Source organism: Alosa alosa, chromosome 16, assembly GCF_017589495.1.
Source record: "Alosa alosa isolate M-15738 ecotype Scorff River chromosome 16, AALO_Geno_1.1, whole genome shotgun sequence".
NCBI classification, from domain to species: Eukaryota; Metazoa; Chordata; class Actinopteri; order Clupeiformes; family Clupeidae; genus Alosa; species Alosa alosa.
In genome coordinates this window covers 15,929,583-16,001,671 of record NC_063204.1, presented here as the reverse complement: position 1 = coordinate 16,001,671, position 72,089 = coordinate 15,929,583, and the positions used below count along the sequence as shown (strand labels likewise).

The 72,089-nt window shown below is 41.7% G+C and overlaps 2 protein-coding genes across 5 annotated transcripts in view; one reads left to right on the top strand and one right to left on the bottom strand.

Moving 5' to 3' along the window:
• The first annotated feature begins 15,370 nt into the window (after nucleotides 1-15,370).
• On the top strand, nucleotides 15,371-43,549 carry LOC125309535 (E3 ubiquitin-protein ligase RNF152-like). Of its 3 annotated transcripts, none has more exons than XM_048266523.1 (3): nucleotides 15,371-15,528; nucleotides 30,358-30,424; nucleotides 39,842-43,549. In XM_048266523.1, exon 3 carries the CDS (start codon nucleotides 40,096-40,098, stop codon nucleotides 40,747-40,749), a length of 654 nt encoding a protein of 217 aa, XP_048122480.1. In that variant the 5' UTR covers nucleotides 15,371-15,528; nucleotides 30,358-30,424; nucleotides 39,842-40,095; the 3' UTR covers nucleotides 40,750-43,549. The 3 variants fall into 3 exon arrangements, with proteins under 3 accessions (XP_048122480.1, XP_048122481.1, XP_048122482.1); XM_048266525.1 differs by lacking the exon at nucleotides 15,371-15,528 and adding an exon at nucleotides 29,556-30,229; XM_048266524.1 differs by lacking the exon at nucleotides 30,358-30,424.
• A 27,987-nt stretch (nucleotides 43,550-71,536) lies between these two features.
• LOC125309018 (phospholipase A2 inhibitor gamma subunit B-like) overlaps nucleotides 71,537-72,089 on the bottom strand; it is a 1,345-nt gene continuing 792 nt past the window's right edge. The window contains exons 3-4 of one of the 2 annotated variants that reach the window (XR_007196041.1): nucleotides 71,888-72,065; nucleotides 71,537-71,754 (exon numbers count right to left, since the gene is read on the bottom strand). Coding sequence is in view for 1 of the 2 variants with exons in the window: in XM_048265662.1 (XP_048121619.1) it covers nucleotides 71,642-71,754; nucleotides 71,888-71,995 (221 nt within the window). In the remaining variant the exon portion in view is untranslated. The remainder of the gene's footprint in view (nucleotides 71,755-71,887; nucleotides 72,066-72,089) is intronic. The other variant, XM_048265662.1, reaches the window with a different exon arrangement.

The following is a 72,089-nucleotide window of genomic DNA, read 5'->3' as shown; positions in this document are numbered from 1 at the left end:
TGTTTGTCTTTTACTGAAGGAGGGGATGACTGCTCCTTGTGACTATCATCATGATTCCTGTTTGTAGATTTGTCAACTCTCGTTTGCTGGATGCACGGATGCACTGCTGTGACCCGCAGGGCTTCATTCAGACGGGTCCTGAGAGGGAGAGAGAAAGACAACAGCTTGTATTAGTTGTGGAAAGTTTCAGAAAAATAAGTATCTGCTGGGTTGTTTTGGGCTTATGGCCTTGTGCATTTCTACTTCGGTGCGTATTTGTCTCACAGGCATGCTGTGTTTTGCCGAGTCTGAGTATATGCACTTGTATATGAGTGGGATGCTGCTGATGTGTGGGTGGTGGAGTGAAGCGATCCACAGGAGGTTAAGAACATCTCTTCACACGCTTTAGAAATCTCTTGCACCTCTGTCAAGCTGTCAACTGCATATCCAAAAAGAGAGCCATGCGCATGTCAAACACTGCATCAAATAGCAGGGACACAAATCATTACACCGTGTCCATGACTGGGAGGAGGAAGGAGCCCTGGAAAAACTAAGCATGAAAACATAAATGTTTCAAATCAACATTGTGAATGTCCACTGGTAGGGCTCTGTACAGTACATGATATTGCTCATTGCAAAACAACAATGTATAAGTAAATACAATTCAAACAGGTTAACCCTGCTACTTCATGCAGAGGGCAGATAATAGGAAATACACTCAAGGACACAAATTTTCAAAAGCATATGAAAGGTGGGATCCTGATTTTTCCCTATTTATTGACCAATTTATGCTTTACATACTAAATGATGTGCTAAATTACTTTAGAATTTAAATCAGTTGTTTTTAACTGATCATGTGTTTCAAAGTTTTTACTACAAACACAGATTTGAATGAATTATTCTAAGCAGTGTTTATGTAAATCAATGTAAAAATCTAGATGAAGATTGCTCTGCAGAATACACTAGGATGACATTAAGGAGGGAACACATCTATGTTTGGGTTAGCCTGTGATTAAATCATGCCCAGACAATGTCTTGGAATTCCCCCGCTTTTACAAAACAACACAGGATGTGGCCTGCGAGAGAAGCTCTTCAGTGAGTCTCATGCATATGCACACCTGCATCTCCTCTCAGACTGTGTGTCTGGAAAATGGAGTCAATTTCTGTCCATGGAAAGAAAATGAGAGTAAACCTTACATCAAAACAGCACTTCACATTACTCTGCATGTTAGCTTTTATTTTCAAATATGTATTATATACATCTTAATCTGCCATCTGAACTCTTAGCAGGACTAGTTTAACCATGTGAGCAGTTTCATTCAATGTTTTTAACATGCCTGGACTCTTTTCAGGAGACTGGGAAAAGAAAGAGTTTCCATATAGAGCAAAGGAAGCATTTCACCACTGTGATATCAGCAGGACAAGCTCTATCAGTTTGGAAGAGGATGCAAACACTGTCCAGTTGGCAGCAAATTTTCTGACCTCCCTCCATCGCCTGAGGGACAACATTCCCCAATCAGTACAATCCCCTGCTGTCATCTCCCCACAACACTGCCCTGCAGGCTGCTTGTTTGCTGACATCATCTCTTCACTATTGTACAAATGGCCACACTATTAAAGCATCTGGAACTGATGTATTAAAAAAACAAGTTGGTTTGTGCATTTCTGCGCAGCAAGGAGAACATTTCAACTGGTTCCTGCCTTGGTAACTTTCAACATGAACTGTATGTCCTCGATATCCTCCTCTAAGTGAGGCCAACATACACTGACTTTTCCTTGTTATTGATGGAATTTCTATCTCTAAGAGAGGCCACCATAGATGGTTGATTTTTTCTTTCTTATGCTCAAAACCACAAGGATGTCTCTACCTTCTAGTGAAATCATTTTTGAACAATTCTGCTTGCTGCCTGAGAAGGTCAGGATTCAAAAGAGAGACAGAAGATGAATATACGAGTCCCTCTTTCAAATGCCAAGGATGTCACAGGGTCAGATGATAGCTATATCTCTACATCCTTGAAAAGCAAACTATCCAAACAGCAGTGTCACAATAACAGCAACCTTATCCTTAAATATCGCATCACCTCATTTGATTAATCTCTTTATACATTACTAACCAGTGTATTATTTCATAAGAAGCTTTCACATCGTCACAACTGTTTTATGTCTTTGCAGCTGTAGAAAAAATAAACTTGCTGCCTGAATGTCCAGGGACATTAAAATGCTTGTAATTTGGTATGTGTGTTTCTCTTTCAAATAAAAGGACATCTCTTGTGAAACATGATTGTGACAGCAGTTTCATTAAAATCAAGGGCAGGCAATTTGGAAGGAATGTGGTGAATGAATGTAAATACTGCTGCAGTACTGTAGGGCTCAGGTTTCTGGTTCCAGATGTGGAATGTAACTCTGTCTCAGAGAAGTAGAATATATCTAAAATAAAGACATGGACAAAAACAAGTGGAGGACTAAAGAAGACAGAAGAAAAATGAATGGGGACTAATCGACTTTTGCTCTCTCAAATTTTCAATATTACATAACAAGTGGTCATACACACCCCCTCCAAAAGATACATTTTCAGCTCTCTAGCTAAATTAGTGTAACAGTGTTGTGGTCTGAAACTGGATCTTTGTCAACTCCCCCCACAGACACACACACGCACGCACACACACACACACACACACACACACACACACACACACACACACACACTGTTCATGTAAACTCAGTAAACAAACCTTACAAAGAACAGGCCTGGAAACCATGATTGCTACCACATGTACATGGCCTCTCCTCCCCTCATCTTACAAGGGCGATTGAGTCTGCATGTGTGTTTGGATCAGGAGACTTTTCCACTACTACAAAAGAGGCCAGATTCTTTAAAAAAAAAACTCTTTCACATTTTAGACACATTGTACAAACTGCATGTGTTGCCAAAAGCTAATTAAACCAATAATTGCCTTTTATGAATAATTATTATTATGGCCATTACCTTTGCTATCTACTTAATGGATCAATGTATGACTTCTGCATGTTGATACCTTGAGGAGAGTATGCAGTATGTTTATCCATTAGGCCTACCCAAACTTGTAACAAACACATTTATTCTGCACTCAACATCTAGTGGCCTGTTTTTGAGAGAAGAGTGCAGTGGGAAAATGCAGGTAAGGTGGAGGAGTGGTGAAGGCTGCCTTCATTATGGAAACTATTTAGTGAGGCACCTTTTAGAAGTAAACAGGGATGTGATGCTGGAGGGGCCTCACTGTGGAGAGTTATCAGTGGTGGCAGTATGCCTTGCAGGGTCTACTGCATTTCTGTTTCCTTGCATAATATTTGTTTGAATTGGTGATTTAGTTTAATTAAATAAAGATGGTTCATATCCAAGAAAAAAAATATGAGTACACTCTTTCTCTGTTGCTACCCAGATAGTCCCTGACTTTTTTAAATCTGTCCTCTGGCTGCCTCTCAGCCTCAGTGATTTCCACAGACCTTGCAGCTCTATCTGGGATTAGCAGATCTCAGAAACGACTTTCAATTGAATTGGTGTGCAGTTTGAGAGAGACAGAGCTAGAAACAGACAGCGTATGTGTGTGTGTATGAGAGAGAGAGAGAGAGAGAGAGAGAAGAGAAGAGAGAAAGAAAAGGACAGAATAAAGTGAGAGAGAGTGGTGCAGTGAGTCTGGATGCTGGCATCGTAAAGCTGGTGTGAAAATACACATATATAGCTAATATGCTTTAGCTGCTTTCACTGATGATATACTGGTGAAATCTCAGCAGGGCAGTTAAACCCCCTCACTGCCTCAGGGACCATGTACCCACAATATATTGACTCCTCATATAACCTGCATACAGCAGCAGCAGCGGCTCTATAGACACTGGAGGACAAATTAGAAAAAAAAATTGCCTTGCTGAGAGGTTCTTGTTAGGTTTGAGATTCACACATAAATTGCTTAGGACTTAATTGATTCATTGTCTGTTTATCAGATTGAGACTATGGTCTAGAGCAGTGTTTCTCAAAGTGTGGTCTGGGGACCACTGGTGGTCTGCAAGCTATCCCAAGTGGTCCGCGAGTAGACGTGGTAAAATATAATATAGATGAGTTGTTTGCAATATTGAACCAACTTGTATGTAAATCCAAACAGTTCTGCAACACTATGTAAGATATGCCAGTTTAAATCATATGAATCCTCTGACATAATAAGCAAAGTGCAAAGGCAATAAGCAAGGTGGTTCAGTGAGTAGGCCTATATAATTGTGTAGGCTAATATACTGTTGAACTAGGTCTAATCTTTTTTTGTTTGTTTTTAGCATGGTGGTCAGTGCGTTTCTTTTTTATTGGTTAAAGATGCTCTAAGCGATGCTGGGTAACGTCACTTCTGTTGACGTTCAAACAAAACAGAAAGCTAGCTCGCTATTTCCTCCCCCCCCCCCTTCCCGTACAATTGAAACTCTCCTAAACATGCACCTCGTCGGTGATTTGCTGGAAAAGTTTGTTATGTTTTCATGGGCTTGGTTTGCCTAGGTTGTTTTTGTTGCCACAGAGATTGTGTTTTTTTTACAGTGTATTCAGGACACAGGCAGCTAGCGGAGGGAGAGGTGATGTTTGCTGTAAGTGACATAAAATGTTTTAGCCTAAAAAATGTGTGGCATCGCTTAGAGCACCTTTAAGTGATTCTTTGTGTGAAAAAGTTTGAGAAACATGGTCTAGAGCTTGACTGATGTGAACATGAGGGAACTATACATATTCAAGCAGTCAGTTAAACTTGCTGTTAAAGATATGTGATTTGTGGTATAAGAGTGTGCACTGTAGACCAACTGTGTATGTTTCCAGTTACTATATAGCAACTGTTTGAGTTGACATGTCACACACACACACACACACGGAATGCAATACGGGTTAGATCAGCGTGACTATTGATCCCCTCCAGTCCAGGCACTATGAGTTTATTACACAAACAAGAAGTGGGAGAGAGAGAGGGAGAGGGAGAGAGACAGATGAAAACAGTTTAAAAGAAGAAAAAGAAGAAAATCTATCTGTGTGTCTGGTAAAAGAGATACAGGCAAATGTGCGTCTGTGTGTGTATGAGTGTGCCCACATGCCTGTATGTGTGTGCGCACGCATGCCTGCCTGTGTGTGTGTGTGTGTGTGTGTGCGCATGGCCTGCCTATGTATGTGTGTGTGTGTGTGTGTGTATGTGTGTGTTAGCTCGAGGCTGATGGGTTTACAGCTTTTTAAGAGACCCCTCCAGGGAGGTTTAATGAATGTAACCACACACATTTTCTCCTCTCTCACCATGCCCTTCCTGAATACAATGACATCTCAAGGTTTGTGTTGAACAGGCTAATCTGCAACAGCACAGTAGAAAATGAATGTGACGGCCCTGTATTTCAACCACCTCATGGTCTGCTGATATTTGAATGGGTAAGGCTATTTGCACCCCTGGTACAATCAGCAGTGTATGCTATTCGTACCCTGGTGTAATTAGAAGTGAATTCTATTCGTACTCACAGCAATGTGTTCTATTAGTAGCCCGTCTGGTACAAATATCAGTGTATGCTATTTGCACCCCTGTCCATTTATTCTGGCATATTGATCACACAATGTGTAATGTGTAACATGTTTTTGTTGTTACTGTATGTAACAGGGTGTGAATAACTCAACTGTGTAGACACTCTGAATAAGGTATGCTGTTTGCATCAATGTATAGTTAGAAGTAGATGCTATTCGTACCCTGGTGTATATAGTAATGTATGCTATTTACACCCTGTTGTATATAGTAATGTATGCTATTTAAACCCTGGTGCGTAAACTAGCTAATTGTTGCAATCAAAGTTTCAGTTTGAGGACATCTTGTTCAAATTGCACACCTTCTCTCTAGACACATTGGTACACATGCGCACTCACTCTGCCATAATGCATCATGCGAGAATCAAACCCCGGTCTCCCACGTGCTAAATCATGTCTGTGACCACTGTACTACTTCTACAACTAGAGGGTGTATGCAGGTAAATTTATCGTTTATAAGCCCGAGCGTCATATTCAGTTAACTAACAAACTGACGGTTGTATGTGTTAACTGAACCAAGATTATGATAACAAAACACAACTTTTCAATCTAAAACTTAATCTGAACAGATATTAGTGCTGAAACCTTTCAGAATTCTTCACTTTCTGCTGATAAAAAAACGAATGTCCGCCATGTTTTTTGTTCACGTGAGCAACGTCTTTTTGTTGTTATGTCACAGGGTGTGAATAGCTCAGCTGTGTGGCCAAGGCTATTTGTACCAGGGGTGTAAATAGACACTCCGTATTTTAATCTTTCACATATTTTTCTGCAATATATATCCACATGATGAATTACGATTCATCATGATGAACGACAACATGTAAAATATACATTTATGCAACACATGAACAGAAAATGCATCTCTTAACATTAAACATTATTTTAATAAGGTATGACCTGTATGTTATGGATGCTTACATTATTCAATTTGACGATCATTTTATTGATTTAGGTAGTTGACATTTCTGTATCTCCACTCCATTTCTTCTCATTGGCATGCCATCCAGGAATTGCCAGAATGCCAACATACCCTCATAATCATGTCTCTGCAAGAAAACCACTTGGATAAAGTGTCATGTCTCATTTTCCCTTGTAAATGGCATGTTACATTTGGGGGGAAATGGCTAAAGGAAAACACGTGAGATTCAAGAAACAGAAAGGGGGTCCTTGAAGTCTCTCACCTCACCCGTGAGTGTAAATGTTAGAGGAGCAAGTAACCCTCTCTTCATGGCCTTGGTGAGGGTCTTCAGTCCTCTTCACAAACAACCATTAAAGTGTCAGACCCATGCAGGTTCATCTGTGGCCACTTCTCCTTCACCTCATGTCAGCCGCCCATTTTCCCTTTACAATACATCCAATTATGCAGTGGCACCTGCCAGGTCCCTCTGCTGCCCAATCGATGGTCACCTTCCCACTCTCTCTATCACTGTGATCTCACTGAGAGATTGGGGATCTGAGAGAGGATTTTTTTTTCTGTCTTTCTTTATTCTCTTAACTGTTTTCATCTCTCTCTCTCTCTCTCTCTTTCTCTCTCTGTGAGTGCAGAAAAGGAAGTCATCTTAGGCAAGATGACAGGTGATGGTTTGGCACAGGGTTTTGATGAGTTGGCATATGTCTTATCATGGTTTAAGCATGAAGGCACTGTTGTGTGTGTGTGTGTGTGTGTGTGTGTGTGTGTGTGTGTGTAGAGAAACGGATGTGTCTTTCTACTGCATGAAGACTGGAAGGTGATCAATCTTGAACAGCTTGCCTTCAAAACCGCTATCTCTACTACTGCAGAAAGGAAAAATGATATGAGAGCTTTTATGTGTCTGGTTTATTCTGTTGCTTTCTGTACACATGCTTGACTGATTGAAATTGGTCCAAGAGGATGATTTTAGTCTCATAAAGTTTAGACCTAAATTATATATGCAGGCGCTTCCTCATGTGTTCTTGGTGGGGTAGAATATGGTTCTGGGCTGTCTGCTGGAATGGACTGAGCCCAGATGGGAAGGAGACGGAACTGTGAGTATGTGAGCAGGGAGCATCTCTCTCTGATTGGGCTAATTTAATGGATGGGCACTCCTCATATCTCATTCTGGTCATCTGCTCCAAGGTGGCCGAAGCAACAAGATGATGGTGTCTGACTCCACCATCTTCCTCTCCATCTCTCTTCAACTCTCTCTCTTTTTCATTTTGTTTTGTCACAGCCGTGTTTGATAGTGGAGATTGTATCGGGGATGTCCCTTATACAGTCTATGGGATGTCCTAGGACATCCTAGTTAATATGTACTGTATAGAGGCAAAGACAGTGATTGCTGTTTTCTTTCGATATTTGCATGAACTTGGAGCATGCTTTGGAACATACTTTAATTTTAGCATTCTGGAATTGTGTTAGCATAAAAACATTAACTTTAATCCAAATCTGTCTGGAGAGTGTAGCATTTAGGATTTGTCCATTATTTGGAAAGTGATGGTGAACCATCATGGATGTGTAACAAACGCTCTCTAATGCTTTCGAAAGCGAGGGCTACAATACGCATCAAAAGGTGCGGGCGACTATTCCATTACACTTGCTGGCAATCAAAGTAGTGGACATGCGTTAAATAACCAAAAAATACAAACATGGATCGTCCTAGCAATAACCCCAGGATGTTTTACCAAAGACGGTTGAATAACACAAGGACACAAACGTTAAACCTCCGTGCTTTATAGAATTATTGTACCGGCGGGAATCTACAGTATAGGCCAGCTCCATTCATTCACTCATAAACAAAACAAAGTGCGCGCATCGCGCCAGCAACCCCAAAATACCCACAAAACAACCCACAAAACAATTTGTCAAGTATATTGTTCAACAGGTCAAGACCGTGGAATAACTAAATGTCCGAGAAAACAAAACAATGTCCTTTTACGAAGTGGCAGCCTCCTTAAGCCTTCCTTAAAAAAATAAGGAAGGACACGGCGGTCCGGTTTTAAAAACCCCGCGTCTCACCAGCCTGTCCTTGTTGGCAAACGTCCGTCCAGATGAGTAATCCCCATATAGAAAAAAAGGCAAAGCATCCAACAATGTCCTTTAGAACAAAAAAGGGTAATCCGAGACCGTGCGACGATACTCCACACTCACGTAGTCCAACATGTCAAACACATAGGCCTGTTCGCGCTGCCCCTACCCAACGTGATACCAGAACCTAAGAAAACTTTGAGCCTGTCCCACGAACGCCTCCCATTGATTGACAGGCCAATTGATGGGAGTTCCTCATTATCAGAGTGAAAATCAGTCCTATACCCGTGTGTTTACTTAATTTCTGGTAGCCTATCTAATGTTCATGACTCACATTATTATGACCGCCGCGCAGCGAAGCGGCGGTCATATAGGTTTAGTCAGATTTTTTTTTTTTTTTTTTTTTTTTTTTTTTTTTTTTTTTTTCGATGTCCAAATTTCCGTCAATGATTCCCGGGACACTGAAAGACCGGGGTAGACAAAACTTGGTGGGCATGTAACCCCATATGGATAGCATGGAACCATCGTTTTTCGTTTTGATCTGTAGCCCCACGCTGGACTGCACCCCGAAAAGGAGGGTAGGGCAGACACAGTTTTCTGTGAATATCTCGAGAACCGTAAGGTTTAGGAGGACCACCTTTTTTTTTGTATGTTGATCTCAAGGGGCCATGTCAACCCATTCCATAACCACTAATTTCATGTATAGCGCCACCTAGTTAAACACAAAAAAGTAAAAATGAGGTGTTGTAATTGTAGGTATCTGTGACCTAACATAGGCAAAACTGCACGAAATTGGAAGTGTAGGATCATTTTGACACCTTCTGAATGCACGCCAAGTTTCGTGGAATTTTGTTCATGGGGGGCCACACAATAAATTAATTTATATTACTATACACCAACTGGCCTGTAGGTGGCCGGAGACAGTTTTCTGTGAATATCTCGAGAACCGTAGGGCCTAGGGGGTCCACCTTTTTTTTGTATGTTGGTCTTAAGGGGGCATGTCAACCCATCCCATTACCACTTATTTCATGTATAGCGCCACCTAGTTAAAAATTAAAAAGCAAAAAATTAAGTGTTTTCATCTCAATATCTCTGGCTGACAAGGTCAAAACTGCACGAAATTAAAAGTGTAGGATCATTATGACACCCTCTGAATACATGCCAAGTTTTGTGTACTTTCGTTCATGGGGGGCCTTACAATAAAATAATTTATGTGTACATTTAGTGACGTACACCAACAAGGATTCCCGGGACACTGAAAGACCGGGGTACACAAAACTTGGTGGGCATGTACCCCCACATGGATAGCATGGAACCGTCATTTTTCGTTTTCATCTGCAGCCCCCCCGCTGGACTGGACCCCCCGAAAGGAGGGTAGGGCAGAAACAGTTCTCTGTGAATCTTTTATGGTATGTTGGTCTCAAGGGCCCACATCAACCTGGCTCATAATCACTCATTTGTGATTTGCCCCAAAAAAAAAAAATGAAAATCAGTAGGATTAAAAGAAAGCCAAAATAAATATTCATCATCATCATCATGGCTGCATTTTCAGTATTGGTCGTTTATCGTTTGTCCACTAGATGGCGCATCGTTGCAGTGAGACGTAATTTTGTTGGAAGTTAAAAGTGGGTTGGAAAAAACAATGGACGCTTCATACAAGGACTGTAATTTACGCAGCGAACATCTAATAAGGATAGGACGATGTTCACATGAAGTGTAATTCCCATTTCTTCTTGAAGCCGAAATAAATCTGAGGATGTTTATCGGACATGCTTGGTTTTTACTGCAGGTACGTTAATCTTGTAATATCAATAAGGACCTAGGTAATGTTACCGTTAGCGTTGGTTGAGTGATGGAGGCATTTGATTTATTGCATTTGTAGAAAACTATAAATGCGGTTATACCAAGCAAATGTATAGCAGCACTGTTTGTATCTTTCGACTGTCATTTATTGCACGTGCTACAAAATCATTCTGTGCAATGGAAGATTTACCAACGTTACACCGGTCTGATACAGTTTTGCCTATACATGCGTGAGACTGAGACGCCTGTTTATTTTTGTTTTAAGTGCGCAGGGGGTGTGAGAGGGGAATCGATGTGCTTTGATTACAGCTTGGTAGTTGTAGTCTGTGAAATTAAAAAAGCACGCGTGTGTGTGAAGTATCCAAACAATGACACCTTCATTTCATTATGGCTGCTTTAGCAAAACACCTTAAGCTACTGTGTAGTGGGTCCCATTTAGAAGTGGCTACTTCATTCGCGCTTTCCTTGACTCATGGAGCTGCGTGAATGTTATTACAACTTTAGCCCACGATATGACAGTTTAAGTCCGCTTGATACTGTAAGGCGAAGCCATTGGTTTCCAAAGGAGATTTTATTTGTGTCGCCAGCATAGCCTATTGACAATTTATGTTGTCATTAGGCCTACCTTATAATCCTACCTGTAGCTTAGGGAAGCTAACAACTTTCTATTAGGATCTAGTTTGTTAGTTACCGCTTTTGTCATAACTCCCTGATGCATTTTTGCATTTAGAATAGCCAGAGCGTGAAGGCTATATCTCAATCGGAAAATTAAACAATATCGGGTGCCTATGGACTAGGCTGGGTGAACCCAGCCTGATCTGCCCATTTATTTATTTTTGATTTCTTAAAAGATTGAGCTTGGTCTGATGAAAGCCAGACTAGCCATGGACCTCAGTTAAACAATGCAAGGGAACATGAATCAGCCTATTTTGCACTAACAATAACGGACAAAAGCTCTTCAACTTTGGCCCGTTAAAATGTGTATGAACAGTCTAGCTTAATGATTTCATCAAGGCCCATTTGGACATGTCAGTTATTTGCACCACTGGTTAGATGTAAAACAGCATTTCATTTCAGACTAGGCTACTGTTACTTAATTTGTGCATTAACAATAACGTTTCAGACTACTGTTACTTAATTTGTGCATTGACAATAAAGTATTACATGAACTAAAGATGACTAAAATCTTATGTAGAAGAAGAAACATTCAAAAAAAATCCATCCATCCAAAAAAATGACCTTTGTTTTTGATAGCTGTTGAAAACGGCATGGAACTGACAGAGATGTTTTTGTTTATAAATACATAAAAAAATAAATAAATAAATAACATTATGCTGATACCTTTTGCTTTTCCCAAATACAATGTAGCCTACAGGTGTAAGTGACCTTTCATCAATCCAGTTGCAATGGATGAACTGTGATGAACTGCCCTACTTGTGATTGTTTAGAGATTTTAAAGGTTTTATAACAATTCTACATCTTCTTTGGCTATTCTACAATCTATTCACCTTTTCAGCACCAGTAGGGTACTTTCTGTGCAGCCGCGACACACACACTCAGGCATGCCAAATAAGCATACACAAAAGTTTCAAGAGTGGGGATGGAGTAAAATATGGAGACAAATTGAAGTGTGATTTATTTTCGCGGAACGGATGTACAGGACTGAGCGGCGGTCATATTTTGTACCGCTATGCGGTACATCTAGTTACTATTATACCAGCAGTAACATTCAAAACCATATGAGTACATGCTCAAAATAAAACACATCATTTTAATGGGTGACCATTACAGATGTATGTAAAAGACATCTAAAAAGCCCCATGATAACATGTGTCCCAAATCAGGATTATTATGAACTGTGACTCAAGAGGCTTGTGTTCTCATTTAGTGGTCTTGTCTGGGCTCTCTTCTTGTGGTTCAGCATCAGCAGTGAGACTATCAACAAAATACTTTCGTCACAATTCAGTCAGTTGTGCATTCTTTTCAATCAAAATGGGCTAAGATCAAATTCCTCAGAGCACCATCTCACCCAAAACATGGTCCTGGAACATGTTTCTGTGAGCAGCAGTGTCCATTTATTCACACAGTCACTCACACACTTTGGAATGGCTCAGCCTGTGGCTTACAAGGGGCTGCTGTCCAAAACAAGGCTAGTGGCACGCTAATACTGTCTGCTTATCATAAATCTACCAGTGACATCAATCGTGCCTCTGGGTGATGCATGGCAAGATTTGACCGAGCATGGCTGAGAGCTCAACACAGCTTCCTTTCATGCTGAGTGATGCCTCAGTATACCATCTCTTACCACACACGCACACACACACACACACACACACACACACACACACACACACACACACACACACACACACACACACACACACACTTACACACACACACACACACACACACACACCAGCCAGCATACCTCCACTATGCAGACGATCTTAGTCATAACCATCCATCTGCCCCAGGAGCATGCTAACACTGACAGCTATTAAACGTACAGTGTCAGAACTGAGCACAGCATTGGCAAGAGGTGTTGTTACCTCAACCACACTGTCAGAGAAACTAAGCCACTGTAGGAGCACGGCAAATACTCTACAATTAGACTGACACAGTGGAAAACACAGATGGATTTAAAAGAGAGGCAGAGACATGGAGAGGAAGAGGGAGAGAAAATAGAGAGATAGTGAGACAGTCAGTGTGAAAGGGGGAGAAAGAGAGCTAGTAAGCTGGAGAAAACAGAAATACTTGCTCTGTAAGGGGCTTCCCAGAGGAAGCTTAGAAGCAGACAGTCTCTTTTAGGGAGCACGAGTTGTCTCCTCTCATCATCCTACCACACTGCAGTGGGTAATGTGAGTGCTGCCGATGGCAGAGGAGTCTCTTTGCATTTCATGCCATGCAAAGCAACTTTCAGACATGATTTCAGTGTCTTGTCTCAGCATTGCCAAACACACAGGTAGCTGCCATCCTGCTCAAGATAGTATTATGACCAACACTAGTGCTAGCACAGCATGGTCAAATGTAGATTTTGTCTAAGTTTATTTTTTCACCGGCTTTTGGTCGCCTATTCCCGGGATGCTGAAACACCGAAACTGAAACTGGGTGGGCATGCAGTCCCACTGGGCTAATAGGCTCACTCAACAAAATGCCAATGGCCTATATATTCATAATTCAGAAGCCAAAACAATTTTGTGCCAATATCATGTAATGCAAAGGTTCAAAGTTACCAAGATTTAACATGCTGTACCACAGGGCTTTTAGCTTCAGAGAATGGCTCACAATACAAACCTGAGCAACATCCTGGGAGGGATAAAGGGCACCATTGAGGGAATAATAGAAGATGAGTGACATCATATATTACTATATGGAGCAGAGAAATATGGATTAAGAAAGGGGAAGCCGAAGACACTAAGCAGTAACAAAGTCTCCGCAGTAGAAGCTGTCTAAATTCTTTACAACACATTTGGTGTTATGATGGACACTGGGGTGAATTACAGGAATCCTTCAGCATCTCAGTGAAAGAGTTCCCATAAAAAAGTGCGTCCAGCGCTTGAGTTTGTGAGATGTGCATGTCTGTTGAGATTATGCATTTTTACAGCTCCTTTCGACAGGAGAATGTTGTGGTCAAAACAGAGTACAACAGGACATAAAACATGGCACAGGCTTGTCCAGAGATCATCAAATGACTGCATGAGACTGAAGGTGTTTCTGCAGAACCATATGCCATTTTATGTCAAAGCTCAGGAAAGACCTGAGGTGAACCAGACACTTTTCACCCAAAATGTTGCCTGAAGAAACCTCAGTGAAAGAGCAGATCACAAGACTCAGAGAGACACTTCAGAGTACTGCCTCAAACTCCTCTGCACAACTAAAAAGATACAGGTAGAATACTAAAAGCAAAGCAACATATAGGCCTACTTGCAGGCCAAATAACCTCAAAAAGTTTATTCTGCTGTTATTTTTCACAGACTGACTAAACTGTGTCTGTTGATTTTGCTGTGACAGCATCACTAAGAATACTAGATTTTTCCCCCTAATCCCAAGCATTCAAAGCCAGCCGCTATCCTCAGACACTACTGGTTAGGCTGGGGAATACCACTGCCACTGAAAAGTAGGACAAGTATGCAAATACATACTCACATAATAACAAACACTTTTTAAAAAGGCATACATGCATATTCACAGGCCAGGACACACCCACAGATATACACACACACAGGAACACAAAGCTTGTCACAATTGCATATGTGGAGGTGGTTGTAAATTATTTTAGTGAGGCTGTCATTTTATATCCTGCGGACACTGGTGTGAAAATAACTGAGCTGCAGCCTGATACAGTCTTTAGAAAATCCTAAATGTATTTTTGCAGCGCATTATGAAGACACACACACACACAGAGGGGGGAGGGGGGTAGATAGAGAGACAGAGAGACATACATCTATCTGCTATCTGGTGGAACCATCACGTGAGGACTTCTCCACACTGATATCACACCACCCATAACTCATAGGCAGCTTTTCGTTCTATCTCATCAAATCCTCTGTGATCACAAACTCATCTTCTCTAAGCTCTCTCACATCCAAGCAACCCATTTTATAGCCTCTTTCCAGTCTGTAATGCATTAACATGTACCAGCCTTGCTGCCACATTCAACGGTATCTCTCCCAATAACAGTCAGGACCTCAGACTGCATGTAGCAAATGGTGGTATGTGTGTGTGTGTGTGTGTGTGTGTGTGTGTGTGTGTGTGTGTGTGTGCGTGCGTGTGTGTGTGTGTGTGTGTGCGTGTGTGTGTGTGCGTGTGTGCTTGCAGAGGAATCCCCATGAACTGTCTCTCAATCATATTTAATCTTCTCTGATTCAAATAGCATTTTCATTTATTAGAAGTAAGCATGTAGGTGGTCTTTAAGGAGGAGTCGGGGCCAAATGAGACGCACCCACAATGTTAAGGTATCTTCCTGATAGGTCAAACTGGCTAAGGGGTGGGACGACAATGCAGTTGGTTTTAAAATAAGGAAGGCAACATAAACAGCGAACCACCTCCCTAGTTGGCAGGACGTGGTCACCACTGTTGATTTCATTTCATGGTCTCTGAACTCACATCAGGAACGTTAGCCGACAATTTAAACGGAACGGTCAAATGTGGATCTCGGCGCTCTTTGCGCGCGAATGAACCAGTGAGAAACCCATACAGCGTTGTGAGTAGCCTATCTTATCTTGAAAGTCACGGAAATAGATTTTTACTTTTCATGGATGTAAAAACGACTACTACAAAGTTCTTTGCATACAAGTACAAATGATAGGCAGTTTGACTTGGTTCTGTATGAGCATTTATATTTTGGACTTTACAATATGCTCTTTGCAAGGATTTTTTTGGTATTAAATGGGGTTACCATCTCGACCTAATGCACATGTTTAATCTATCCGCGAAACTTGAGAATTGCAGGCTATGGATATTTGTACAATTATGTTATTAATTCTAATTTAGATACACCGTTACACAGTGTAACCTATTGGCTGGGTAACACATTCGCAGTATCGTTTTCTTTATCCGTTCTTGTCTTTTTGTTACATCGCTGATTGGTCAGAGGTGATGTCGACAGACAGCTAGTGCCACTCGCCAAGCCATTGTTTGAAGAAGAGTGATAATATTGCATATGCGCGCAGAACAATGCTTTATTGCACCGACGCGTGTCCACTCTTGGGGCTGGGTTCCCCTGTTGTCATAGCTAGCCAGAAGGTACGGACGGCGAGATGCAGGGGATCCTGTCAGTGATATTCTCTTTGTTATCAAACATTTCAAAAGAAACTCGTGGAACTGCAACTATTGTATGTTTTTTATTATTATTGGAATATAAATGATTGCCGTTTTAGTCGTATACAATGTAAAAACAGCATTTTATTTTAAATCAACGTCAAGATTTGATTAACCCAATCAATGCACCTACTTGCATTAGGTATCTTGAACTTGTCTTAGACAACCAGAGAGATCTAGGATAACAAAACAAACAAAAAACTCAAAGAACAGAACATGGACCCCCAAGAAAGCACAGCACCATTAACCGTCGCTAAGGCAATTACATGTAGCTATGTTATAAATTATGTCATTAATAGCATACATAGGCTCTTGTCAGCTGTCCGGGGCAGTAGCATCCTGTGAAACAGTGCGCACAATCTTCAGGCCTTCCCGGACCCACTCAACCCGAAACCCTGCCAATATGGATAAGCATCTCTGTGTTTGATGCTTGATGTCTGTGCATGCCTGTGATTTGTGCACAAGGAAATGACCTGACACACCCTCGACAACTCTTTTTAGAGTTTTAGGATGACTTTCATAAGCAACCTCTCCCTTTCTTCTTTGAAATCACCACTCATTATTGTTCCATTCTATGTTGATGGATGAGCAAAATAAACCTTAATTTCAGACAAAATCTACTCTATTGGAAAGGATTATCTGTATAAACATTATTGTGTCACTGGTAGTCATATAATGATATAAAGTATTATTTTGTCATGTTAATCACTATTATTCACAGTGTTCGCTTGAGTTAAAGGTTGATAACAAAGGGTGGAAGTGAATATTAGCCAGAAGCACTGACACTGAGAGTCTGTGTGTCTTTGTCACACCACTCCATTTTCATAATGAAACTGTATGACTGGTGCATCATGCTTTGATTTGTATCTAGATGAGGACTAAATTAAACCTGTGGAATTTGCAGCTGCAAGTACACACTTCTCTCTCTGTCTCTCTCTTTTTATATATCTCAGTCTCTCTAACTTGATTACTGTGGTTTTCCACCAGTCTCCTCATTTGAGGACTGGTCTGATGAGATTGATTTAAATAATGTATTTTGCACTGAGGGACATAGTTTGTACCATAATGGAGTGCTCAGTGTAAGACAAAGCCTTAGATGAATTTTGAGCTTAACCACCAAACAGCTGCCTTTCGTGAGAGCAGAGTTGCACATTGTATAAAGGAACGAAACGATGAAGGAAAAATTGATGTTTTGAATTGACATATTTATCCTGCGTGTATCCTTGCTTCTATTTCAGACATGTTTGACATGTATTAAGAGAAATATCTACATGGGTGGTTTTATTGAGGTGATCCTTAGCTGTGCATTTTGAATGTCAACAATTTGTCTCCATAGTGGTATTATTTTTTTTCTCCTGCAAAGTGGCACTCCATCCCTCAAGCTCCCTGTAGGCTTTCTGCACAGCATATTCATGGCTTTGATGCCACACAAAAGAGCTCTTTGTACTTTGTTGGCACCCAATGATATAGATAAACCTCCTGCAATGAAAACATTTGTAGTTAGTTTCAGATGGAGCATGCAACATTTTTTTGCCATCAGGAATCTACTTGTTTTACTTTTTGGCTGTTCAGCCTTGGAATAATTGGAAAGGTGCTGAGTCACCGGAGGCCGTGCCTGTCATGTTTATTGAAGTGCTGTCTGCGCATGGTCTGCTACTGTTGGCTAATTGCTGATGTCTGATTGATTGACAGGAGGGCAGGCAATGTGATTGCTGCCCTAGATCTGAGCTGTGAAGCCTCTTGACCAGTTGACCTTCAGAACTACCCTCTTCCTCCTTACTTGCCAATCAAGATGTGTTACTGCTTGAACTGAGCGTCAATTTTGAATGTCCGAGCTGAGCTTTGTCAGTATCACTACTGGAATGTGGTCCATGCTGTTGGATTTCAGTGACAGTCAGTGTTTACATAACCAGATATAGCTTCAGAAGATTGGTGCAATGTGTTTGTGAAATTTTGCGATCAGATGGAATGCTCAGGGCCATTTGGGGATTGGAGGAAACAGACCAAGTGAAAGCCAAGAGCTAAGATGGAGGGCTGGTGTTCTTTGAAGCCCCAGAATGTGTCCTCAGTCTCCCAGTCTGACAGTTATTTAACGTCTTTCTGCATGCTTTTGAGGAACTTGAAGGTTTTCAAAAATCAAATGTATGAAAGCTGTTATTGTGTCATCAGAAAGGTGTCAGCCGCTCTCCCTGGTGACTGGCAGATGCATGACTCTCACTGACAGGTGTTTTGTGCTTTTCTCCTTTCCAATCTCCCATATGTTCTTCTTTCTTCTCCTTCAAATGGATGAAAGTCAGGATGAAAGCTTTTGGTTTCCACTTGCATTTGTAGTTTCAATAGAGGCAAATGCATTTCTGATGCTTTCAGTATCCAAGTCTGACAGTAGTAGTGATGACTAGAATATTTTGCTGCAAAATAAGATGTTTAGTAGAAAACAAAGCAAGTCATGTTTTGTAGTGAATTAAGAGAAGTTATTGTAGTTAGTGCCCTCAGAATATTCATATCCATGTATCTTGAATTTTACAGCAGATAGAGTAGCCTAGTTAATAGTAATTAGTTTTGATAGAAACATGTCATGATTCTCTTTCTTTTAGTCTATTAAACTTGCAGAGGAATCTACCCAACACTGTGGGGAGACTCATACACTTTGATAAAAGCCTGTTTTCCATGAGGTTGTTGAGCGATAGTCACTCTTATGAATACTTCAGGACACCCCTCTGAGCTGTGTTTTGCAAGTCAGTTTCCATCTCTTGATCTTGAATTGCTCTGTGTCCCTGCAATGCCAGCAGGTTTCCCCTCCTTTCCCCATCTATTCCCATGTGCATGGCAGCTCCATGCTGGCATCCAAGTGTTTTGCCCATGTCAGGTGGTTAATTGGCCTCCATCTGTTAGGAACAAGTGGCTGTGCTGAATCTTGGGATCTTGGGTAATGTGTGCCTGGAGTCTCTCTCTGTCTCTCTTTCTTTCTCTCTCTCTCTCTCTCTCTCTCACTCTCACTCATCACTGTCATATTGATTTGTCTGTACTTTTGTAACCCCTTGACTTGTGGCCTGCATTGTCATTGACAATTTTCCTATTGCATATATTGCTCTTGTGCCAAGACTTTGGGAAGATGGTATTATAAAATTAACTGGAATTAAGACAGGATCAAAAAAACGTTGGTCTTGGCTAAAGATTTCTAATGGTTTGGCAAGTTCAATAAATAATGAACTTGATTATGTTCTGAGTCACCACAGCTGAGAAAACTGGTTCTGTAGTCTTAAGAGAAGGCATGATTTTGGATGTATGAGTGTAAAATGAAGCACAATATAACACAACTGAGGTGTGTAGTCTCATGTCAGTGTCAGACTTGGTTTCACTTAGCATTTAGAAACAGGAAGTGCTCATAAACCAACGACATACAGGATGTCATGTGCTGCAATTGCATAACTGTGGGCATATACGTTGTGAGCTTGATTTCATCAAAACTCAGCCATAGAAACAGAACACATTGCTTTATGGGGTTCAAGGATAAAGGGCTGTAATGTGACTAATGCCTGTGTGCTTTTGTATACCTTTGCATTAGCCACATTCTTTACTACCTTGCCCATTTCCTCCTGGTGGACTCCATCCGTGTCTGTAAAGGCTGAAAAATCACATCCTAGGACTTGGGAAAGCCTTTTGTCAGCAGGAGTGTGCATACATCACAGTGTGTAGCCCACATCACTGTGTTATCTATCAAACTCTCAGATCCTCTATTCTCTTGATAATGGTCCTTTGATTTAAATGCTTTTTATATGCAACACTGTGCCATAGGAGCTTCAAATAGTATTAAAAAACTGTAGGAACCTATAGAACCTATGAACAGGAGACATTGCATTGTATCCTTTAATTTGATTTTATAACTAAAAAAAAATGATTTGATTTTTTTTAGTTATAACTACCAGAGTAACAAGACTAGGTTACATTTTCTTTCTTTTTCTGAAAGCAGAGATTTGTGCCAATACATTGTAATGGGTTGGCCCCATCAATGATATACGAAATAGAGCCTGAACTGCCTGTCCTCAAGTCATGGACCTCATTAACTATCACACTGATGCATGTTGGTGTCATGCTGAGTATTTGTGTTTGGATGAAAATGAAGATATTATAATCCCATTGACATGTCACAGATGTTGAATATAACACAGCAGGGATTAAACCAGATCCTGCTGTGAGACCTAACTCCCCCACCAAAGTTATAAAAATACCAGAGAGAAACACACACACACACACACACACACTTGGCTTGTATGATTGTTTCAAGAAAAGCTTGATGAAAGTCTGTAGTGGAAATGTATTTTACTTTTTGAAACCCAACATTTATTTCCCATATATTTAATTATTTTATTGAGTTTTGGGTTGTTGAGATATCTTTTATTTTTTTATACAAATATGTAAATGATGGTGTATATGTATGACATTGTGTGCTGCCGCACAGTGTATAGCATTTTATGGTCGACATTATAACCTTTACATTTTTATAGATCTTTTTGTCTCTTGTTTTTACCTCCTCTCTCCCTCAGTCTATTTTCGCTTGATATATTATTGGTGTCTATCTATAAATTGAGTCTGCGAGTCACTGTGTGATTCCACCTGAATATCTCCGCTTCTACCAGAGGTGCTTGTAATAAATGCAATTCAAGCACTTTTCTTGGGGGGAAAAAATATGTCTGACAATTGATGGGGTGCCAACAGTGACCTTCACTAATAACGAGGTGATGTCTCGCTATCTGGGGCTGAAAATGAATGAGCGATATAGCAGCAGAGGTAGAGCGCGGCGCTTCCTGACAAAATGTAGCATGGGACATGCCAGTTGTTAAATCCCATTCCTCAGCAAAAATTGGAAAAAGGAAAGGGACGGCTTGAATTGGTTCCGAAATCTAGGGAGGGAGAGGGAGTGTGTCAGGGAGGGATGGAGGAAGGGAGTGATGGTGAGTTGAAACTTCCAAGGATACACTACCAAGGTTACCTTGTTTTAGAATTATGTCATAAATTGAGTTGTGACCCCATGGGATCATGTTTCTGCAGCGATTATATATTATGTTAGTGTATCTGACTATTTTTTTTCTCATGCAAGAGTATTAGTACAAAATGGAGTCTTCGTGCCAGTTGTTAATGGTTGTTTGCAGGCCTGTAAGTGAGCTGATATTGGTGTTTTTGCATTAGATGCTCCCCGCTGCCTGACACTCAATTTGTTTTGCCATTCCTATCTAAAATGAGTTTTTCATGCGCACGCAGCCAATATTGATGCTTTCCACTGGCCTCCTGTCTTGGCCTTAATGACACCATTAAATGCATTTCTCCAATGCCTTGTTGATCTTTACTATGTATTTATTTAGGTTGCAATTCAGCATTTGCTTTGTCGAGTTTATTGGTAATGTATCCTCTCGGTATCCAAATCACTTTGTTTTTCCCTGGCACGCATTGTTTTAGGGGGTATGTTTTGATGAATGTGGTTGTGTTGCTTTTGTATAAATGCTGACTAATGGTGGACAGTCATCTGAACCAGCCATTGTTGTCAGATAAAAGGCATTTTATTCCCCACTGCAAACACCCTGTGAGAAAGGAAAAGATTGCTTTAGCCTGGACAGTTGCTATTGTCCTACTCGTACCCCTATGGACAAAGAATGGGACAGTGATGTGCTGATTAACATTCTCAGAGCGTCGCTCTGAACAATTCATTTGCCTCTCCTATGGAAATTATCAGTGCAACATGTAGGGATCTTTTTTTGTTGAATGTAAGTCCTCAAAATTCCCTTTCCTTGTCAGTCCCCGGATAACCTTCATTTCACAGTGGCCAATATCTCTGCAACCAGCTGCACAGCCCTTTCAGTGAAACCTTGATGACAATCAGTTCACACGATTAACTGAGCAGTGTCTTTCAGTCGCGACTGACCGAACACGGGAGACGTGGTAATTAGTGGTGCTTGTCTTGACACACGCGTCGAACTGAGTGCAGTGCGGTGAAAGGTGGTGTTTTCTGCCAGGTTAATTAACCAGGATGAATGGGCAGCTGGCGATTCAGCAGTGGTACTACAGGGAAGCTGCAGTCAAAAGCAGTCAAGGGTGCGTTTGTGGAAGATGATGGGGGAAGTTGAGTAAGAAAGGATGTGGGAGGATGGACTGAATCAGTCTGCTAAAGGGAAGACTAGATGGGCTACAGAGCTGTGATGATCCTTTGTGACTGTCCTCCCCTCTGAGGTCATGTAGCCTTGTGTTCATTGGAATAAGAAGTCTGAGTCACCGACATTCACTTGTATCTGACCCACTTGCCTCCATGCAGACAACGCTGTGTGGTTACAACCATTATTCACCGATTGGGTTTTAGATCAAGAAAAGTTGCCCCACTGTCTCACATTAATCTTTAATATAAGGCCAGATGTGGCGGTCCTCTGGAGGACTTGGGTCCCTTTCAAACAGGCCAAGGATGTTCATATGGGTCATAACAGATGCTACATGTGGTTTTCGTTAAATGTTTGGCACGCTGCACAAAGAAGACCATGACGTTCCATACTTATATTAGGGCTGCACGATTTTGGAAAAATACTGTATCTATATGTCTCTAATAATCTAAATAATCTCCAACATTGTGATTGCGATTTGATTTGCGATATCAGTCAAGCTTCAGTTCAATATTCCAAATTTTACTTTAAATTGGGCCACTTCTGATTGTGCATGCATAGTGCAAGGGAATCACAGCACACCTGTTAGGTGAACTTCACTGTCACAGAAGGAGGATGACATGAATATAAAAATTAGTTGCACGCTAAGGGGTTTACATTGATTTTGTAAAAGAAATTTCAGCTATAAAGTTAATAGACTGGGGCGGTCTATACATGGATGGCATTTCTTTTCTTCTTTCTGAATAAAGTATGATCTGACATTTTTTTTAGCTTTTTTTTTTGCGCAAATCACTGTTGCGATTTATACACGGTGCGGTTAATACACAGGAAATTACTGCATTGTGTGTGGCTTTGGACAAAACCATAACCATAAATTCTTCATCGATTACAGTATTCCAGGGACTTCAAAACAGTGGCATGTTGATTTTTTTGCCTTTAATCATTTTACAAGCATCCTTCTAATTGAGGAGCCCTTTAACACATCTCTTGCTGGTATGGATTTTCCATTGTTAAGAGCTGGCACTAGACAGACACCTGACCCACTTTTATAATTAAAGCGTGTCTGACCGTCCTTCTCAGTGGCTTTCCCTCCTCGGTCCATTTATTAATGGTGCATCCAAATCATCCCAGGAGGGCGCCTACCCTAGTGCCCGCTGCCGCACTCATGTACACATAATCAGAGCCTCACATGGTTTCAGGCCAGCAGTGCTTGGATGTAGAGCTAGTGCGGATGAAAACTTGTATGCACTGAGTGCCTGGCCTGGAAATTGGTATGTAAATATTGAAGCAGTGTTGTTTCCCCCCTCATCTGCACCATGCAGGTTATCTAGCTCTCTCTCTCTCTCTCTCTGTCTGTCTGTCTGCCTCTCTCTCTTTCTCTCTCTCTCCCTCCCTCCCCCTCTCTTTCACTGTCTGACGGTAGTAGTCTTATTTTACTTTTAGATTTGATGTGGGGATTGAATTTGAAAGCTATTTTCCCTCTGTGGAATTACCGTGATGTGTTCGGTGAGGTCCAGAGTCCAGCAGGGCAGTGTGTGTTCCTGCAGGCTCAGGCGGAGCTAATAGCATTTTTATCCAAGGAGGGTGGGGGAGATGATTTTTCAAAGAGTGACCCCGGCTGACCCCTGCTGGAAGTTCTCGGACGGGAGGTTGGCGAGCCGTGCTTGTCACAGCGGTTTCCCTGCTGATGTGAAAACAAAGACCAGTGGGGTGCATGAGATCAGCCAACAGCACCCCCTTTACTGATTTACTGATGGAGCAGGCGGAGCAGTCAGACGGGCCACCGATGACATGCAGGAGGCTTTGGTGGAGGAGAGACAGCTCTGACTGGCGAAGTTGAGGAGAAAGAGGGTGTAAATGTGTAAAATTATTTAGTTTGTAATGTCTGTATTGTTATTGAAGTTTTAGAAATGAATGACTGTTGTGTGTTTTTTGTAAAATCAATGTTTTGCAACAGTCTTTGATCATGACTAGACAGAATTTTGCATGCATCTGTACATTGCTACATAATATCTGTGATGTAGCCTACCTTTTACAATACTAAAGAATTTAAACTTTAAAGAAGTCTTGCATCATTGACTCAAGTCTCAAGAAAGAACTGAAATAAGAAACGGCCCCATGAGAGGGAGAGATATTTGAACTGGGCAGTCCAAGGGCTGAGGGAGGAACAGGGAGCCTCCATCAGGATAAAGGAGCCAGCAAGGGGGTGGGAGCGTGAGATGTTTACTGTTGTGTCCCTCTCACAATTACGGGGAACAGATGGAGCCTCACAGAGCAAGCAGTCAAGAGATGAAGACCGGCAGGTAGGAGGGAAGAGAGATGGAGACTCCGGGAGAGGCAGACAGAGATGGAGATCGAGGGAGACCTGGAAAGAGAGAAGGAGGGAATTATGGGCCGGCCCCCACGATTCCCATTTGTCTTTCCATCCGCCGTGCGCCGAGATGGCTCCGTTCTGCTCCGCCGGCGTGGACGTTTACTGGGCAGACTGCCACTAATGCACTGCCTGACGCTCCCCACCTGCGCTTCTGTCATCCCCGGCCCTGCCTGGCCTGGCTCCAGCCCGCCTCCTGCCCGCCTCCTGCCCGCCTCCTGCCTGCCTCCTGCCCGGCTCCAGGCTCCAGCCCAGTCGCTGGCTGCTGGGCTCCAGGTGCTGGGGAGCAGCTCGGCTCGTCGGCCCGTCACCGGCAGCGCTGCATGTCGGACATGGTGCCAGGGCTCCTCTGGACAGACGCCACACAACAACAACAACAACAACATCAACAAAAATGTGCTGTGCCTGCTGTCACCTTCCACAGTCCTGTCATGGCACAGATGTTGACATTATGTTAAATTTTGCCCAAATGTACATCTGTTGTCATTTTTCATTAGTGTTGATTTGTGTCCAGGTGTTGGTGTTAAATAGACAAAATATGTTTTGAGGCATTGGCTCACATGAATGTTTCTACATAATTGGTCATTTCAGGAGTCGGGTTTTCATGAATGCAATGAAAACATGTGAATGAGCTCAATATAACCCAGCTAATGATGTCCACTCATGATTTTATGTTAAGTGGCCTGTCATACACTGTGGGCAATGTAGAGTCATGAACTATTACACTTTTGACTGGCCTATTGAATTGAAGTAGCACTGCGGCAGCAGAACTCCTGCATACAAAGCATATCTGCTCATTTCAGTGGATGCTGAAAACCAGCTGATTATCACTGAGAGAAGTGGGTGTCACCATGGCAGCGATTAAGGTTAAGTGCACCTCCTTGCCTGGGGGGAGGTGGACTGTTACATGACTGAAGAGTGAGAGTGGGACTGTGTGTGAGTGTGTGTGTGTGTGTGTGTGTGTGTTTGCTGCATGTGGTAATGGACTATTTCAGCAAGAGGCCTCATGCATGTAAGCCCCCCCCGCTGTGTGTTTTTAGGCTAATTAGCTTGGGCGTGAGACCCAAATCAAATGTCCTCCATTTTAAATTCAGCTGAGGTCATTCATGTGACTGCAGACCTCCCTTTCTCCCTTTGCTATCTTTCTTTCACACTCTCTTTCCTTCCCTCCCCTCGTTCCCTTTCACTGTGGGGGTGACGGTGGGTTAGGTTCTGATTTACTGGAGGTCATATTCCACTCGTGTGTGTGGTGAACATTTGTGTGGAGGCGCTTGCCTTTGCAGCGTCCTTTCTGCATAAGCTTTCTCTTAAGTTTGAAATTGTTCGTCGAGGAAGGGCTTGGGAATAAGGAGAGGAAAGGAACCTCCTTAAATAAACCAAGGATCAGTCCTCTGTCCTCTCTCTCTGACACCTCGTTTTCATCTGGAGTTCTTCAGGGCCGCACTGAAGTACCTACCCTGAGGCAGGTACTCTGTTCGGCCCCGTAGAAGTTCCCGGGAACGTCGCGTTACGGGTCAGTTCGTCTCTAGGAAACACACACAAATGTCCCCGCCGTAAAACCAAGTTCCAGGTCCAAGAGTTAGGCCTACATGTGGATGCTGCACTGACACAATCTTATCTGTCACTGATCAAACTTCCTAGCCTGGAAAGATTAAGGGTCTGGCCACAAATAATGTAATGTCCCAACTCGGCGGGGGCATTTGAAAATCTCACTGCACGCAATTGAATAACACTATACGACCGATGTTAACAAACTGATTCCGGACTTCGATGCAATTGGATACACTACGACTGTCATTTGTTTAGCTGATCAGATTTATTCATGTACTGTTTATCTAGATACCCAAAGCACTATAATGAGGGGGGATCTCTCTTCAACCACCACCAAACCCAACAACAACACATCCTAAATCAAATCCAAGATCACACACCACAGTGTTCTTCAAATGCAGAACTTATTACAGTGATTTCCTTGACATGACCTTGTTTGTCGAAGGGGGAGTTGCTAGTGTATCAGTTCAGTTCAGTGATTTGCACAACAGGCACATGGTCTTTTTAGACTGCTGGGACACCCATCATGTGTGCAATGACATTGTGTGAAAATGGTGTTGGTGAAGGTTAAAACTTCTATGCGTGTCTTTGTGACTTCACCTCACACACACACACACACACACACACACACACACACACACAGTACGGAGAGACAGAGAGATGAACATAGGGGAGAGATAGACATGAGATGTAAAGGAGATAAATCCACATTTGTTGTGAAAAGACAATATAGAATTAATATATGAGAGAGATAGAAAAGGTAAAGAGGGTGTGTGTGTGTGTGTGTGTGTGTGTGTGTTTTTGTGAGTTGAATGACAAGACTGTGTGTGTGTGGGGGTCTGTTTGATGTGTATTGGTTATTGCATGCACCAGTGTCTGTCTGGCTGTAGTTCATTTTCAACGTGATGTAATTAAGCGTTTAAGCCTCAGCAGTTTTCACCAGGCTAATTAGTTTAGAAAGTGCTGATTTCCCCTGGCGACGGGACCAAGGGTGACAACGACCCACTTTGTTACTGCTAGTAATCATGGCAGTCCTGTCCCTCACAGGTGCTCTTTCTCTACCCCAGCATATTCCTCCCTCTCTTTCCTTTCTCCCTCTCTTCCTCCTGCATCTTCCTCTCTCACTCTCTTTCTCCCTTGCATCTTCCTGTCTCTTTCTTCGATGTGCCACTCTGCTGTGTGTCAACACATACTTCTGTCTGCCACTGCGTATACCACGCTCACACCTCTGTGCCTGCTGCACAGTGCTCCTGTCATAACTGCTTCCCAGTGTGTTGAGAACACGTCAGCATGATTGGCTGACTCCGGGCTAACTCCCCAATTTAACAAGACATGTTATCATCATGTCTCTTTTGTCTCTATGGAGTCTTTAGGAGTCATTGTTGTTGACTGTGGTCTGACCGTTAGTTAATAGAACTAGATGTGTGCATAGTCATCATATTCACCTGCCGATGATGATGGAACATCATTGATTTTGGTAACACTCATAACCACTAAAATTCTAATTATTTACACATGCAACCTAAAGCTTTTAAAGACCCTCAGCAGCCTCCAAGTCCTCCCTTGCTCTCTGTTGGAGACAAATTGAATCCCCATTTCTCCTTACAGTGTTTTTTGTAATTGTTCCAAATCGATGCTTCACGTCTGAGAGCTCAGGCCGAGGTCAGGGTTTTCTCCACCAACACAGATTAAAAAAAAAGTGGTTACCATGGCTACAGGGCATTGCATTGACTGTATTGCTCTGGATTTTCTGAAGCACATTTGAGAGATTGTGTGTGTGTGTGTGTGTGTGTGTGTGTGTGTGTGTGTGTGTGTGTGCGTGTGTGCGCGTGTGTGCACACTAGCCTTGTTCAGGGAGGACAGGAGAGCTTGCTTTTCAGCCGCCCAAACAGTGTGCTATGACCCGTACACTTAAGTCTGCATTCATTAGGAATAGTCAATAAGAGTTTTGCTTTAAAGACACGTGACATTTTGTTAGGCTTCCTGAATCAAATTGAGTTTAGGCACACATCTCTCATACAGAGATACATAGATACATACTAGACAGATGGATCGACAGACACACAAGGCAGAAAGATAGATAGGCAAGACAGCCACATAGACAGACAGATAGACAGACCGCAATTGGGAGCAATACAATAGTTTTCCCCCATCATGTTTCAGAGAAGCAAACCCACCGAGAGTGCAGAGCTCTGGCGATCTGTACGATACAGACGATTGAAAAGGACAAGAAATAGGGTTAGGGGAGAGGAGAATGCAGTTATGGGGCAGGGAGATGGACAGCAAGCAGGTTACTGGGGAGGGAGAAATGGGAATGTTGTCTTCAGGGGAGGCTGTGTATGATTTGATCTGGGGGATGTGGTTATGGGGCGAGTGGTATGGCTTGGAATGGGGTTCCAGATTTTGAGAGGAAAAAAAGTGAAGATGGGTAAGTGAATCACTCTTCTAGGGGTCCTGGTGCAGGGTGTTGGGGCAGTGATGGTAGATGTGTGTGTGTGTGTGTGTGTGTGTGTGTGTGTGTGTGTCGTTATAAAGTGGGCCTGTGGCGAAAGCTTTGACTGAGTGTCACACTGTTAGCTCAAGGACAAGCCAGTGCTCAGTCCACACTTTACTTTCTGTTAGAGCCCCCCCTCTCTTTCTCTCTCACTGTCTCTCTCTCCATCTCTCTCTCTTTCTATTTCTCTCACTGTCTCTCTCTTTGTCGGTCTCTATTTATCCCTCTAATTTTGAAGTATGGTCTGTCATTTCCTGTGTGGTCACCTGGTTTGCCCTTCTCTGAGCATTTCAGCCTGGTGTCACAGGCCTTGCTGTATCGGCAGTAATTTTAACTTGTCGCTGAAGTGCCACAGTTAGCAGGCAGTTTAACCCCAGCTAATTTGCTTCAGTAATTAATCATATTGTAGGTGAAATGGAAGCCGCTGTAATGCTGTGTGGTCACTCTAATGAATTTGGCAAAAGTGTTCCCAACTGAAATATGTTGAAAGTTGAGTCAGTAGTTTTGAATGTCTCTCAGAGGTACGGTTGCATGTACAAGGTGGCCTTGAATGTGCTTATTTATATCCCTGATTTGATCCCAAAAAAAACAATCCGTCCTTCACAGTTAAATACTACAGTGGTGGATACATTCAGTGTCAGTTAAGTGGTTCTTGTTCATGTTGCACAAACAAATCAGCTTCATCCCTGCTCTCCTGTGCTTTTGGCTTGGTACTTGGTTATATTGCGAGTATGCATACCATTGCATAACACTAATATACAGTACATTGTAATTATTTGATCATATTTGAGATACTTATGCAGCAAACCATTTTTCTATCTATATATCACACCACAGTGAAGAGGTTACAGTAAATGGATAAGAATCATCCACAGGACACAATGCAATGTGTCTAAGATGTGCTTGTGTGCCTGAGCGTGTGCGTGTGTGTGAGGGTGTGGCTGGACGTGTTTAGACAGAGCCTGCCCTGTTGACTCCCTGAGTATTCCACTGACAGACTGAGCATTTGCATTATAGGTCAGGGCCACCGGCCACATTGTTTCATAGCGTTTGTCATCTAGACCTCGCGCAATCTCTCTTGTGTGCCTTATCGACTGTGGAGCGGTTGTCCATGGTGTGCTTCATCATTATCCAAGTTTGCTTAGCCTTTTTTAAGAATCTTGTCTGCTTCATATCGATTATCAATGACCTTGTCTTTAGTACTGGATTCTGCATCAATTGTGCTTTTTCAGCCACTGCAGTATAAAGTAATACACTTTATTTCAGGCTTACTGTAGAGCACCAGTGCTAGCAACAGCACACTACCAGCTGTTCAAATTCTACTCCGTTGGATAATCCTATCGGTATTATTTAGTATGTTTACATCACCTCAATTTATCCTTCTTAGACTTCATGTCTGTGTTTTGTCTGCAAGACATCTGAACTTGTTCTTGTTAATACTACTACTAACACTCATGAACTTTGGTAACTTGAGTGACCACAGTTTCTGTCTCCAGGATGCAGACATTTTTTCCCTCTCAAAACCGTGAGTTACTATTTTGAAATGTTGCAGCTAAAGAATTTGGGGTGTAGAGTAGAAATTGAGTTGTGCACAGAACTGAGCACAGCTTTCTTTTTTAAGTTCATTTTTCTTTTGTCCTGTTTTCTTTTCAGACACCACACAACATTATGGAGTGTTGAGTCGCCTTTTGATTTTATGTCCATTTCCCTATCAGAGAAGGTATGTGTCTCTCTTTCTCATGCTGTTCATTATTAAAGCTTTTTTAATCGATTGTTTTAGATTAGTTTTGGGTGCTTTCTCTGATGGGTTATGGCAAAGCTTTTTACTCTTAAGTGCTCTTTGTTAAATGTTGGAGAGGTCAATAGCTAGCCTATGACATTTTGCTCCATTTCCGTTTAATTACTAAGAGTGAGCTGCTGGGTTTGCACTCTCTCGTCTAGGCCATTATGATCTATGAGGGAAGGTATATGCTGAAAAAATTATGAGTGATTTTTCTTTGAAAACATCAACTGTATTACCCTCTTGGGAGGACAACATGAAATGCAAACCCATTTGTTGTTTTTGTTGCAATTGTGTGCTACATTGTAGCGAACTTAAAGGAGAATTCTGGCTCGGTGCAAGAAATCGGTGCTACCTAGTTCGAGTTGCTGCAGCTAACACCTAGAGCAGACAGGCAGCTACTGTGCTACACTCTGAGGGCATTTTTAATATCATGCATACTGGGTAACATTTGGTGCTGAGGGGGTAATCAATTATTCTAAAACTGGCAAAAAGGTCATGCTCCTGCCTGAGACATCAAATGACTTAACATTTGAAACGTTTAAGTCATAATATGACAATTGTTAATTTCCAGAGAAATGCAATACTGTTTGACTGGCTCCAAAATCTTGTATCACTTTATGGCTCTGTAATAAATGTTTATTCTTTTACAAACCTATGCTAAAAAAGGCTTAAAATAGGCTAAACAACCCGTTATTCTTTACACTGACTTGCTCACTGTCCATGCACCAACATGTTTATTACCATGGTGACTGGGAAGTAAACAGAAGGCAAAACGTCATCATGCCTATTCCAACAATGCAGTTTGTTACTTACATTATAGGAAGTCTCTACTTAAACTGCCCAAACAACTACATTAGACACTCGTAAAGCAAACCCCAGGGTGTTTATATTGTAATTTATTGTAATTAATTCACAAGTCACTAACATGCAAACCCCTCTTGAATAATCAGCTTTCATAAATTGTTGTTTTATATTGACGGCTGATCATCACCTGCACCTGTCTAGAGATGAATACCCCTCATTTATGACCTATGATGATTACACTGCCTGGCCACCTAAACATAATTCTTACCTCCCTGTTTAGCTGGTCGCATACTAGCTGTGTTTTAAAAAGGGTTTTTAAGGCTTAGAACAATGCAGACTGTAAATACAGCCCTTAGTGTTTCTATGACTACCTAGACACCGTAATTTGTCTTTGATGCATCCTCAGTGCATTTGTGAGGTGGAACAGCTTTGACCTTTGCTCATGTATAGGCCAAATGCAAATTATGCAGGTTGCTTGTTTCTTTCAGGAACACTCTGTCTATGTAGTGCAATCAAAACTTATACATTGCACACATATTTGGTGTATGAAGACCACACACTCCTCGAATGACTGAGAGATGTGTCTACTGTAAGTGAGAATAGCCTGCATGTCTCCATACATTCAGTACTCTATAGGCCATGTTTGTATCACTGCTTTATGTATCATTCTGGTTTTGTGTGTGGTTGTTTGTGTTTGCATTTTAATCTCGGATCAAACGCTGCACCAAAATGGAGTATTCTGGGTCTTCGCCCTTCCGACTGTTTATCTCCTCCTCACCACTGTGAGACCCCCCTCACCCCCATAAATGGCTGTCAAAAACTCACCCTTTGATGTTACTCACCTGTCATTTGTTTAGTTGTTTTGAGGGTTTGCAAAAACATGTCGCCTTCATACCATCCATTTTACATTTTTTTGTTCCTTGAGTGCATTTTATTTTTGCAGAGTTGTCCGACAGCAGGAGTGTCAGGGGGGAAATCAGACATCAAAGGATGTTGAATTGGCAACACATGGGAAACATTTTTTGAGGCGAAAAAGGCAGAAAGCATTGGATGGCTGTCTAATTGCCAGAGGACGGAGGAGGGTTTGGCACTGTGGGGCGAGCCGATCTAATTTACTTTCTCTGGTTGTGAAATAATTCCCTTGTTATGAAAACACTTCACTCAATTTATTTTCAAGACGCTTGGATGTAAGATAGCTTAGTAAACTGTGACATGAGAAATCATTGTGTAATGTGGCGCCATTACTGATAGCCCATGCTTAGTCATTGTCTATCAACATTCCCTGTTTTGATTGATTTATTGTTTAATGGTCAAACATCTAAACTTTAGTGTAAACTTATTTATTATTTTGTGTTTACAATGTCAGTTTATTTGTGTTGAGGTGGAAGTGTAGTGATGCAGTATTCATTCATCTCTAGAATATTTGAAGTGACAGTTTGACAAGTTCAACCCTTCACTTGACTATGGACATATGGATGAAATAGTATTGCCATTTCTCAAATGTTCCTTCTTCAGTGTCTTACAATAACTCCTAACTTTTGGCATAAAATAATACATAAACTTCAAAATGCCAAACTCTTGTGACTTACAAACTAGTTCCTCAGTCTGTGCATTGTACCATACATCAGGATGTTGACATTAACATTTGAGAAGGGTTTAAGGAAGAGATTACATAGGGCTCTTTGCAAATGTGCCACTGAAAGGTGTTTAGCAGTTGAGATGCTGAAAGAATTTGAGTCAGTCTTGTTAGATAAGTTTGTGAGGTGTTTAAAATGATATGAATCAGATTGTGTGCATGAACGTGCATTTTGTGTGTGTCTGTGTGTGTGTGTGTGTGTGTGTGTGTGTGTGTGTGTGTGTGTATTTGTGTGTGGCAGGTATTGTATTATCTAATCTAGGCATGTGTGCATGTTTGATGGATCATCTCTGGATGCATCTTTGCCTCTCAATAGCTGGCTGCTGGAGGCCTCTTCTGTCAATCACCTCATTGATCGGCTTGTGTTTTACCACGGCGTGTCATTGTCACACTGACACCAGTCGCTATGGATTATCTCCGTGGCTGTGTGTCAGTTTCCTCCGCGGCTCGTCTCTCTGCACTGACAGGTGCCTGAGACTCCAGACGACACCCAGCACACACATTACACATGTTGATGAAGCCGCACTATCAACACATCCAATGGCCAGACTGGAGCACCCTTTCAGGCAGAAGAGTCTTCTAATGTTTAATTTGGGATATTTATTTGGTGCATTTATTTGCAACTACAACAATATGTACAGTGTAGCCAAACATTGTGGAACATAACACATCTTGCAATCTGCAACAGTATGCATCAGCATTATTTTGAAGCATATTTTTAAATTGGCAACTAGTTCTGGTACTGTGTTCTAATTCATTTAGTTGGTTAATGGTCATGAGGACAGATAAACACACCTATCATTGCAACTATCCACCTTGGCTATGCACGACGAAGTGCTGTATAGTAGTGTAGTATAGTATAGTATAGTGTATATATACTCTTTTGATCCCGTGAGGGAAATTTGGTCTCTGCATTTATCCCAATCCGTGAATTAGTGAAACACACACCGTGTACACACAGTGAGGTGAAGCACACACTAATCCCGGCGCAGTGAGCTGCCTGCATCAACAGCGGCGCTCGGGAAGCATTGAGGGGTTAGGTGCCTTGCTCAAGGGCACTTCTGGTCGGGGTTCGAACCGGCAACCCTCCGGTTACAGGTCCGAAGTGCTAACCAGTAGGCCACGGCTTGCTGTGTCCATCAAGAGACATTAGAGTTAACATGCTAGCAAAATTTGTATTAGTGCCAACTGTTGTTGGTGATCTGTAAGGTTTTGCATTTAAAATAAAAGTGTTTGAAACCTCAGAAAAAATTCTGGCCCCTGTCTGAAAGGAATTCTTCATGTTCAGCAACACAGAGGACTGCTTGCCTGTTATGGGAAATGAAACCCCCTATGTCCTTGAAAGGCTCAGGGTTGTCAAGCCAAGACCACACTGAAGCCATAACAGAACCTCAGTGTTTTGGGCAACTGATAATAAACACATTACATAAGTCTGTTCCTCTGCCAACTCCTCAGCTTGTCAAAGGAATAATAATCCCCCTTTAATGCAGTAACCTGTGGAAAAGCCGATTGATAGGAAAATGGCTGTGTCATCAGAGGCTTGGTCTATTGATTCTGTCGATGTCAACTGTGAGTCACAGCACTCTGGCCATCGCGGTGCAGAGATTGGGCTTTCCACCATTAGTACTGACTTCAAGTGCATTAGGGATAAGGGCCAGATAGCAGGCAATTAGTGACAGAAAGTAAACAAGGCAATTTTGGTAAAGATATTTTCTAAGGGTGGGGTCACTTTACACAGCAGGGCTACAGCTATAGTGATCGTTGTGTTGTACAGAAGGTGTTGCATTGAGGGAGTGTTTGTGTTGTAGCGATTCTCAACTGAATGTACACTGTTAATTTAAGGCATGACTCAGTTCAGTTTTCATTGTTAATCTCCTTGGGAAATTCTGTTAGTCTGCAAGTGTATTTAGACTATTTTTTATCATGTTGTCTGCACTGGTTGTATTGGTCCCGGAGTGTACTGTGGAACAACATGCATCCATTTCCTGAATGTTTTGTCCATTGTAAATGTTTTCTTTATGTGGTGCCTGGCTGAGTTATAGTCTAAACATAGAGATACATTTTAATAAACCACCTGAAACTGTTGCAATTTGCTTCCCTCTATCTCTGTGGTCTTCAGGCATAACTGCTATTATAAGAATATGTTTAGTCTTTACAAAGTATATTTATTCAATTTTTGTTTACTTAGTATTTCATGATTTACATAAGCCTGTATAATATATGGACTCTTTGAATAAATACATATTGTTGCATGTTACTTACATAGTTTCTTGATCCCAACTGCGTCATAATGCAGTGAGAAGGAGATGAGGGAGTCGACGGGAATTCTGGGAGGTTTCATAAGGGTGCCAGACTGGCAGGGCCTTCTGCTAGAGGCCAGACTGTGTGTTATGAGTGACACCCATCAACAATGACAAGGTGACAGGGAACTGTTACAGGGCATTTCTTGAGAATAGCCCCCCTCCTCGCAAATACACACACACACACACACACACACACACACACACACACACACACACACACACACAAATGCATGGCTTTGGATATATTAATTGAAGCATTTATGTCATTCTAGTTTCTTAATTTAAAGGAATAGAATCCATGTAGCACACATTTTGGAGAAGGGCAATATAAGTCCTTAGCCACCACAGCACTTGTAATGTGCCTCTACTTGGTGGTTGCAAAGAGGTCACTCCGTGTTTTTTTTTCTGTCAGTGTGTGAATTCAATACTTGTGGTGCTGCATCACTTTAAATGAGTTGTTTCTTTTTTGGACTTTGATCAGTCTTGTCATAAATGATGTATATTACTGGCCCCAAGTGACCACCTGGCCTCAAGAAGCTGCTTATATCGGTCTGCCTTTAAATTAATGTGACCGCCTACAACATTAAGCCTTAGTGACTTAAGTGACAGTGAAAGAGGTATTGTGTGTGTGTGTGTGTGTGTGTGAGTGAGAGTGTTTAGCCCCATTTTCTCACGTTGGTTCTCAGATGCTCCCTGGGTGGTTTGTCCCTGCTGATTAGCCTCTCGCACAATCACACCCATGCTGAAATGTCTGCTCGTGTGTGTGAATGATCTCATATCTCTGGCTTCACACCCATGCTGAAATGTCTGCTCGTGTGTGTGAATGATCTCATATCTCTGGCTTCACACCCATGCTGAAATGTCTGCTCGTGTGTGTGAAGGATCTCATATCTCTGGCTTCACACTCCTCTGGCCACACACTAGCATCATGGGACCTTTTGCACACTGTCACTTTGAAAATAAATGGTATTTATTTATTTATTGTGAACGCTCCCCTCCACTCAGATTTTCTACTCTGAAGGGAATATTGTAGTTGTCTAATCTGCATCTAGACCATGCTCATAAATGGAATTATTAACAGCCATTTTTAGAGCTGATAAAAATTAGAGTTATATGGATTTTATGTCTTGCTCCTATCACAACCTGTCTCTGAACTGAAGTATAGCATCCATACACTGGAAAATTTCACTGAACCCATAAAGCACTAATCGGGTGTCTTTTATCTAAGGGAAGACAACATATTGGTATAGCTATTGGGTGATGATAGTCTAGCTGTGTGCCATGACTCCATTTGATCATGTGATGTGAGTCCAGCATCAACACAATTGAGTTCTGTGTTGTGGTTCTGATGCTCAGTGGCAGTGGTAGATCTGTCGGTCTAACAGGGAGGCCACGCTGGGCACATAACTGAAATGTTCCGTTCATGTAGCGTCTGCTGCTGCAACATTTAGCTTCTACTGTGATCAATGGAACTGGCTACACCAGACGTGATAGCGGTGCATATGTTCAAAAAAATTAGACCAGTCTTCTAAAACTATTTTCACGCTCCACGAACGGAGTGCTTTCGTTGCAGACCCTGTGAAGCCTGGGTCTCAGTGTGATGATGTATGGTGGGGAGGCTGAGAGCACCTGGTTTAGTGGGCATCATCTGCCTCTATTCAGATAGGCCACTGCTCTGTTATGAGAGGCTCAAAGGGGTGCTCAGGAGGATGAAGTGCAGCAGCAATTTTTCATTTGCTTATGTTATTGGGCTCCTCTTTCCACTCTTTCAGTTTCTCCTCCGCCCTTTTGTTCCTTCCTGTTTCCTACTTTCTTCCATGACTCGTCTTTATCTCTCTCTCTCTCTCTCTCTCTCTCTCTCTCTCTCTCTCTCTCTCTCTCTCTCTCTCTCTCTCTCTCTCTCTCTCTCTCTCTCTCTCTCTCTCTCTCTCTCTGTTCCACTTTAGCACTTTAGTGTGTCCTTGCTTCTGTAATGTGAAGACTCTCCTGAAGCATGTCTCTCACAAAGACACCCAGAGGTGGTTGCTGCTCTACCTTGCGGTTGTACAACAACCCCATAAACCAAAGCCAACCCCCATCCCCACCCCAGTCTTTGCTGGTTAGAGGCAGTCTGTCATTCAGTGGGTCTACTCTCACATACAAGTTTCTGCTGCTGTGAGACAGTAGGGACAGAGGAAGTCAAAGACAAGCCAAATATCACTTACACCGTATTCTAACGGCATGGGACGTGAGTGAGCGTTGGTGACAAAATCAGTTTGATTACTTTGTTTTCCATTGAAGCAGTGGAGAGCATTGTTGTTCTGCTGTGTGGAATGAGAAACATGTCTCAGTAGAATGGCACATTGAACAGATTCAGTGTGGAGAGCATTCAATGCTACTGTATGTGACAGTTGAACGCTCGCGTGCAGTTAGGACAAGCTGTTAGGCCCACTCGATGGCAGTGCAGTTACCTTACGAGTGTATTTGCCTGACTGATAGGAGTGGTATTAAATGAGATGATTAATAGTGGTTAAATTAGCTGAGGTGATCTGTAAGACAACAGGGGAGCTGAGGGAAAGAAAAAGGATTGCTTGTTTTAGTTGTGCTTAACTGTCCTTTTGTATGTGTACACTGGTCTTATACAGACTGTGGTCTGAAATTTGAGTCTGATATTTTAATTGTAAATCATATAATTTCAGTATTATGTAAAGGAAGACTTCACACTGAGTTTTTTAAGAAGCCAGCTGAAACCCAGTGTGAAATAGACATGTTTGATTTGCAGCCATATGAGTCAGAGTTCCTATTCACTGAAAACCATTAGGAAGTGAAATGTTAGTGAAATGTGAAATGTTAATTAATATGGCTTTGTGGCCTGGGTTCAGTGATCCTTTAACACCCCTTATCCCACACTGCTAAGAACAATGGTAAGGGAGTGAACTCGTATGTGTGCAGACTATTATACTGATTAATATCGTCTCGCTTCCTGTTTTTTCTGTGATATGAGAGTTGGTTGGGTACTTGGGTAAACATAGATTGCTCTCTACGTGTTTTGTCATTGCTCCTGCCACAATATGATGTCACATCTAAAATCATTACCACCGTTAAACACCCCATAATACCCATAATTCCTCTAGTGCTGAGAAAACATCTGGCTGCACCATGAAACGTGTTGTCCTCTCCTCTTCTCCCCCCTTCTCTCCTTTCCTCTCCTCTTGTCTCCTCTCACCTCCTCTCTTCTCCTGTTGGTGTTCAGTATGTTGGTTTGTATGATTATCAGGGGATAACATGCATCAATGTCCAATTTCATCAGTTAGGTCTTCAGTATGCAGATGTTAACAGCACTGGTGAATGTTAATACTATAATTAATACAATTTGTAATTAATGGTTTACATGCATGAACCAATGTACAGTGCATAAATAATGTTTGGGAAAAACATTTGAAAGTGTGGTGATAAAGGTTTTCCCCCCTTTTTTTTCTAAATTGCATAGTTTTATAGTTCAAAAAGTGCTTTTATCCCATCTTCCGCTCAGTAGGAGGTTAATATATCCACACAACATTAGAGAATTAGTGGAAAAATGAAAGTAGGGAGGGATTGAGGGAGGCAGGCAGGGAAAGAGTGAGATGGTGTTTTGCCACACAGCATTAATGTCAGATCAAAGCAAACCCTTATCTTAGAAAGGGATTGTAAAGCTACCCTCTGGATGTCTGCATGGCTCATGAAGGGTAGCTCTCTCTCTCTTTCTTCCTCTCTCTCTCCCTCACCCTCTCACTGTGTGTGTGTCTGTCTGTCTGTCTCTCTCCCTACCCTCTGAAATTACCAAGGATTTTCTTTCTTTTCTCCCCAAGATGTTGGCATGGCAAAGAGAGAAAGTAGGTCACCCAATGAGTAAGGGGAGTATTGCCTCTGGTTTAAGCGGGGATGTATCATTTAGCCGCAAGCTACAGTAAGCAAGTCCGATAAGAGAGACTGGTGACGCTAACGAGCAGAAATGGCTCCAGTTTAGCACGGCTTTAGTCAGCTAGCATAAGCCTCTTTAGCCGGCGTGCAGACTAGGCAATTGGCCAGTCCCCTCTGAGGCTGCAGGTAGATGAGCCGGCCTGCCCGAACGCCTCCCAGCTGTTGCTCTGTTTTGGTTCTGCGGTTTGAGAAAAAGAAATGAGAGATGAGTCAAGTGAGGCAAGGGGCTATTAGATGTGTAAGAAGAGAGGACTTAGGAAAGGCACTGGGCTGTTTTGGCTTGTGTTGGTGCGCAGGCAGGTGCTGCAGCCCATTTGTATTCCTTCCAGTTTGTTTATTCAGTCATGCAGCAGCTGAACCTGTCATCCGTCTGAATCCAGTCACCATCCCTGTCTCGTGAGAAACACTGAAAAAAAATACAGGGTGACATTCGACACCTCTGTCGTGTCTGTAAACAAAACCTCCCATTGGAAGCAGATGACCTTTTGAATTCTGCACTTTAATTGGCTATAAATGTTAATTAATGACCGTTTCTACATGGTTCACAGCACAAATAGTGCTCTTACACAAGGGATGGATTAATGGGTGATGGAAAGACTGGGGGAAGAAGTCTTCAGGGAGACTCTCTTGATGACTTGGTGTAATCAGTGTCTTTGCATGTGCTTTTTACAGATGGAGCAGCACGTGACCTGGAATGCTCTGTGACATCTCCTTGATAAGAACATTCCAACCGGGCTTTTCTACTTTTTATATAGCTGTTGGAGTTCTATATTTCCTAGACAAACACATTCCGACAAGATCTCATTGAGGCTCTCCAACCAAGACGGCCTTGGCTAAAGACTTGTTTAAACCAACCAGTCTGCGGATTTTCTCAGTAAAGCAAGTACGCAAGCAAGGTGTCAAGCAGACAGTTGAAAAGCACAGCAATGGAGACATTGTCCCAAGACTCTATCCTGGAGTGTCAGATCTGCTTCAACTACTACAGCCCGCGGCGGCGGCCCAAGCTGCTGGACTGCCACCACACATGCTGCTCGGTGTGCCTGACTCAGATGCGGGGCGGCCAGCGCGAGGTGCGCTGCCCGTGGTGCCGCCGCATCACCAAGCTGCCCGCCGGCCTGTCCGTCTCCCAGCTGCCCGACGACCCAGACCTGGTGGCGGTGGTGGCCATCCCGCACGCCTCCGAGCACACGCCTGTCTTCATCCGCCTGCCCAGCAATGGCTGCTACATGCTGCCCCTGCCCATGGCCAAGGAGCGGGCCCTGCTGCCGGGGGAACTGGGCTGTCGGCTGCTGCCGGGCGGGGCGGCAGGCCTGGGGCCCGGGGGCAAGGGCAGCGGCGTGGCGTTGGTGGCCATGCCTGAACAGGAGCCCCTGGGCCTGGGCAGTCTGGAGGGCCTGGAGGTGGAGGAGGAGCGGAGAGGAGGAGCGGTGGGGGGAGGCGGTGTGGGTGGGAAGGGCTCCACGTGGTCGGGAGTGTGCACGGTCATTCTGGTGGCCTGCGTGCTGCTCTTCTTACTGGGCATCGTGCTCCACAACATGTCCTGCATCTCCAAGCGCTTCACCGTCATCTCCTGTGGATGAACTCACACACAGGCCCCTGTGTGTTTTGAGATCCATACACTTAACCATACACTTGCCCTTACACACACGTACACACACACACGCACACACACACAAGCACACACTCCTAACATCCTCCCATGGTGAGGACTGTGTTTGAAAAGACAAAACAAAATAAGAATTGATCTCAGTATATGTGTTGCAGCTGAGAGGAAAGTGGATGTGAATGTTAAAAAATGGCTTCATGGATTGTATGGATGTTAAACTTTTGTTTTGAATTTTTTGGGACTGTGGAGATATGCAGTTCATACAATGCAACAGAATTACTCTTGCATACAAACAAACAAACACCCAAATTCACACACACAAACACAGCTACATCCCTGTCATTGGATACTCAAGGTGTCTCAGAGCTGATTAATTTGCCTCGGGCACTGGATAAAAAAACATCAGGGTCTGTCCTGCCCAGAGCAGCCCTAATACAGGCAGGACACTCTGTCTATATGCGTTCAGTAGGTGTTGGCCAGTAGAAGCATTTACTTTCATGTTTATTACTTACTGTTTGGTTTTTCCTATGTAAGTAAAAGAGTACACAACTGCACAATGTGAGACATAATATAATCCAGTAGCTAGACCTTGGCCTGGCTTGTGTAGTTTAACAACAACAACACATTGCGTCCTGTGTTAACATGTAGACATGCTCGCAATGTAGTTCAGTATTTGTGAATGGGCTCTGTGTTTTATTTCATTTGATCACCAAGAAAATAAGGTGTGTGGACAACGCTTTTGGTCATAACAGCATATGCAGTGATCACTCAATCTTGGTGTTGTCAAAAGCAAACTAAACAGAACAGGGAGATATATGTTAATATAAAACTATTATACCAGCAGCGTGTAACTTAAAGCACAGATCCACCATGCCAGTGGTAGAAGACTGGATAGTAATAACAACAATAATGTGTTCTGTAGTCCCTGGAGAAGAGTCCCTAGAGAAACTGCTGTATGTCTCTTTGTTCTTTAAATGTCCTCTTGTCCACCCAAGAAAACACAATGCAGGTACTGCTTTTAAAAGGGAAGAGGTTAGTGTTTGATCTTGCCTATGGCACACACACACACACACACACACACACACACACACACACACACACACACACACACACACACACTCTCTCTGCATTCATTGATCTGATGCTGAGTGCAGGCTTTGAGTCATGTAAGAGAGTGATGGAGCAGTGATCATAGTTTGTGTGTGTGTGTGTGTTTATGTGTAGCTTAACTAGCTATACAGTAATCTCATTGATTTATATACTATGGTTGTCTGTAGAGACCTTTGACTTATCCCATGTGTGCCAAATGACTTGTTCCTCTTGGCTCTCTCTCTTTTCTCTTTTCATTTTAGAGTGTATACACAAACAAACAGGGTGAAGCATTTTGTATAGACAACATGTAAGGCAAAAAAGCAATGATTGTGTTTCACTGTCTGCAGTTATATGTGTTTTTGTATGACAGAGGAAGCAGCCTTTTGTCTACAGACTGGGAGGAGTGTCAGCAGGTCATGTGGTGATGTTTTTTTTCTCTCCCTGGTCCAAGATTCAAAGGAAACTGGCAAAAAAAATGTTCATATTAGTTGTCTGCTTGTGAGACATACAACATGTCTGACAAACGATTACACCATCTGTAGAACTTGAAACTGTGGCTTTCAGTTGATAAAAAGGGGAAACAATGAAACTGATGTGTTCCAGTTGGAGCGGCTGGCCCTGAAACGCCCAGCATGTTGGCCAGAGTTGTCCATCTGTGTAGAGAAATGAAACCTAATAGGATGGACAAGCCACAGTGTGGTTAACGCAGCTAACTTATTGTTCAACTTTTTCAACATATACTACAGCCCAGCATGTTAATGTGAGGTAGAAGGTATATCTGCTAGGGCAAATAGGCGAGAAGTAGATCAAATGATCAATAAGGTGGCAGGGAGAATAGAGAGATTTAGATAGCATGGGAGCCCTGGATTTGTAGACTGATGTGAAATAATCTGATCATACACTCACTGATATCCCATATCTCCAGCCTGGTCAGTTTGTGATGGCCCTTCAGAGATGGTAGCCATCAACAAACTGGTGCATCTTGCTCCTTTTGTGGCAATATCAAAATTGACTGTTAAGTAATCATTGTGTGTGTGTGTGTGTGTGTGTGTGTGTGTTTTCCAGGAATACATTTAACATATTCAGTCATTCCAGCAGAAATTAGCCAATGTTTGTCTTTTTACAATGTCAGTGGATGGAATGTATTCTGCTGAAATCAAACTTGCTCTCTCAGAAATATGATTTACTTTCATCTCCGTCTATGGGCTTTGGCACATTTGATTGGCTCATGTAGGTTATTTCTTGAGAAGATTCAAAGTGAGAACATCTAAAAAGCCAATAAGACATCTTTGCGACTAATTGATGACCCTGTAGTTTCTTTGACATATTTACTTTATGTAATTAAAAATGAAGTGTCTAATTGACATATGCAAGTAACAGGTGCCTGAGAAATTTGTTCATTTTGGAAGCAGTTGCCTCATTTACCCCCATACATGTACCTTCCTTTTCTTAACACCAACATACAAAACTACTGTAAAGAGTCAGTACTAGTTTGTCTAGACTCTGGTTAACACAATATACTACCTGTGTGTGTTTACTTGAGAGAGAAAGGCAATTTAATGATGTGTGTGTGTGAGAGAGAGAGAGAGAGAGAGAGTGTGTGCGCGTTATGTTGTACAGTACCTCTGTTGTGATGTTTGTTCATGTCCCAAGGTTTACTATTAAATAATACTTTGAATCAATTCACCTTGTTTGTGTATTTTTTCCAGCACTACACTGCATTGCAATAGCACTATGTATTTTCTTTTGATTTCTTTGAATGCTATATACTGTATTTGGTGATGCCCAAACCATAATGACCTAATGGAAGTATCTACATATTTTTATTTTTTTTGTATTTTGTCACACAAAATGTGTGCACTCATAAGTGTTCTGAAGGAAAGGAGTTGCACCTAGAACGGCCAACAGATTAGCGTCCAGTTTCATTAAATGAAATAGCTTGCTCCGATGAGTTCAACTTGGTTATGGATGGATGATCATGTTTTTACTAATCTTCTCTGTTACATTTCACAGTCTACATACAACACCCAGTCAACAGTTTTATGATAACTGGGCATTTAAAAACATTTCCTAGCTAGTTTTTATGACATCCAGTGGCACATTTTAATTTGATTATTTGTGAATTACCACTGGGTAATGGGAAGTGAACATGTTATATAACAACAGTGACTTAACCCATTTAAGCCCACATTTTTCCCAGACATGCAAATCATGTGTTATTAGCAACCCTTTGAAGTAATCAATAATTATTATTTTTTAAAATGTAGAAAGGTAGATGAAAAAGTGAGTTTTATTACCGGTCACAATTGTGACCGGTGGGATAATATGCGTATACTCAATTAAAGGTTGCTCAAATTGCTTTTTTGTTAAAATAAAGGTATTCTGACTGATATGAACACTGAGACCAATGCCAATAATAAATATGAAAAATATGTAAACATTGTTTATTTACCAGGAGCTTCGGCTCGTTAAAATAGAACCCTGAATGTGTATGTCTGTGCATGCGTGTGTGTCTGCATGTAGTTGTGAGAGTTAGTGTATATGGTCTGTGTGTGTATCTGCATGGGGTGTGAGAGTTAGTGTGCATATTGTGTGTGTGTGTGTGTGCGTGTATATATATACGCACACACACACACACACACACACACACACACACAATATGCACACTGTCTGAGTGTGTATATCTGTGTGTGTGAGTGTATTTGTGTGAGTGTGTATCTGTGTGTGTGTGAGTGTGTATATCTGTGTGTGTGAGTGTGTATGTCTGTGTGTGTGTGAGTGTGTATGTCTGAGTGTGTATATCTGTGTATGTGCGTGTATATCTGTGTGTGTGTGTGTGTGTATGTGTGTATTTGTGTGTGTATGTGTGTATTTGTATGTGTGAGTGTGTATGTCTGTGTGTATGTGTGTGTGAGTATCTGTGTGTGTGAGTGTGTATATTTGTGTGTGTGTGAGTGTGTATGTGAGTGTGTTTGTATGTCTGTGTGTGTGAATATGTGTGTGTGTGTGTGTGTGTGTGTGTATGTCTGTGAGTGTGTGTGTCTGTGTGTGTGAATATGTGTATGTGTGTGAGTGTATGTCTGTGTGTGTGTGTGTGTGTGTGTGTGTGAGAGTGTGTATATATGTGTGTGAGTATGTATGTGTGTGTGTATGTCTCTGTATGTGTGTATGTATGAGTATGTATATGTGTGTGTGTTTGTAGGTGTTGAAGTATGTGTGCATCTAGATACAACATTCTATCCCACCGGTCACTATTGTGACCGTTAACATGTTTACTTATTCTCCAAACACACCAAAGACATTTGAATAATTATAAATGTATATATCATAACTAGACACCTTAAAGACTATGTGTACAAAAAATATTTGTCCTATGTTTATTTTAACACTTAACACTTACTTTAAAAACCTTTTATTTGGGAGCTGTGAGGCCGTCATCCTCTTCTCAAGGTGCAACCAGGAAGTAAACAGCTCTGGTTATGTGACAATTTACTCAAGACATTTGACACTGCACACATTTCATTGAAACACTCTATTGTTTCAATATTTACTGAAAGAGTATTGGGATATTCCCCAGTTACAGTTTTAGAGGCTTATAAGTACTTAAGTACTTTTTTCCGGTCACAATTGTGACCGATGGGGTGAAATGGGTTAAGACAACTCATCAACATTATCTCAAATGGACAGCTGCTTCTCTTTCAATTACCGTTGTGCAGCAAATAGCCTCAGAGTGCATTGCATAAAATGACATCCTGTGGTGTTGTACTCTTATGCAGTAAACAAGATACCATAGCAGTCTCTCATTTCTGATTGCCTTGTGATGAAGTCAGAGCTGCTACAGGGACAGGTTATCTATAGGTGCTCTGTTAAATCTAGTGGACATAGTCCACACCCCAGTGGAGGAAAGTATGTGTTTCTGTTAGGTAAAACAGCGATTGAACACACACACACACACACACACACACCTTATATACTAACACTCACACACACACACACACACACACACACATAAACCCATTTCCTGATTGAGTGCTTCTGTAATGTGACTTTCACAATCCAGTGAGGTGTGCCGCCTGCGATGATCTCTGTTTGGGCCACATCTGTAGCCTGGCGTTTGTAACCGAGCCCAACCTGAGCCACAAAGACAAGAGCACATGCAGACAAGGAGAAAGGAAGGACATGGGAAGATAGATGGGCCGGCATCGGAGATGTGCTTCTTTCCCTCGCTCACTCTAAGCCAGCTGCACGGGGGAGGAAACTGACGACGACAAGGTTACCGGTTTGCGTGTTGACTGGGATTGTTTTTCAGTAGCTGGATCCTTTGTGAGTTTCAAGGGGCAACAGCATACACTTTCCACTTGGATAACAGTGCTTAGTGCTATCAGGAGCCATGCAGACACTAACTATCAGATGAAAGCAAGGAAACAGGTGATTAGTTAAAAAATAAACGCACACACACAGAGCATCACGTGCCCTCAATTTCTCCATTACTGATCTGAGTCAGTGGAGCTGAAGCTCTGTGTGGTTCCTCTTTCCTTGTTCCTCATTTTGTTCATGTAGGCTAAACAGATAGCAAAGCATGATGAATTATCTGCTCGGAAGGACTCATCCTTCTAAACCAAATGTACACATCCTACATGTATATGTGTGTCTACATGGTAGTACGTTTTAATGTGTGTATGCTGTCAGGCAGTAAGGCATTTGCTTTACCAGCACAGAGCTGCGGAAGGTCTAGTTGGTGGGGGGCGTTGAGGAAGGAACATCAGTTGCATTTTGACAGGATCAGGTTTGCTGCGGAATACCAATCTTTTCCAGTTTGCTTATCATCTCTCCACAGGACCACTGCTCCTTTACTAATTGTCTGAAAGGTCAGGGCCTATTTCTCAGTGGATTACCTTTTCGGATTGTCCACATTTTGTATTCAGAGTCTGATTCCATGACTTTCTGATGAATGCAGCAACACCTATAAGACAATTATTTCCTGCATAATGTTATGAAAAAAAACCTTAAAGAATTAACTTGGATTTATACCTACTAACAAAATTAATTGCTGACCAGCTCGTGCTGAGGGCAAGACTAATTATACAGAAACAGCCAACCAAAATTTAATTGCATTGCATCCATTATCAGACAGCTTTCGTCACCACAGAGACAGGATTTCATTAGAAATACCTTTAATGAGGCGGTGAGGCAGTGCATTCAAATCAACACAAGAACTGTGTCTATGGACAGCACCAGGGAATGAAGAATTCTTGAAAATAGATCAGGCAGGTATGTGATTTACATGTGTTTACTTTTGGTGTGGATCCTGTTACATTTGTTTGGTAAAGTAAAAGGAGTATTGTTTACTAGCCTGGAGATTCCAGACCCAAATCCGAAAGATTACGGGTCTGGCCACGAATAATGTAATGGCCCAACTCGACGGGCGGAACCAAGCATGCATTTGAAAATCACACTGCACGCAATTGGATAACACTATATGCCCAATGTTTACTGACTGATTCCGGACTTCGACGCCACTGGATAACACTACTACTGTCATCGGTTTAGCTCGCCTCTGGCCCGCCTATATCAGATACACCAATGTGATTGGTTCCCTGTGATGCAAGGTGCAAAAGTAACGTGCATCATTACTCATTGCCAGAGTCTATCGCTGAGCAAATTGATATTGTGCTCCCACGAGAACTCTGGATTCCCGGGATAATTGTTTACCATTTCAGAGACAAATATATGAATTGTGTGTGTGTGTGTGTGTGTGTTTCAGAGAGAGTTTGTGTTTGGGTGACCCAACACAATACACATAACCTGGAGATGAGCCCGAATTTACCCCGTCTACAAAATTTGAGATCGGAAAATTCAGTCTGGACTTGGGAAGCCTCTATGCCCACACTAGAGCTGTGTGCACTAATCAAATAGTCACCTGAGCGTGCTTCTGTTGATTTTGTTTTCAACAAAAAAACTGTCGCTGGAGAAGTTAGATTATATTTCGCTATTACATCTGTTGTACAAGATATTGACATCACAATGACTTAAAAAAAAAAACAGAAAACAGTAAGGCATTTGTCGAGAAGAAGTTTGTTCTGGCTGTTCTCCCCGCAGGATTCACATATTTGGTAGCTCTGATTGGTTATGTCTATCCAATCTGCACATTCCTCCTCTTTAAAGCACATCCCATAATCACATTACTATGGTGGAGTACCAGACTCAAATTCTGAATAGTCTAGCTATGTCAGGCTAACATATAAACCTGCCAAAGATACATTTTTACATTCAAATTAAGCTCTTACAATTCAGTTAACGTATGGCCTCCCTACAATTAGCACGTAGTGTCTGGACATTAAGTTCTATCTTCCTGATACTCCTCTTCCTCTGTCTTCCCTGTTTCTCTCTTTTCTCTTTTCGCTCATCAGGCCCCTTCGCTCCACAGGGTGTGGAATTCCCCGGCTGGGTCTGACGGTGGCACATATTCCCTCAGTAATTACTCCTTAAGTGTTTAATCTCACTGTGTGAAACTGGCCTCATTTTCACTTCAGTGACGACAAGGTCTCTCTCTCTCTCTCTGTCTCTCTCTCTCTTTCTCTCTTAACACTCTATCTCTTCCAACCTTCCCAGTATTTCTCTATAGCAGTCTCCCTCCCTCATTCTCCCTTATCAAGAGTTGAGGCCTAAGGTTTAATGCCTGTGTAAAGGGAGTTAATTAAAATGCCTTTTCGTGAACGCAAAATGAGCTAAACCTTTTAATATCTGTTCTCACGTTTCAAAGAGGGGTTTACATGGATCTGTGCCATGCCATCCAGGAGTTCTCTCTACAGAGACCACACTCAGAAAACACAAACTGGCACACTTTCCTCTCCAGCATGCTTTGTCTATAACATTATGCAGAATTATTTACACAGTTAATTTCCAACTTGATTTTCACATTGTTTTCATCTGGCTAAACATGCTCCAGACACACGCACACGCACACACACACACGCGCACACACACACACACACACACACACACACACACACACACACACACACACTCACACTCACACACACACGTACAGAGGAGCTGTTTCCTTTCCCACATACTGCTGGACTATTGACAGGCCTCTGAGATATGAGTCAGAGGATCTGCTTATGGGTCAATATCATATTTCCCTGCACCATGGTTTTATGGATGATTATGTCTGGGATTTTGAATATGAACTACACTGAAATGACAACATAATGATAGAAGATGAAATAGTCCTGAAATCTATTCATGGGACAAATGCTTTCTTTATAAACCTGGCAACCACAGGCTTGGTAAATTGACAAATACAGTTGCCCAATGAATGTGCTTACATGCTGGGCAAAGACAGGAAAAAATCTATGAATCCACTTAATGAAATCGTTAGAGAGTGCAGGAGATTTATCATGTTTGCTTGGTTGTAGAATGTATGCCCATGAACCACAGCAATTCAGAGCTTTCTCCTCTCTTTTAAAATCACATGCATTTGGCCTTAGACATGCAGAGACTCAGTGCTGGTTTGTAAGTGTTTGGGTAATATATTCACACCTCTGCAAACATGAACAGGACAAATCCCCACATCTTCAAGTGTTGCATGATAACTGTTACAATTGAGTAAGCTTTGATCCTGTGCACTTCCTTTGCCAGTGACTTTTTCCCACTAAAACCATGGAATCACTGAATTCCACCCAGGTGGAAGCAATGTACAGAGACACAGCCGTAATCAAAGGATGCATGAAAATGGAGGCCAAATTGTCAACCTGATGAAAACATTCTGCAAGCACTGAGGGAATCATGGCTGTTACATAGCCCATGTAACATCCCTGTACTGTACTTTGCAGCGGCACTGTTTTGAAATACAACTCCTAACTGGCTTTGGTGCCTCTGTTTTGGTTGTTCTTTTGTTTACGAGTCTATTCTGTACAGATGCACAAAAATAATATGTAGCTATCTGTCCATTGCTGTTTTGAATTGTCCACAGATTACATAGACATCAAAATATAATATATAACATGCACAATTTCAATACCATTCTTAACAGAGTATGCCACAGCAACAGCACAGTGTTTTCTTTTTTTCTATTTTACTCAATAATATTCAGTCTTTTACCCACTCAATAATATTTCAGTCTATTAGCAGATATTAATTTATTTAGATACCTGTATGTATGTGTGTGAATGAGTGAATTAATTTGTTACACAAAACATTTTCACAATGTTCTGCTGTCTCCTTAGTAAATGGAACTAGACCATTTTAGGAAAGTTGGCATCTTTGTGCATGTTCTGATCGTAGGAACTGTCCCTATAGGACCTCCACCAGGGCCGTTTTTGGGGGTTGACAGAGTGCTGGCATTAAGCTATTAAGATTTAGAAATATAATGGGGGGAGAGAGATTCTGTAATGCATCTGTTGCTACTATGCAGTCTTAATTCCTCACCCCAAAAGTGTAGCCTATACCTTCTTCTTCATTCCTGAAATCTTTTCTGAAGCTGCACATAGCACCACTCATAAATAACTTTGAAACTTTGCCGCCAGAAGGTCGCAACAGAAGAAATACCATGGGTCGTCAAACAGTTTGTTGTTATATGCCATAATGCTGTGCTCAATTTTTGTGAAAAACTACAAATATTCCAATAGGACATTATAATCTGAATAATATCTACATGTCTAGAACTTACTTTAAGATTGGAAATAATCCACATACTTCGGTTATTGCTTATTCTGAATCTGAATATGATCTTAATCCGGTTAAGGCAATCAGAAAATGTTGTTTACATGGCAGTGTCTTATTCGGAATATTGTCTTAACTGGATTAATATTGAAATATTAATGTCCATGTAAACGCACTCAGTTATTCCTTTGTCTCCTGCTAATTCAACTAGGAAAGCTGCGAGAGCTGTAACCCCTACAAGGTTAATTCATTTGAAAATGTTCCCCCTCTGCATTTGTCTCACACACTGCATCACACTTCTCACATCATACCGAGGGCAGTGTTCACCCCTTCTTACGTCTTTCTGTCTCAAAGCCATTTCTATCACTCCTCTGGCTGAGAGAGAGGTCACTATCCTCTCTGCACACCCAACCACCCATCTGTCAATCATTTTTGTCAGGCCCTTAAGTGCCATTTTGATTAGTGCCTGTCCTTATTTCACCCCACAGCGATGATTTTATTGGTCCTTGTCACAAAATTGTCTTTTTTTATTCTGATGCTATTTGAAAATGATTGGATGTTATGTTCACCAGTTGTCTCTTTCAAACAAGCCCAGTGCTGTTAGTTGCTATTGCCACATGCTGTTTTAGACATGCAAATCCTCCTTGTCAGACCAATACTGTATCTCAACTATCAAGGATCCTACAGCAGCCATCCTCTTCCAGGAAAGTCTACCCTTCGGTGTAATGAAATGCCATTGAAAGTCATTGATTGAAGGTCATCACGTAGGCCTCAAAATACTCAGAGACTCTATGAAACCTAATATCCAAAAACATAATGATGCATTCCATATAAAAGAAAAATAATATTGGTTTATGTTTAATTACTAATTTGGCAGTGTATTACGTTTCCCCACCTGTGTTTTGCCAGACTCTATTTCCTTTCCCTCCTCTAAACTTAACAACAGCTTTCAAGTGTAATTCAGACTACATCGATTAACCGCCCATCTCCAGTGAATGGCGTAATTAATTCAACAAGCTATAAAAGCAGTGCAATCCATTTTCTCTCTCTCTCTCTCTCTCTCTCTCTCTCTCTCTCTATTCCACTCCTTTGCACCTTCTCCATGTTTTGTCTGTGCCCACATATTGCCTTTGTAACAGAAGGCAGTCTTCAATGAATAAAGCAAGTCAATTAAAAATGTTAACAAAAAGATTATCCAGATTAAGGGCCCCGTTCACACCAAGAACAATAACTATAAAGATAATGTCAAGCGATAACGTTCTAGGTAATGTGAATGATGACGTTCACACATAGTATAGATAACGACACAAAGAACGATATCATTGGGGATCACTTTCGGAGCGATTTCGGGAACGAAAATCTTGACAGAATCCATAACATTTTAGCCATCACATTCATCAACACGAGGAGAGACTTTCCTTAGTGTGATCTGTGTGGATGCTTTTATCGCTATTGTTATAGTTATCTTTAGTTATCATTCCTGGTGTGAACGGTCCTTAACACTGTATCATTATTAATATTAACCAGATAAGGCAGTCTGCAATTCCACAGAATTCATCTTGACATGGATTTCTTGAGAAAGCAGAGACTAAATAATTGTGCCCAAAGAAGGTTGTTAGCTTGATGGAGTGATCATTTACAAAACAGGGCTGCATATTCCTCCCTATTCTTTTCTTGTCAGACCGCTTACACTCCGTCAACCAGGACTCAACATCACCTTTTTGCAAACTAGAATATAACTTCTTTCTGCTGCAGTGAAGATGTGGCGTGTCTGGCCACTCACCTGCTTTCATCTTCTCTGTAAACATATAGCGTGGAAAACTATGTAGCCCAAAGTTCCATGTCATTGACATTTCCACCTAATCTATTTGGTTGTGCAATCAGATGAGGTTCTTCTGTTTCTTATTTCTCTGGTTTCTGCAGCTTGATATAAAGTGCCCTCTTCACTGAACTCCAAGCCCTGGAGAAATTGGTGTTTTTCCCTCCATTTCTGTCAGTGCATAACATTTTTTCCCTCTCACACTATATAGATTACAATATTAGCCACTGTGCCAGCCAGAGTGTAAAAAAGACATGGAGCGTGTTCTGTGCCTTGCCAGTGGATATTTTTGATAGATGTGACTCATTGCCTGGGCTGCTTGGGTCTCAAACACCTGAAGGAGACTCTCTCGAACCCCTACTGTGTGATGCCCTTGTCCTAGAATTAGCAGTGGCGGGAGAGCTGCTGCCTGGTGGCAATGTGGTAGTGAGTGCTATACACTGGATGCTGCCTCTGGCTCCCTACTTGTACACAGATACAGAATGTAAATCAGCTTGGTGAAGGTGCAGAGAAAATCCAAGATGTTTTAATAACACATTTTCAACTGCTCTACCATGAAGATGAAGTAAAATGTGTTTCTGGTTCATCGCAGCCATGGAGATATTTTACAAACCTGGATAAAATCACCTGCTAGCAAATTTGAATTTGATCTGATGGTCAGTCTGGCAAGGAGGCCATTGACACTTATTTCCAATGTTCCAAAAACCCAGGCACCAATCACAATCGCTTATCCGGCATGGGCGGGCTTTATATTATGACAGATAAAGCAGTGCATTCAACACAACCAATGGCTGTACTGATGGCAACAGGTTTAAACAGATATGGATGTGTAGTTTCTTTGGAATTGAGTAAACAACTGCATTTAAAACCTTTGTTTAGAAGAAAGATTTGATTGCTGCACTTCTGAAACGATTTGGCAAGAGCTTAACCAAGTTTAATTTCACTGCTGGTTATGCCCCTGGAAGTTCTGAGTCAATTAAGCCTTTCCAGGCCCACTCTCAATCTCAATCCCGGTCTGGTGTCAACCAGGCTAGAGGAAATTATTTTCTCCAAAGTTTGAACTATATTAAATCTAGCGTCAATAATTTTGTCTGCACCATTGTTGTTTATTTTGCCACTTAAAATATCAATTATATAATCACAGCCGGACCAATTAAGACCTATGAGGTTAAGCAGACCATAAGTCTCGAAAATTGCCATCAAATAAAGAGAAAGAACTTAGAGGAAAATAAAGAGAAATATAACAATGAAAGAAAAACATCTGGTATACTTTCAGACATACTTTCCTCATTTCCCTGGATGGCAGACAAAAGTTTTAGAATGAATTAACTACCTCAATTACACGCTCTCCAGTCGGTTGCAATATTTATTTAATCCAGCCATTGATCCTGCTCTTTGCTGCATGGCATGTTATAAGAGAATTGTATCAGGCCAACACAAATTATTGACAACATTGCCTTTATTGTGCTATCATCACATAAGTCTGTTTTTCTGCTTGCAGTGCATTATACTAACCCAAACAAACATAAACATGCAGAGATGCATGCACACAAACACACACACACACACACACACACACACACACACACACACACACATCTCTAAGAGGCTGTTCATGCAAAGTTTTGTGTATGCCTCTCTAAGCGCGGTAGCTTACAAATACACACACACATGCACACACACACACACACACACACACACACACACACACACACACACACAAAACATTTTCCCCAAGTATTGGCTCAATCTTGCCCCAGCACATCTAATCCCTCAGTTGTGCAAAAATGGCAAGGCGAGGCGTTTTCTTTTTCTCTAAATCCCCATCATCAAACCCTTCAATCTACTCCCCCACTGTGTCAGCTCAACACCCTACACACCCACACACACACACACACACACAAACACAATCATCACAACTGTGTTCATAAAACGTAGTCTGAATCACTCTTATGTGTACGTCTGCCCCAGCCTGTGTGCTGTGTGCAGAATGCAGGAAACATGTGTTTCCTCATATCCTGGCTCCTGCCATTGTTTACACAAACAGAGCACAACGCCCTCTGATCACACACTGAGCCGCTCCAAACAAGCTCCTGCAGTCCGACATGCTCACACACGCGATGCCTAATCAACATCGGATGTGTCTGTTTGTGTGAGCCAACACATTGTTCAGCTTTCAAGATATTGCACTCTATCCCGTTTTTAACATGAAGAGCACCAATATGCCCCTAAACTATGCAAGAAAAATATAACTACACGAGAGCAAGAGAGGGAGAATAGATGGGAGAAGGTGAGATTAGCGGTGCAATGTAAGACTACGTTTACACGAAGCAGGGTATTTTCCTAAACGAATATCTGGCCATCTACGTTTGCAAATAAAACTGCATTTACACGAGACCGTCTTTTTTTTAAAAATGTGTTTACACGAACCCGTGTACATACATGCTGTCTTGAGCACGCCAAACCACAGTGGCAGTCTAACGATAAGATCAAAGCTCACATTAACCAATCAGAATCCTGAAAGTTGCCCGAGCCACCGGAAACGGAAGTGTACTCTCTTCTTCGGATAGCAGCGGTAAAGCAAGTTGTTGTCGATACAGTAGGCCTACACATTCTTCTGTGCTCCTCCACATAAAAGATGAGCTGAATTTGCAAATGCAAACAGACAAAAAGGGTCTGCACCAACATAAACGCGATGGCTATTCTGAGTGCATCCATGATCACCTCAGCCCCAAAATGTGAAGTCGCACGTGAGAACATGTAAATGTAAAGATTGGTCACACATTTGGTGTACTTCTGTCGCATACTGTGACGTTGGCTGCCCAAAACTCTGTTTACCACAGTTTACAACCAAACAAAGTTTTCCAAAAAAATCACTTTGGCCGGAGTTTTTTTGGATAACCGTTTTACGGGGCGAATTCTCCGTTTGCGTCTAAATGAAAGGCTCAAACGTAGGGAAATGTCTTCGTTTATAAAAATACACATGCTCGTGTAAACGGGGTCTAAATAAGAAGACTGCGAGAAGGGCCTAACAGCAGTCCTATGTGTCTTTCCTTACTGAAGGAAGGGTTTTCCCCTCTGAAATTCTTCACCAATGCAGATGGGAGCATCCCCCATAGCTCCTGTTCTCTGCTCTCTTTCTATTTATACCTGTGAAGACGTCATTGATCTGTTGAGGGGGCACTGGTTTCTAACCAATGCATGCCAAAGCTCCCTAGTTTTAAAGAGGTCATACTTATAATAAATATATTCAAGCCACGTGACACAAAAAATGCTTGATACCATCTATGTTGCAGCTCCACCTCCAAAAGGCATTATTTGTGTCTGTGTCTCCCAAATGCAGAAGGAATTGTCCTGTATATTTTCAGGCCTACTAAACTTGAAGTGAAGAGCTTGAACTTGCCGTGTGTATTTGTGTGAAAAATATCAGGATAAAAGCCTACACATAATCTTCAGCCTCTTAGTGTCCTGTTGTTTGTATATCTCTGTCAGCCACCTCATGGTGGAAGTGTGTCCTCAGTCCAGCCAGGACTGGGACAAGTTCTGTGTTTTATGCCAATACGTCTACACTACGTTTTGGTGTGTACTGGTGGAACAAGATGCTGGAGATTTCGTTAACTACAAAGGTAACACTTTACAGTAATGGTACACTATTTAGCATTAGTTACACAAACACTTAATTCATCATTACTAAGTATGTTTTCAACATTACTTAAAGAGTAACACATATGCTTTTTCTCATTCATAGTCTGTTATTAAGAGTCTGTTATCAGTGTGTTTTCCTTTGTTATAAATTATGAATTCCTAATATGTACATACTGAACTCATGATGAATTCATGAGGTACAAGCAGTAAACTAACTCATAATTCCAATGTTTACATACTGAACACATGATGAATTCATAATGAACTGATTATGTCAATGTTACTTTAGGTGAATACCTCACTTATTTCATTGGCAATTCAATGTTATTCAGACTTCATGCTGTCCGAAACGGAAGCTGCCTGCTGTCTCGCTGCCTTCAGCTCTCTACCGAGTCACTTGCCGTATCAGGCATCAAGGTACCGGCTACAAACTTTGTTTCGGACAGCCAAGCAAGATAGCAACACAGAACACAGGATACGAGAAAGCGGAATAACATAACGTTTGACTTCAGCAATAGTTGCTAACAGTTAAATCGAATTTTGGACGTTGAAGGTAGCATGAAGGATACATTTATGCTGCCATCAAAATTCGGTAAAACAAAGGAAGGCAGCAGCAAGCTTCTTAGAAGGCAGCATTTCACAGAAAAATTTAATTCGGACATGCCTCGATGCACACACACTTAAAGGCACACTATGCAGGTTTTTTAGCTTAATATGCAAGTTGTTTAGCTTAATTTACCTTCATTTAACAGCTTCAGAGTCATTTGAATGGTTATATTACTTTTTTCGGGTTGAATGGTGGCCGTCTCGCTTCCCCCTAGCGCCTGTGAGCGGAAAAACCACCCTTGCAACTGTGGGCCGGCGGGCCGACGGCCTCAGTGTCAGGAAGTATAACGAGTGTAACGAATTGCTTTACTGCATTCAAATAAACATACACGCCATGCACCGGCTAGAAAAAGGTAATGATGGAGTTTCTCAGACATTCGTCATGACAGAGCCAGCGAAAAAGAAGCAAAAACCGAGAAAACAGTAAGGAAATTGCCAGTACTGCATAGTTTACCTTTAAAAGGCAGCATTTTTTCCCCGTTTCGGACACAGCCATGGTGTTACCACACTACAAATAGTGTGAGATATAGGCAGTCTTTGAAAGAACCTTTCCTTTGTAAGTGTCAAGCAGACTCTCACAGAAGAACTGCCTCATCCATAACCTATTTTTATTTCATCTAATCCCTGCATACTGAATATTCAAGAATTCTGTTGATTTCTGCTATTTGCATCAGAAGGTGTGAGGTGAGACATAATTGTTATGCTATAAGTCAGATAACGGGAAAATTCTGTCTGAGATGTAAATGGTAAATGGTAACTGCATTTACTGTTCTACTCAGCAAGTGCCTCACATCTACTCATTCGCACACTCACACACGCAGATGTGCTTTTTCATGTACTTACTTATGTAAATGAAAAGAAAGTGGCATTGAGTGGTATATAAAGAGATGTTTTTTAAGGAAGTATTTTAATGTCCTGCATTTGAAGGATATATGAAGGACAAATGAACGCTTACAGTATGTTATTATACTCTGAGAGAGAGAGAGAGAGAGAGAGAGAGAGAGAGAGAGAGAGAGAGAGAGACACCGAGACAGAGACAGAGAGGGAGAGAGGCGTGTAAGTAATGCACTGTGATGCCAGGTCCAATCTGTTAGTTGTATTTTCTGTTATCTGGACAGCATCTTAGCTTGCAGCAAAAGGCCTGCTGTGGTCATTTTGATGGCAGGTAAGACACACACACAGGGCAGGCAGGTCATTTGGAGAGGCCGAGAGGAAGGGGGCTAGATATCTCTTTCTCTGCCTCACTCTGACAGGGGTGAGTGTCCAGGAGTGTCCACTGCAGCTCTGCTCTCTCTGGAGCCTTCCTCCATCTGCTTGTTACTTAGCAAACACATCCACTCAGTTCAGACAGATGGAAAGACAAGAACAATGGGTAGAGGTTGGGTTCTCAAAAAAGAGGACAGGCATACAGTAGATAGTGAGCAGCAGAGCAAAGAAGACAAATGTAACTCAGAAATTTAGGAGACAGACAGGACAGAGTTATATGTATAAAGGTTTGTTGAATTATGTTTTGTGCCATCTATATGTTATAATATTTGCTTTCTCTAGAGATGATTTGTATTATTTCTGTCTTCCCAAATGATTACTGGCTGCTCTCTTCCCTCTTCGGGAGATCTATCAGTTCCTGGTGCCTCAAAAAAGCCCATGGCATCGTTAAGGACCCATCACACCCAGGACACTGTCTGTTTGAACTGCTGCCCTAGGGCAGGCGCTACAGAGCAATAAAAACACAGACAGTCTAAAAAACTGTTTCTACCCCAGAGCTGCAAAAACTTGATTTTGCGTATGAAGTGAGAATGCCTGCAGAATGTGGAATGTATTGTGTGGGTGGTGGCATGATTCACTTTTTCCTTTTGGAGTTTTAGTTCATTATTTAAAATTATTTATTAAACTTAGAGGATTACTATTTGTATAAGTTATTTTATTGAACTATCTTTTGCACTTGATGTACATGTACAATGACAATAAAGATATTCTCTATTCTATTCTTTATATATACTTTATGTTGGGAGCCAGGGCAACCTTGTGTAGCACTGCATGCTAAAGTTGCATTTTGAGTATTGAATATAATGCATTTTGTATGTATATAAAAATGTGTGTCTGTATGTGTACTGTATGCGTGTGCCTGCTACCAGGCCATGTATTGTGCCTTGATGTTCTGCCTTACTGCTGTCAGGCTTCCAGCCTTCAGTCTTGTTATTAACTTCAGCTGGCAGAGCATTTTAAACAGCACTGAGCACTGCAGGTCTGGATCAAAACACCCTTTATTCCTGTGCAGCTCTCTCCAAGGAGATAGCAGTAAGAAGCTAAACCTGCATCTTTGCATGCACAAGTTAATGCCCCCCCCCATGCTTATTTACCCCTCCTTGCACTACGGCAACTGTGGCACAAGAATTTTGCTATATTGCGACAATAAAACTTGAAACTTAAAAAAAAAAAAAATGTGATCGCGCCACAGCAGTTGTTGGCCCTTGCATTACAGTAATTATACAGACCAATACAACAGACTAATGTGTGGACACGCACTTCTGGTTTGGTGGCTTCGCCACTGATTTTGATTGACTGTGTTAGGTGAACACTATTGAAATGGGCAGCAGGAAACCTTTGTGTGGCTTGGCCTGAAGATCATCTGTGCCAAACTTTGTGAAGTACAAACTCTGTACACACAACCTGCAAAACAATAGTTGAAAGATGAAAAAAAAATAGGACTGAGAAAGAACAATATGTGATTACTTGCACAATCACATAATTGCAAAGAACACAGGGCTGTAGTTACATGTAGGTGTCTGTGTGTGTGTGTGTGTGTGTGTGTGTAGCTTCCATGGGTAGATTATTTTTGAGACTAAAGGTGTGGATGGAAGTAACATATGAGTGGAGGCTGTGTCAGAAGGGGGATGGGGAGAAGGCTGTTTATTTCCTTAAAAGACAAGCTCAAGCATATATTTAAATACCGAAGTTGATATGAACAGGGGACTGAAAGTGTAGGATCATTATGACACCCTCCGAATGCATGCCAAGTTTTGTGAACTTTCGTTCATGGGGGCCTTACAATAAAATAATTTATGTGTACATTTAGTGACCGTACACCAACAAGGATTCCCGGGACACGACTGGGGTACACGAAACTTGGTGGGCATATGATGGATACCATGGAACCATCGTTTTTCGTTTTGATCTGTAGCCCCCCCGCTGTACTGGACCCCCCGAAAGGAGGGTAGGGCAGACACAGTTTTCTGTGAATATCTTGAGAACCGTAGGGCCTAGGATGACCAATTTTTTCTGTATGTTTGCCTCCAGGGGTCATGTTAACCCATTCCATGTGCACACATGTGCATAAACAGATACACACGCACACACATACATTCACAGTAATCATACGTATGACACATACTCACACAGTAGACATATGTATGCATGCATGCACATGCACAAACACACATACGCAGGCAAACACACAAGCATGCACACACACACACACACCCACACACATAAACATAAACGTGTACACGCACACATGCACACAATTCAAGAATTTCTCAGAATTATGAACAGGCAAGATGGGGGTGGGGTTGTATAAAATGAATTTTACATGTAAAATCTATGAACTAATCATGTTTTGGTACTTGTTGTCTAGCAGATACCAGTGAGAATTGAGTGTGGATAATGCAATTTAGTGAGACAGTTAGAATCATATAGGCCTTTCAGCGTGATTTCTTTTTGTGGAAAAAATGTGCTGGACTGGGCGGCGGTCATATTTTGTACCGCTCTGCGGTACATCTAGTTACATGAGGATCAATGTGAATCCCTTAAATCTCCCTTGACCGCCCATTCTTATGATTGAAAATATTCATAATTTATTCTTTGATGTGTGTTCCACTTGGTCACTTTTAAAGCCTGTTTCATTCTCATGTATTCTCCTAGTCTTCTCCCAGAATAATTAACTTGGGCTCCATAGTTTCAATACTGCACACTAGTTAAACTTATTTTTTGGTCACAAAAGGCTGGGTTTTTATATTTAAATCTATTTCTAATTGCACATGCTTATTGTGTGTGTTTACATTCCCGGGGAACTTGTTTCTTTTCTTGTTTCTGTTCATCACATTGAGTTTGACCTTTGTGTAGAACAAAAGAAAAATACATATATGGTAACACACGTGAAACCAATGGAAATCAATGTAGATGATCAGAAAGGGAAATATAGGATCCATATATCCATATATACATATATCTCATAATCCATAATCCACTTAAGATAACGTTGCTCATAGAATTGCAGGTAGTGTTACTTCTCGTGGGTGAGACATACTACTGTATATTTGCATAGATGGAGGAGAGGGCCAGCCAATTTTACTCTTGATTGCCGTCCCAGCAGGTGCATGTTCAGAGCTGCCCCTTTGATTGCGGAGCCATTTCATCTACACCTGATTAACTGTGGGCTGCCTTTCCCTGCTTCTTCCTTTTTAGGCCCTACATTCACTATACTATGGTAGGCAGGTTGAAACTCTACAGGGGGTGGGCCTGCCTCCTTTTCTGGAGCGAGCAGAAACGGGAACGTGATTCTTTACTTGTGATTGTCACTTGAATTAAAAAAAAAACACATCCAGGTGTTTACCATGTAGTTTCATTCCCTGAGCAGTTTATAAGCGCTTTCAGACATACGTGTAAGACCGGAGGTTCTGCTGATGTTAAACGGTGGGGCCGTATATCTGAACGACATAACTGGTCATATGGAAGTCCGAAAGGGCGTGTCGGTGACGTTTCTTTCATGTGTCCATGTGGTTAAATCTGACTTAAATGCCAGTGTTATGATGGAGTGGCATAGTGCTGTCCAGTAAATCTCCGACCTGGAAAGATGCAGACATCACGGAGTTACTGTCCATGAGGGCAGACAGCATTGTGATAGAACACATGAAGGGAACAGCAAGACACGTTGATGTAGCCTACAACTGCATCGCAAGGCCAAACTAATCCAAAAGACCGAATCATCATAAGCAGAAGGCGCTGAAAAGGCAGTAGCCAGCGACGTCGTTGACGACAATAACAGGAGTATTTAATAAATTGTTTGCCAACCCGGTCGGTTTTCTGTTCATTGGTAGCCTTCTCATGACCTCACTGCTGAGCTGATATTTGTTGAGCATAAATATGCCTAGAGAAAATGAAAACGAAGAAAACCCAACTTTGTTCCAAGCTCCTTGCGTAAATGCAATAGACACACGGGGAGAGGATGCTTTTGGGAAAATAAACCATGAAAAAACGAACCACTTCACTGTTATGTTAGTATTTTGTTTGTTGCTTAAAAACGTTGTAGGCTATATGATGGGCTTGAAGTCGAGTTAGATTACTGAATTGGCTGGTATAAAGTTTGTGCATGCTCTCTCCAACGCAAACCAGATTTGGGGTTCCATAGCCAAGTAATTCTGCTATATAACGTTTAAAACAGATAATGTGTTTATTCGAAGCACACATACAAATACTGGTCAATTTCAAGTGCGCACTTACGTGACTACTTCAAGTATTAGCCTACGCACAATAGATTTTTCTTCTTTAGCCTACATAATGCATACACTGTAAATAAACAGCAGCTGTGACAGCGGCCGCATATATTCTGCGTCATATCTCACCTCTTGTGAACTCTACAAGCCCCCACCCCTCACAACAACCACACAGAGATTCTGTAATGTGCGTGTATGTCGTTCACACATAGGTCCGTATAAGGTCAGTATAAGGTCCGCAGGTTAGCATCATATCTGAATCATCCGAAGGGTAGGACCTCCGTTTGACAAACCTCCGCATACTCCGGAGGTTATATCTGAAAGCGCTTTATGAGTGCAGTGGCTTGGTCCTGTGCGATTGGAATCAGATGCTTTTGAACTTGGTATCACCAATAATGTGACCAGCAAAGCTACAATTGACCATTTTGGATACATCTCAAACAGTGCATGCAAACAAACACATTTTATTGAACTATGTTTTCCACCCATGAACTGATGCTCATGAAATGTTACAGTAAGTAGTTTAATGCATTCTGTGTTGGGTTTATCCACTGGTACCAGTAATCCCGCATCTCCTCTGTACACCTCTCTCATACGGGACACACTCCAGGAGGCCACAATCACAGTTTCTCAGCCAGGAGGATCTACTGGATTCCTCTCATACATCCATGAAGGTTTTTTGTGAACTGATTTGCTATGTAATATGCCAGGTTTGTAAATTATCTCACAAATACTCTCTGGAAAAATATACAAAATTTGCACCACGTGTTTGAGGATGCCTCTGTCTTTCAGCCACTTGCTGTATAACAAATATACAAACAGCCCCCTATGGCTAAGCTTTTTACATTTGGATCTCATTAGCCTGAGTGATTGGAAGGGGCGTAATCAGATGCAGCACTGTACTTTCTGGTGGGGGTTTATTTGGCGAAATGGCGAATGACTGAGATTTTAATCAACATTAAAAACCAATTGCCTAAAAACAAAATAAGTCAAGCAAATGAAGAGCCTCGCAGGAAAGCACGCATGAAACAGAGTCATCTGCAATAACACTGCACAGAACAATTAAGAATATGATTGCAAATTTAAATGGCTCCTTTATCTTTTAAAAGGCTCCGTTTGAGGCTTGAGGGGAGGAAATGTTTTCACAGCTGAGAGGAAAGCTTTAGTATCAAGGGATCTTATGCTGGAAATATTCCACCAAAAAAAAAAAAAAAAGAATCTGAATGTGGAAATGAAGCTTTATTGTCATTGTGTAAAAATGATTAAACATTATTTAAAAATGCAATCATTATTTCAAAGAATAAAATAGAATTATATTAAGTTGTCACTGCTGGTTTGTACCATATAAAAGTGTAAAGAGTCACATTGTCTACATTTCAAGAAATTCACTTGGACAGCCGGGCTGGATTTTCTCCTCTTCTTCCTCTCTCTCTCTCTCTCTCTGTTTCTCTCTTGCTCCTTCCCCCCCTTTCTCTCTATCTATGGTTTTCTCACAAAGACATGTCTAGGCTGCTGGGTGTCTCCCCTTCTAGAACATGATGTTACATATTACTGTAATATGCTGGACTTCTCTTTGAGGGCCAATCACAGCTGCTTTGAAGCATTTTCCCTTCCATCCATTCTGTGTGTTGCTTTAAATTGTATAACCAGAACAGTATTTCCCTTAAGCATGCGTTAGTGCACACTATATGGGGATAAGGCTATCCTAAGAGCCAGGGGATACCTAGCTTAAAGGAGAAATCCAGCAATTTTTATCACATAGATCTCCGTTTCTTCAGGTCACCGAGTACTGTCGATACGGAAGATACTGAGAACAATCGTTTTTTACCCAGCTTGAATTGCGGCAGCCAACACATAAAGCAGCCAGGCAGCTACAGCACTACACTCTGGGGGCATGAACATGGGCTAATGCACATGCCCCCAGAGAATACAGTAGCACAGTGGCTGCCTGGATTGCTTTTTCGGTCTTTTTCGACAGTACTTGGTGACATCGAGAAACAGAGATCTATGTGAAAAATTACCGGATTTCTCCTTTAATATGAATCAAAGGTCTGTGGATATCATTTCTGATCCGTTCATAACATAATCTGTAAATGACAGCTGCTGTCTTTTTTCCCTTGACATTATTATTATGTATTTTATAGCCACTATGTCACTATGTTTATATCCAAATAAAAAAGTTACAGGCATCAGCACGCAGATATGCTGACAGTTACAGTGATGGCCAAAAGTGTTGGCATCCATGCTAAAGTTGACTGAAAAGAGGAATATAAAATCATCTTTAGGAAATTGATCTTAATGCCTTAAGTGAAAAATTAAGTGAAATATCTAACCTTTAAGGACACCCATTTTCTTAGTGAATGAATAATGTATCATAAATAAATAAATGTTCTTCCTTAAAATACAGGGGTCATAAGTATTGCCACCCCTATGTTAAATTCCTAGCCTAGAAATCTAGACGCGCCCCTAGCCAGGGCTAGTCTAGCAACTCTCCGTTGGCTAGTGAGCTCCAGAAATCAAAACTGAATCTGGCATTGAAATCGTGTAGAGTCGTTTGGTGGGCTTAACAAAATGATTGATGGCAGAGTTGCAACGGTTTGGCTTGAATTCCCTGCTACTTGAAAACAAATATCCTATTCGCCCTATTGCGAGCAGAGGGAATTTGAAAGACAACTGATTATCCCGCCCCTCGGACTGAGCACTGCGAACGGTGAGTGCCCAGACCCTACATTTTAATGTGGGTCTGGCTCGCCAGGCTATTAAATTCCCATAGAGACAGGCAGATTTTTATTTTTAAAGGCCAGTTATTTCATGGATCCAGAATACTGTGCATCCTGATAAAGTTACCTTGGCCCCACATCATCACATACCCTTCACCATACCTAGAGATTGGCATGGTGTTATTTCAGTTAGCCTATTAGCTGGTTTGATGATCATTGAGCTCAATGCACACTTTTGGCTATCACTGTATGTGTGTGTGTGTGTGTGTGTTTGTCTGTGTGTGCTTCTTTAAAACTATGCATGATTTTCACAATTGGTCTGACCGGAATTATCTGCTTGAAAGATTTGAAAGAAATTTAGCTGATAAAGAGAGAGAGAGAGATGTTTGAATATGTGTTTATATATGCATAATATACTGTAGCAAACTCACTCATTCTGGCTTCCAAAATCGAGTGTACTTAGTACAAAAAGTGTTGCCTTTATATTCCTTATTGTGGCTCTATCCCTCTCCATACCTTAATTAGCTGTGTAATTGGCAATGGAAGTGTAATTAGTGAGTAGTGGCAAGACTTTCTCAGATTTTATAAAACAATCAATCAATCTTGACTTTGTGACTTTGTTAGGGTTAAGCTATGGTTGAGTGAGTGGACAGAGTTTCTACTAACTCTGTAAAATGCCTAGCATCCTTTTAACCTCACATTTAAAGCCTTGGAAATCTTTTCATGGTCAAAGAACACAGACCATATTTCACCGTGAAGAACACACTCCAACTCTTATATTCTCTATATTTATTCCTCTCCCAGACTTTCTTGCTCCACTTCTAAGTAATCAATCTTGAGATAAACTCAGCATGTGCCAGTTTAAGTCAAATGAAAGGAAAGTAACTAGATGTACCGCAGATGTTTCCACAAAAAGAAATCACGCTGAAAGGCCTATATGATTCTAACTGTCTTATGCATTATCCACACTCAATTCTCACTGGTATCTGCTAGACAACAAGTACCAAAACATGATTAGTTCATAGATTTCACATGTAAAATTCATTTTATACAACCCCACCCCCATCTTGCCTGTTCATAATTCTGATAAAGTCTTGAATTGTGTGCATGTGTGCGTGTACACGTTTATGTTTATGTGTGTGGGTGTGTGTGTGTGTGTGTGCGTGCTTGTGTGTTTGCCTGCGTATGTGTGTTTGTGCATGTGCATGCATGCGTACATATGTCTACTGTGTGAGTATGTGTCATACGTATGATTACTGTGAATGTATGTGTGCGTGTTTATCAGTTTATGCACATGTGTGCACATGGAATGGGTTAACATGACCCCTGGAGGCAAACATACGGAAAAAATTGGTCATCCTAGGCCCTGCGGTTCTCAAGATATTCACAGAAAACTGTGTCTGCCCTACCCTTCTTTTCGGGGGGTCCAGTACAGCGGGGGGGCTACAGATCAAAACAAAAAACGATGGTTCCATGCTATCCTTGTGGGGTTACATGCCCACCAAGTTTCGCGGTACCCGGTCTTTCAGTGTCCCGAATCCTTTTGTTGGTGTACGGTCACTAAATGTCCACATAAATTATTTTATTGTAAGGCCCCCCATGAACGAAAGTCCACAAAACTTGGCATGCATTCGGAGGGTGTCATAATGATCCTACATTTTCAATTTCGTGCAGTTTTGACCATGTCAGCCAGAGATATTGTGATGAAAACACCTATTTTTTTGCTTTTTAATTTTTAACTAGGTGGCACTATACATGAAATAAGTGGTAATGGGATGGGTTGACATGCTCCCTTAAGACCAACATACAAAAAAGGTGGACCTCCTAGGCCCTACGGTTCTCGAGATATTCACAGAAAACTGTCTCCGCCACCTACAGGCCAGTTGGTGTATAGTAACATAAATTAATTTATTGTGTGGCCCCCCATTAACGGAATTCCACTAAACTTGGTGTGCATTCAGAGGGTGTCATAATGATCCTACACTTCCAATTTCGTGCAGTTTTGACTATGTTAGGTCACAGATACCCGCGACATTACAACACCTCATTTTTACTTTTTGTGTTTAACTAGGTGGCGCTATACATGAAATGAGTGGTTATGGAATGGGTTGACATGGCCCCTTGAGATCAACATACAAAAAAAAATGGTCCTCCTAAACCTCACGGTTCTCAAGATATTCACAGAAAACTGTGTCTGCCCTACCCTCCTTTTGGGGGCTACAGATCAAAACGAAAAACGATGGTTCCATGCTATCCATATGGGGTTACATGCCCACCAAGTCTCGTCTATCCCGGTCTTTCAGTGTTCCGGGAATCCTTGACGGAAATTTGGACATGCGAAAAATAAAAAAATAAAAAAAATCTGACTAAACCTAGCTTCGCTGCGCGGCGGTCATAATTAGTACATTGTGAGTTGATTGAGGCCTCTCAGCTGAGGGTCTGTGGTGGAAAACAGTTCCCACAATCACCCTGTTATGCTCTTGTATTTGAGATCCCTGACATCTTAATGTGCAGCTCAAATATTTCATAATTTACCTGGCTGCTTGTATTGTATGTTTGCATGTTCATATCAGTCACCCATCTTGACAGCTGCCAGACTGGGCTTCATATGAGTGCAAAAAACAGACCCGTACACAACCTACTGGCTGGACTCTTGGATGAGAGCTATATCATGTAGTGCATCATCATCACGTGCAACTACAAACGCCCCTTTTTCTCTGGGTTTGAGGTAATGTTGTTCTCTCTCCACTCTGTTTTGTTTTACATCCTGCGTTTTGAGGCCAACTGTGTGTGTGTGTGTGTGTGTGTGTGCGTGCGTGTGTGGATAGGTGGTTGGTTGTGTTCATGTATGCATGTGTTGCATTTATGCCCATGGCTGGAAACAGAGTGAGCCATGATTGATTGAAGGAGGTTAAGGCTATCTTACGTGCATAATGCATTTCATTGAGTGTATGTGTGTTTACACAAAGTAAGCTTATAGTGTGCAGATGTGCACAGTGTGTGTGTGTGTGAGCCATAACCACACAGCAAAATCAATCTGATGTATAGTGTTATCTTATGTATTACTGCCATCTAGTGAAAAGATTTGGTTATATTGCAACCTTTGTTCTCTGAGTGATGAGATAATCTCACTCCCATATCTCATATATCACCCCATTATGCATTTCATAAGTAGAGGGAATTCACCCACCGATTTACAGGGATACTCTGTAGACACACTGGTTGTACCGGCCACGCTCTCATTAATGCAGCATAATTCAACTGCTGGTGTGGGACTAATGCTTCATATTGACCGACACCACTGGCGCCTTAATGCAGGGGCTTACCTGGGCTTCAGCCCAGGGGCCTCGACCAATGAGGGGCCTCCTAATAATAATAATGATAATCAATAATATTAAACGGCCGTGTCCGTATTCTCGGCGTCAGTCATAGGTTCTGGAGCTATAGCCTAATTGAGCACATCGCACTGCTCTACAATGACATCCATGCAGAGGCCCCCTTTGTCATCTCTTCTAAAGTGTAACAAAATGTAACAAAACTTACAAACTCTGGAGATAACGTGGGTTGGATTGAAGCAACGATAAACGAATGACGTGGATTCCTGTAACTGTCCATGAAAACAGAAGGCATAGCAGGTAAATATCGTAGCAAATAGCCTGGCAAATTTCACTTGTCTCACTGGAGTGAACGCAGAACATGGGCTGTTGCGCAAAGAAATGAATTAGGGGCCGTGCACACGACGCCGGTTTTTGTGAAACCGGTGAGGTTTTGTTAACGGTTACGCCTTGCATGTACACGACGCCGGCAGTTTAGGAGACTGAAACCGACAGCTTTTGAAACCGGCTTCCGAAGTGGGAACTTTTGAAACCGCCGGCTAACTTTCGTCGTGTAGACGCCTGTAGGTGCGAAGCCGGCAACTTTATGACGACATAGCCCCACCTCTCAACTCAGCCACGGCACTCGACCTGACATGTTGCTTGTCAAAACAAACAATACCATTTATTTATCATATTAAAATGTTTTTCTTTCCCCTGTCATGATTTATGTGCACAATGTAGCCTATCCGCCTTTAGTGGCTAAGTTAAAAGCACACGTTAGCTTTACTTAGTTAAACATTAGCTTACTGCATGTTAGTGTTTTCTCCAGTGGTGCTCAGACCTAATGCAATGCGTAGGCTAAGCATTTGAAATTTCACATAGCAGTCACATACCTTGAAAATGAACTTTATTAGTTTAACAGTTGAATTGAAAACCGGATTGTCTGTAGTCTCCTTATTTCATGCGACTGCTTAACCAGAGCACTTATTAGACATTCTCTGGCTTAACAAACTGTTTTAACTGGCGCCATCGACTGGTCTGGCATATGCACTACAGCACATTTAGCCGGTTACACCTCTGTGTGTACACGCAAGGTTTTTTTCTTGCCGGAGTCGTTAAAGGTGTGAAAGCGGTAAGAGAAAATCCACCCGGCGGTGTTGAGTAAACGGCCTCTGACTTGACTTGACCCATTCGCACAAATAATAGCCTATGTTATGTTTTCTCCATTGTTAACGTGAGATATGTCTCCATGTAGGGTATTAGTGATAATGCATAAGGTAGCCAATGTTCACGTCACATGAGCCAGCTGCTTTTTCTGTAGGCTAAAAGTATTTATGTCCCTCCCAAGCTGCGTTAAAATGGTGTGTTAAGTGGACAGAATTTCAAAAAACCTCCTGGGGAACACCCTGACACGACAAACACATGCACTTTTGAAAAGCTTGAAACATCCATATGTGTAGCCTAACGCATCTTTTAACTTAGCCAGCCAGTGTTGTAAGAGTTCAACGCTTGTTTTCGTGCAGTAGGCTAAGCGATGTCAGGGGTAGGCTGACGTGATTAAGGAGGGCTTTCTGTTCCTGTTTATGTAAAGGTTTTACATAGGCTCTATAATGATAGGCTACACTGCATGTTATAGGATATATTAACCAAAAGCGCACGTTAAATAGGCGGGTCAGATCACGGGCCGGGTATCATTTAATCATAATTCATTTTTGCGGTTGGGGGGGCTTAAAAACATATAGCCCAGTGGCCTCAGGTGGTATTAAGGCGCCCCTGACCAACACATGTCTCTAAATGGCCCTGAGGTGCACAGATATCTCACAGTCATTTCTCTCAGAGAACAAAGATATCAGTGTAGCCAAACATACAATGCTATTGTATCGAGACTATTTCTCCACTCTGTTACATCTTCCATGTATTTGGAACCTCTGTAAGATACTGACCCTGCACAGGTGTATAGCCAGGTAGACAGATGAACTACTACACTTCTGTGTATCCTTAGCTGCCTCGATCACTTTATTAGGCTTGTCAGCCCCATGAGACATGATGGTCCTCAGGAGCGGTGGCGATTGCTCTGGTTTGCCTGCTAGATGCAAAGCTGGCTGCTCACGGACACCAGGGGTCATTCTTCTACACTGTTAAGTTGACAAACACTTTTAAGTTGGCTACAATGTGGCATACTACTGCAAGAAAGATAGGCTTTGTATCAGATTTGCCACCAATTGTGGCATATGTGTTTTATTTCTTTATGAGGATTTTTCTTTTTCTACTCAGCTTCCCTTCAAGGTTAAATTTTTACTCATTGTTTTCATTGTGAACAAAAAGCCAAAAGGTGATTTTTTTATGTACCTCATTTTACATTTAAGAGGGCTGCCAATAAACTGTGGAAGATGATGTGTGTTATCTATGTTCTCCTCTTGCATAGACTGTGAACTGCAGGAGCAGGACAATTGAAGCCCTACTCGGACGAGATTATTTGTGGGGTGATATACCTCCTGCGTAATATTAATCCTGTGTAATTACGACGCTCTGTAAAAATGTATGTAGATATTCTGTCATATCCTGTTTAAACATAGTTTCCATGGTTTTTGAGCATGGAGGCGCTTAAAGAAGCACTCGGTTTCTTCGGCAGTCAAAATAGGCAAACCTTAAGTGTTCTGAATATACGACGGAGATCAATCAAAAAGAAGGCCAAGAGGTCTAAAGCACTTATCAGAGGCACGACACTTCTGATTGTTATAGGTAATATATTACGATCAGCATTTTACTAATTAACATCCTGTTAATAGGCAATATAACCATTATTATTCGACTGGGAAGTTACGGCAGTACGACAGAAACAGAATAATATTAGTAAATATTGACAAGAGGATCATTCCACTGAATTTCCAAGTGATCAATTACTATCATCCATTCCATTGAAATTCAAATTTTCAATTTTCAATTGATTGAAGGTTGCCATGTTTAATAATGTTCTGTGTTATTTTCCCTGTACATTGTTACAGTATGAAGATGAATTGCATTTGAGTATATGCAGAAACCCCTGACAGCTAGGAGAAGACACACATTTACCAAACAACCTTAAAGGGACACCAGGCAACGTTTTCGTGTTAATTACTCATCTTTGTGAGTCGGTATATGGTTAAATGACTCGTTACAGGGCGAATTAAGACTCTCTCGCCCGCCCCTACTGCCTGTAGGAAGAATATCCCGCTTGCAAGTTCAGTGTATCCTACCCGCCGACCGAAACAGGCAGGCTAACGAAACGCTAGAGATTGTTGCAAACGTGTGTATAATGGCAGAGCCGGCGAAGAAGCAGCGAAAACCCTTCACAGAAGACGCAAAGAAAAGGAAAAGAGCTTCAAACCAATCGAGGGGGAGTTTAGAGAAAAAGCCTCAGGCTTGCCTGGTGTACCTTTAATGTAAGAAGAGGAAGCAGGCTATTGACAACACCATGATTGTTATGCTATTCCTGTTAACTTCTCCTGTACTGTTGCACAGGTATCCCTCACAGCATGTCATATCCGCCAGGCCCTGTTCCATCTGATCTTCTCATCTTCATAGTGCAGATGCTCTTAGAGGCACAGCCCTTCCCTGTCATTTTCTCACCATCTACATCCACTGGCAAGGGATAAAATAAAAAGCAGTCATTCCGATATTCTGATCTGCATTGGTATTATTGATAACATTTTAAAGTCAAATTTATATTTTCTTACACTTTGTCTTAATTGTTTTTCCTTTTTTTTGTACTCACGTTTTGCTATTAGACAGCGGTCTTCCTCTCCCTCACATTTCAGTTTGCTTGAACAGTCACTCCCAATGCATGTGTGACATTCCTTTCCATTGGGACCTCCAGTGGATGCTTTTGAGAGATGTTACAATCAAAGTTTTTTGTCTATTTCCAACACATATCTACACCCAAAGCTAATAATCTGTAATGAAACACACAAAGTGGA

Bases quoted from the DNA above. Each gene is read 5' to 3' on its own strand.
- LOC125309535 (XM_048266524.1), top strand. From the start codon at position 40,096: ATGGAGACATTGTCCCAAGACTCTATCCTGGAGTGTCAGATCTGCTTC.